Source organism: Zeugodacus cucurbitae, chromosome 3 (genome assembly GCF_028554725.1).
Source record: "Zeugodacus cucurbitae isolate PBARC_wt_2022May chromosome 3, idZeuCucr1.2, whole genome shotgun sequence".
Classification (NCBI taxonomy): Eukaryota; Metazoa; Arthropoda; class Insecta; order Diptera; family Tephritidae; genus Zeugodacus; species Zeugodacus cucurbitae.
In genome coordinates, this window is record NC_071668.1 from 54,304,532 (window position 1) to 54,376,620 (window position 72,089).

General features: G+C 36.0%; 5 protein-coding genes across 7 annotated transcripts; 2 read left to right on the forward strand and 3 right to left on the reverse strand.

Annotated features, from left to right (window-relative positions):
• The first annotated feature begins 8,826 nt into the window (after positions 1–8,826).
• On the forward strand, positions 8,827–11,359 carry LOC105212544 (bifunctional 3'-phosphoadenosine 5'-phosphosulfate synthase). Its single transcript, XM_054226624.1, has one exon. It carries the CDS (start codon positions 9,082–9,084, stop codon positions 10,957–10,959), a length of 1,878 nt encoding a protein of 625 aa, XP_054082599.1. The 5' UTR covers positions 8,827–9,081; the 3' UTR covers positions 10,960–11,359.
• A 3,696-nt stretch (positions 11,360–15,055) lies between these two features.
• LOC105212543 (X-ray repair cross-complementing protein 5) lies at positions 15,056–17,903 on the reverse strand. Its single transcript, XM_054226623.1, has 6 exons — positions 17,624–17,903; positions 17,468–17,563; positions 17,165–17,409; positions 16,979–17,104; positions 16,235–16,916; positions 15,056–16,174 (listed from the first exon to the last, which is right to left on the reverse strand). Exons 1-6 carry the CDS (start codon positions 17,636–17,638, stop codon positions 15,245–15,247), a joined length of 2,094 nt encoding a protein of 697 aa, XP_054082598.1. The 5' UTR covers positions 17,639–17,903; the 3' UTR covers positions 15,056–15,244.
• A 692-nt stretch (positions 17,904–18,595) lies between these two features.
• LOC105212541 (hypothetical protein) lies at positions 18,596–20,357 on the reverse strand. 3 transcript variants are annotated; one of them, XM_011184567.3, is made up of 4 exons: positions 20,219–20,357; positions 19,861–19,927; positions 19,275–19,805; positions 18,596–19,217 (listed from the first exon to the last, which is right to left on the reverse strand). In XM_011184567.3, the coding sequence occupies exons 2-4, from the start codon at positions 19,870–19,872 to the stop codon at positions 18,753–18,755; spliced, it is 1,008 nt and encodes a 335-aa protein (XP_011182869.1). In that variant the 5' UTR covers positions 19,873–19,927; positions 20,219–20,357; the 3' UTR covers positions 18,596–18,752. The 3 variants fall into 3 exon arrangements, with proteins under 3 accessions (XP_011182869.1, XP_011182868.1, XP_028896185.1); XM_011184566.3 differs by having other exon boundaries at positions 20,006–20,228; XM_029040352.2 differs by lacking the exon at positions 20,219–20,357 and having other exon boundaries at positions 19,861–20,005.
• Positions 20,358–22,926: 2,569 nt separating this feature from the next.
• Positions 22,927–37,320, forward strand: LOC105212540 (uncharacterized). Its single transcript, XM_011184565.3, has 4 exons — positions 22,927–23,279; positions 27,133–28,015; positions 34,685–34,978; positions 35,041–37,320. Exons 2-4 carry the CDS (start codon positions 27,149–27,151, stop codon positions 35,392–35,394), a joined length of 1,515 nt encoding a protein of 504 aa, XP_011182867.1. The 5' UTR covers positions 22,927–23,279; positions 27,133–27,148; the 3' UTR covers positions 35,395–37,320.
• Positions 37,321–41,433: 4,113 nt separating this feature from the next.
• LOC105220629 (opioid-binding protein/cell adhesion molecule homolog) lies at positions 41,434–53,218 on the reverse strand. Its single transcript, XM_054227420.1, has 5 exons — positions 53,018–53,218; positions 43,414–43,511; positions 41,915–42,413; positions 41,571–41,852; positions 41,434–41,513 (listed from the first exon to the last, which is right to left on the reverse strand). The coding sequence occupies exons 1-5, from the start codon at positions 53,094–53,096 to the stop codon at positions 41,434–41,436; spliced, it is 1,038 nt and encodes a 345-aa protein (XP_054083395.1). The 5' UTR covers positions 53,097–53,218.
• Between the last annotated feature and the right edge of the window lie 18,871 nt (positions 53,219–72,089).

The following is a 72,089-nucleotide window of genomic DNA, read 5'->3' on the forward strand; positions in this document are numbered from 1 at the left end:
GCGTAGCCGCAGTCTTTTTATTCGCTGAACCATATCAATGTCTTTGAATAACTCGTTCCGCTCATCGTTCTACCATCTGCAGAATGCGCCGTTGCAAATGTTCAAAGGACCGTATATCTTTCTCTCTCTTCTTCTCTCGAAAACTCTTAGTACCGACGCTTGTACTTTATAAAGCAGGACGGAAATAATGACCGACTTGTCGAGTTATTTTCATTGGGAATGGGTTTTTATGTGGAAATGAGCTTCGCTTTCTCACTTTAGCTCGTCTCCAAACTGTTAACGTCATTTGCATCTCAAAAGAAAATGTGGGCCATATAATTCTCGCGGCCCAAATGAAAAAACTTTGTACATGATGGGGGTTTTTTAACGTTCAAAGAAATGAACTTTCAATAGACAATATTTTCACGACCAGGAACTGAGTTTACTATCAAAAAACACTTGAATATCCAATTATATATTGGTATGTGAAAAGAGGATCGACACACACCACCTTATTGTCGATTTCAAAGCTGCTTTCGACAGCACGAAAAGGAGCTGCCTTTACGCCGCGATGTCTGAATTTGGTATCCCCGCAAAACTAATACGGCTGTGTAAGCTGACGTTGTGCAACACCAAAAGCTCCGTCATGATTGGGAAGGACCTCTCCGAGCCGTTCGATACCAAACGACGTTTTAGACAAGGTGACTGACTAGCGACTTCTTTAACTTGATGTTGGAAAAAATAATTCGAGCTGCAGAGCTAAATAGAGAAGGTACAATCTTCTACAAGAGTGTACAGCTGCTGGCGTACGCCGATGATATTGATATCATCGGAAGCAACAACCGCGCCGTTTGTTCTGCTTTTTCCCGCATGGATAAGGAGGCGAAGCGAATGGGTCTGGAGGTGAATGAGGACAAGACGAAATATCTCCTGTCATCAAGGAAACAGTCAGCGCATTCGCGTCTTGGCTCCCACGTCACTGTTGACAGTCATAACTTTGAAGTTGTAGGTAATTTCGTATACCTGGGAACCAATGTCAACAACACCAACAATGTCAGCCACGAAATCCAGCGCAGAATCACTCTTGCCAACAGGTGCTACTTTGGACTGAATAGGCAATTGAACAGTAAAGTCTTCTCTCGACGAACCAAAATCAAACTCTACAAGTCGCTTATCATTCCCGTCCTGCTTTATGGTGCAGAAGCTTGGACGATGTCAACATCAAATGAGACGACACTAGGAGTTTTCGAGAGGAGAATTTTGAGCAAGATTTACGGTCCTCAGAACATTGGCAACGGCATAATTCAGCGATTAAAAGGAAAGCGGCTACGCTGACTAGGTTATGTTGGCCGAATGGACGAAAACAATCTGGCTTTGCAAGTGTTCGATGCAGTACTCGCCGGAGGAAGACGAGGAAGGGGAAGGCCTCCACTCCATTGGAGGGACCAGGTGGAGAGCGACCGGGTTACACTTGGAATCTCCAACTGGCGCCGAACTGCGAAGGAAAGAGAAGAGTGGCGCGCTCTCATCGATTCGGCTATAACCGGCTAAACGGTTGAACGCCAATCACATACAATCACATATTGGTATGGAAGGAAACGCAAAAGTCAATAGGTCTGTCCTGCTCCGGCCGAGATCGCAGTCCACATATAAGTATAAATTTCGTTCAATCCTTTTGGTGGCTGCTTGAAGCAATAACTGTAACAGCAACACATGAGAACTTGATAAATTTGGAAAAGCCTATCACTTTCAAAGGGTACACTACCAATGTCGGATTCATCACAAAATAACTATGGGATAGTGTGGAAAGAGCGTATAGAGCTCCTAAGGTCTCTCTTGCAGGAGTTTCGAGAAGTGGAATTGGCAAAATGCGGAGCCTGCGCTATGGGAATGACCTAATTTTAGATTATTATCTCTCCTCTCAATCTTTAGCCAGTGAGACTGTACATATTTCACGTCTTCTAATGCTAAACACCTGTCAATTGGGAGGAAAAATTATGCAATTTAACCGAACCTGAGGAGTTTTTGATTGACGTTTAACCAAAGAGTAGTATTTGGTTCTCTGCACATCAATTCAAATATTGAAAACCGAGGATATACACTCCCGAATCTATTAGAACTGGTCAACTGCAGCATTTTAATTAAACGTTAGTGAAATCAACAGACTTAATACATTGCAATTGAGTTAATTGAGTCAAATTTATGGCAAATAGACAGACCAGCATATTCTCCTATTGTACAAGATTATTTATATTGTACAAGATTAGTATTTCCTTCATTACGTGAAATATAGAATTTAAATGTCATAATTATCAGACAAATTAACAGTTTGCTTGTTGAAATGTGAAAGCGAGCTTATTAGCGTACTTTCAAAACTATAATTGTGTAATATTTCCAGAACAATGTTAATTTTTAATAATTAAAACGAAAATATCGCATATAAGCGTTAAGGAAACAGTGTTCACAGTATCTGTAAACAAAATGTTCATTAATATTACGCGGATCGCTGTTGAAATGGCGAATACCGAAAACCTATTAGTGTCATAACTAAGCCATTAATAAAGTTATGAAAGTTAAATTTGGTACAAAGGATCGCATTAGGGAGGGGATATAATTTTTTTTTAAGTGGGCGTGGCCCCGACCCAAATAGGGTTTTTTTATATATCTCGCAAACCAATAGAGCTAAACAAACCAAACTTTCTGCAGTCGTTTCTTTTAGCCACTTCCTTATAAAGTCCAAAAATTAACAAAAATTGAAATTAATAGAAATCGGATAATAACACGCCCACCTCCCATACAAAGGTTAGGTTGAAAATTACTGAAAGTGAGTTAACTCAGTAACGAAAAACGTCCAAAACACTAAGTTTTACAGAATAAATGGCAGAAAGAAGCTGTACTCAGATTTGTTTACAAAATGGGAAATGGGCGTGGCGTCGCCCAGAAGAAGCCATATCTCAGAACGGCCCTTCGAAATATCAACACTGGTTCGATACGCACTATCTAGTCTTCGAGGCTTTTGAAGTATCTGTTTGTTTCCATTTTAATTCAGTCAATTTCATTTCACAATATGTACATAGGTATATACATGACGGTAACATTTATAAAGCAATTGCTTTGTATTTATAAACAGTGTTTTCCCATCAGATAAAACTATTGCAGCAAAACAGGAGATTTTCTGTTTTTGTAAAAAAACATAGCAGTGATAATGCCACTTTGAGACCAATAACTTGAGAATGATTGGATGAAATATCATCAAGCTTGAACAGTATTCGAAATATGGTTGGTTTGCAAGACAAGTATAGAGATTTTTTGTTTGTGATCTCTCGATGAGGATAAAGACTTTTCAGCATATGTGCTACAAGCTTCCCTTTTTTTCAACTTCGAAGGTAGTATAACCTGAATTGTGCGGATCAAACTCAGAATAATCTGAAACAGAACTGAATTCAATGTTACAGAAGTGTAACTTCTATAATTATTCATTACAATAACGATCTTGAACATGCTCAAACGTTGGATGATTGATCATGATTGATCTAGTCTAGAGAGTATAACCAACACATTTAAGCACAGCACAGAATATAGCTTTCTATTTGAGCCAAATACAAGAGTTAGAAGCCTACCTGAAAATATTGTAGAAAACTTTTCTATAAATATTAGATTGGCAAATATCTCCCTTCCGCATTTATCCGCTAGAGAAACGTTCCGTGAGATTAATGGTGTTTTGAAGATGGTACTCTATCACTTCGAACTGCGGAGGGATGGTTTCGACGATTCAGAGCGGGAGAAAACGACACCATGGATAAGCCAGCCGACGGAAGACCTGTGACGACGAATACCGATCAAATCATGGAAAACATCGAGTTAGGTCGGCATGTGGCATCTCGTACATCGCCCAGGAGATGGGAGTTAGTCACCAAACCATTTTAAACCATCTGCAGAAGACTGGATACACAAAAAAGTTTAATGTTTGGGTTCGCAAAAAAAGCTTCTGGACCGAATCAACGCCTGTGAAACGGTCAATGTTGCTGAAACGGAACGACCTCGACATATTTTTGAAGCGGATGGTGACTGGCGACGAAAAATGGATCACATACGACAATATAAAGCGAAAATGGTCGTGGTCGAAGGCCGGTGAATCGTCACAAACAGTGGTCAAGCCGGGATTGACGGCGAGGAAGGTTTTGCTGTGTGTTTGGTGGATTGGAAGGGAATCATCCACTATGAGCTGCTCCCATATGGCCAGACGCTTAATTCTACCATCTACAATGAACAACTGGACCGCTTGAAGCAGGCTATCAACCAGAAGCGTCCAGGCCAATAGGAAGGGCCAATAGGAAGGGAATAGTGTTTCACCAGGACAACGCCAGACCACACATTTCGTTGATGACTCGTCAGAAGCTACGGGAGCTCGGATGGGAGGTTTTATCGCATCCACCATATAGCCCGGACATAGCGCCAAGTGGCTACCACCTGTTCCTGTTCATGGCGAACACCCTTGGTGGTGTAAAGTTGAACTCAAAAGAGACTTGTGAAAAGTAGCTGTCTGAGTTCTTCTCAAATAAGGAGGGCGGCTTCTACAAAGGGTTTTATGAAGTTGCCGTTTAGGAAAGAGATGAACGAAACGAAATATTTGTACTAAATCCGATCACTGTAAACTTTTTATAAAGCATTGAATAAAGAGCAAAAAAGCGGAAATCACTCTAAAATGTCTTAAGATGGATCTATTACATCATTAAATACAAGACATACTTCAAGTAGGTAATAATACTTCACTTGATTGAATTAAAAAAATCAATTTCTTTTTCAACTACAAAAAAACATATTTTAGCGCACTTATTAACACTGCGTAAATATAATTATTATGTATGTAGGCGATCGACTCTGTAAACAATCGATATTCAACACATTTACACCTTTCTAGAACACCGAGTAATTAGCATAGAGTTTAGCGCTCGCTAACTTTGCACGTTAAACGAACTAACAAGCTTTTTGTATTGGTAAATAAACCAACAACAAATAGTTATCCAATAAACAACAACCGAATCACACAAAAAGTGTGCGGAACATGTAAACGAGCTAAACAATTAACAAATTTTGTACTCAACCTAATCCGTACTATTCAATACATATATGCAAACGAAATCATTGACAAGTAATTGCTAACAAATTGTTACAATGTTCATACGACAACCGAACAAAGGCACACACACACATACACATTGCATATGTATGTATGTATGTATGTGTGTGCAGAAGTCGTTGCTGTTGTTGAGGCTTAAGCTGTTGACTGTTCAGCCTATTTGGCTTGCTCTATGTTATGTGGAAACATAGTGAAAAAATTAACAACAAATATGTAGCAACAACAGCAATAGTAAATATATGCGCATATGCGAGCGAACAAATGTATGCGTTGTAAGTAAGTTACAGACAACTGCCACAAATGGTGGCCGGAATGTGGCAAAAACCACACACTAACTAAGCAATAAATGTTATAGCAGCAAAAAATGATAAATAAAAGCGGACTTCAGTTCGATATACATGTGTACACGCACTGAAGACTTTTGAGATCGGTATTGACTTGGAGATTTTATGCATTTCTGCAAGTGTGCCAGATTGATCGTCGGCAGGCACAGTGGTTTAATTTGCTAAAATTTTGTGGAATTTATTTATCGAAGATTAGAAGTTTTAGTTTAGAAGTTCGTTTTGATCACTAGTAAGTAATTAAATAATATGTAATACTTAATTTAATCTGAGCAAGTAGCATTTCAGCCCAGATAATATTTCTCTGAAGACACAACACTGCTGACGTCATACAAGTGCTCCTTTTCCTTACAAATTTAATAAAATATGTGGGATAATTATTTTCGTTTTTCTAAATCTAGCGGGAGCATGAAATGTTACTTTGGCGATGGTTGAATCACTTAATCCCGTCGTGGTCCCCAAACGGTCTGGCATCAAAATCAAGGGGACTCGTTGGATTTTTCGTCCGGTTAATAACATCACAAGACCTCTCCTTGGTTGCGAAACATGGAATCTGGCAGCCTTCGACATCCGAAAGCTGAAAGTTTTCACAAGCCGTTGCCTTCACAACTTTTATCGCATTTTCTGGTCTGTTACCGTCTCTAACACGGACTTATGGTTATGGTTTTGGACCGTAATCCTCTAAAGAAAATGTGGCCGGCTCACGTTCTGAGACGAGATCCAGATACCCGAAATGCAATCGACTGGTTTCCACAAGGTAGCCGAAAAAAAGGCCGATCCGCTCTAACCTGGAGACGAAATTTTGACATCGAAATATCTGAGGTCCGAAAAAGATAGAGTCAAATTATGAGGGAGCACAAGATCGTCATAAATAGAGGAATCTCATAGTTGCGCTTTGCGCCACCTCGCAGCCATAGGATTGTCTCTATACGTAAAAAATCCGGATGACATCCGCTCCATGGTGTAATGTTTTCCGAAGCAAATCAGAGAATTTCCAATCACATTGCTGAGGATCCAAACCTTTGGGCGACTGTAATGCCCGCTGGGTATTCTCACGGTGCTGACCAAACAGAACATGAAACTAAGAACGGAATTAACGCGAAGGAGTATGGTGTTAGGAATAGACTAAGGCTCAAACTAATTTACGTCGTGATAGAACATCCTGATACCCCCAAACATGGCTCAGTCTGAAAAGGTTGGTTTGAGGAAACCGCTGCCGTAAGGGTTGACAACCCGGGAAATCTATGGCCTCTCGCGATTGAAGTCGAACATGGAGTAGTGCGTCAAGACACGACAATAAGACTCACACTGAAACAACGTCAAGGTTAGTAACTAATCCATCTTGAGACTCAGCATTCATTATTGAATAATATTCGACCGAATGGATCACGTTCCGCACGCCGTTCGCAGCATCTCGGCCTTAACATTCGATGGCGACTTTTTGATACCTAAAATTGAAGATCACAATCTGGGCGAAATTTGGTTTCAACAAGACCCGTCGCATCAATCTATGGATGGATATGGATATTGAAAGAACACTTCGGTGAGCAGGTAATTTCACATTTTGGGCAGGTATGTATGTGTCTAAAGTATGTGTATGGAGGCAATTGGTAGTAGAATTATCAGAAGACCGAAGGGTGCACAAAGGGTGGTCAAACAGTAGAATTTATCAGATTAAAACTGAATATTCCCGATCCCATGATTCCCGATATTTTTATTTAACAGGAAATGTGGAGTAAAACTTGGATATCCGTCGAAATGGTGGATGGTGCTTAGTTGCGACACAATTGGCTTATTAGGCATAGAGGAACAACACGAATTCAATGAAAACAATAAATTAATTTCCAGTGAATAGGAGTGGGTTATAAGACTTTGAGTAAGAAAGCGATTGGGACCACAAGAGTCGAGAGTCATTTGGAATGTTGGCTAAAACTAGTACTAGAATTTATTTCCAGTTTGTTTGTATCTATTATAATATATATTTGTATATTCATCGAGAAAGAGCAGGAAATCGCTAAATGAGTAAGCCGAAACTATTGAGAGAAATAAAAAAACGCCGAAACTCACATAGGGCATGCTAGCCAACAAAGCGCCACTTTCTCACTTGAAAGTATGCGTACACCGATTTCTTTTTTTTTTTTTGCTTTTATTGTTTCTCTTTGCTACTATTACCTTGTTGTTTTTGTTCCGGTTGGCGATGGTGTGCACATTGGCGCCCACGAATATGAAATGTAGCTCCCTCTGTGTGCCATAAATAATATTTTTTCGCATAAAATATGTTATCCGATTTTCATGGCATGCCGAATAGCGGTAATATTTCATTTTTTATTACCTTACGCTGTAGGTTTACGCGAGTGTGAGTAAGTTGCAATGTATGTACCACCATACTCACTCATACATTATTGCCGGTTACCTTTGTGGAGTGCAGAAAAAAATATATATTTGTGTTCATGCCACTAACATCCTCGGCAGCTCAACGCGCAGTTATTCATGCCATATTTTCTTACAATCCGCTCAAAATGTTTCCCACCTCCAATACACAGACATATCAGCACCCGCAAAAACCGTTAAATAGGAAACGCACACATTCATGATTTTCAACTTGGTTTCGCACACCTTTACAACAATGCGCCTAAATGTATGCAATCGCGACGAATTTTCGTTCCCCTTTTATAGAAATGTTGTCAGCTGCAAATGTATTCAGTCAATTCATGATTTAAAAATACTCGTAATTTACTGGAAATTGGGTGTTTACGTTTTAAGGTGGAAGTTTATTTACATATATAGCTATATATATAAGCCTATATAAGTTATAATTCAGTGTTAAATACCAATAACCAGAACTTGAGATATGAACTTACACAATCGAATTTCTATAGATCGTAGGTCTCACGACAGACAAGTGACTGGAATAGAGACGGAGTTTTATCCGTTTAAGACATACTTTTGTCATTTTTTTTCTTACCTTTACCCAGTCTAGATAAAAAATATCGATTTCTCTTTTATAAATTAGATTCCAAAAACTTGTTTTTTATTTAATTATTAGCAACTGGCAACACTAAATTAAATGCTTTTATTTTACAACAGATGGTGCTGCACAAAAGCTTTTCGTTTTCAGCTGTTTATACATTAAAGCTTTAAGCTTTAAAGCTTCTGCTATGCTGATGAATAAATACTTATGGTATTTATAATAATTATTACGGTTATTTGTAAATTCTAAAAAGGTCTTTAGAGCTAGTAGTGTATTTAATTTACTCCAAAATAATAATATAACAATTTTTGCCTGATTTTTGTTGAAATTACTTTTTTCATTCTCTACTTTATTAAATTTTAACATCCGGCAGCATTAACATAGCGAATCGCCAGCTGTCAAAACTTTGATAAACTTTTCACCTGAGCAGTGAAATTTTGTGAAAGATTGTGCCTTATCAATAAAAAAGATGACAGTTCAACGCCAGTAATATTCGATTAGTTAATGAATATTAACGTGTATTTATACCGGTAATAGAAGTCGCGTAGTTCTTTTAAATTAATGCAGATAATATATAAAAGTTAAAATAGATATACGGTGTTTGTTTTTTTATTTCTCTAACTGGATTTCTTAAACGTACTTCTGTAATAATGAGTGAGGAATCTTTAAAGAAAAAACAAAAAATCTGCCTACAAGTTGCAACAAATGTTTCTGAACAAAAGCACAATGTAACACGGGAACTCAGAGGAAATAGTTTAGGTTTATGCCGTGGCTTCCGAGGATGCACCATTTGGCTCACTGGTCTGAGCGGCGCTGGCAAAACATCCATTGCATTTGAGTTAGAAGCACACTTAGTATTACGTGGCATTCCAGCATATGGACTTGACGGTGACAACATACGCACGGGACTAAATAAAAATTTGGGTTTCACTCCGGCTGATCGACAAGAAAACATTCGAAGAGTAGGCGAGGTAGCAAAATTATTTGCTGACAGTGGTGTGATTACAATTTGCAGTTTCGTGTCACCTTTTGCTGAAGATCGTGATTTAGTTAGAAAAATTCATAAAGATGCCGATTTAAGATTTTACGAAGTTTTTGTTGACACACCATTGTCGGTATGCGAGTCGCGTGATGTAAAGGGGCTATATAAAAAAGCACGAGAAGGTGTTATAAAAGGATTCACAGGAATAACGCAGGATTATGAAAAACCTGTGCAGCCCGAACTTGTTATTAACACTGCCGGATACACTGTTAAAGAATCTACTCAGTTAGTTATAAATCTTCTGCAAGATGAAGGTATCATTCCAAAAAGCAACACAAATTCAAATGAAATTGAAGAATTATTTGTGGACCCAAAACTTAAAGACTCACTACTACATGAAGCCAAATCGTTAAACTCGATACCGTTAACCGATGTAGATCTACAGTGGGTTCAAGTCTTATCCGAAGGTTGGGCACATCCGTTGAAAGGCTTCATGAGAGAAGATATTTTTTTGCAAACTATACATTTTAATTCAATTGCTACTGACGATCCAACTACACGTAAAAATCAGTCAGTTCCAATTGTTTTAGCAGTAACAGAGGAATTGAAAAATAAACTAGATGGCGTATCATCTGTGGCGCTTACATATAAAGGAAACCCCGTAGCGATTATGCGTAAGCCTGAGTTTTACTATCAACGTAAGGAGGAGAGAGCGTCGCGTCAATTTGGTACAAGTAATGAGGAACATCCTTACATAAAGATCATCGCTAAAGGAGGCGACTATTTAGTTGGTGGAGAATTGGAAGTTTTAGAACGTATACGTTGGAATGATGGTTTAGATCAATACAGACTAACACCGAATGAATTGCGCGCGAAATTCAAAGAATTGGGAGCGGATGCAATCTTTGCATTCCAATTGAGAAATCCCATACACAACGGACACGCACTACTGATGCAAGACACGAAACGACAATTGATTGAAAGGGGATTTAAGAAACCAGTTTTACTGCTGCATCCACTTGGTGGTTGGACAAAAGATGACGATGTACCCTTGCCTGTACGCATAGCGCAGCATCAAGCAGTGCTGGATTCGGGTGTTTTAAAAGCGGAAGACACCGTTTTAGCTATTTTCCCTTCGCCAATGATGTATGCTGGGCCAACTGAAGTGCAATGGCATGCTAAGGCAAGAATGAATGCCGGTGCAAATTTCTACATTGTGGGACGCGACCCAGCCGGTGTACCACATCCTAATAAATCAATGTATCCTGATGGTAATCTTTTCGATGCGACACACGGTGCGCGTGTGCTTAAAATGGCACCTGGTTTGGACACTATAGAGATTTTGCCCTTCCGTGTTGCTGCATATGACAAAAGTAATTCACGCATGGCCTTCTTTGATCCGAGCCGTAAAGATGAATTCGATTTCATATCAGGCACCAAAATGCGTACATTAGCTAGAACGGGGCAGTTACCGCCTAATGGCTTCATGGTACCGGAAGCGTGGAAAATATTATCAGAATATTATCAGTCCTTATCAAGCCAGTAAGAGTAGCTAAATAAATTATAGTAAAATTATACAAATTATATTACGCATACATATTTATGTACATTTATATAACACGTTTGTGTTTTAAAATTTTTAAAATAATTACTTTTTTTTTGAAAATGCTAATATTTTTTACCAGCATAATTTTATATTAAGAAATACAGAAATTATTTGTATTCGCAATGTCTAATTTTAGATTTAAGTTACATATATTTAGTAATATAACTACTATAGCTAACAGCTACAAAACTTCAATGTCCTTAGTAAAATAAAAAAAAGTACATTTCAATTATTAATGTATTTTTTATTTACCTAATCTGTACAACAGTCCTTTTTATGATTTGATCTTATATAAAAAAGTGTTTACTTTTAAATCCGCTAAATGCATATGTACTTGAACTTTAGTTATAAGTAACCCCAATTTTATTTACAACTTTTTTAAATTATTTTGTGCCTTTTTCTTATGTTATATTATACATGTATTAATAAAAAAAAGTTAATCGTATGCTGCTCAACAACATATTTTTTTGTTTGCCTCCTACCTAACGGTACTATAGTACCAACGTGTGTCTCTAAAATATGTCAAATATCTCAAACTGGTTTTTATACGAAGGTAAGTTCTATAAATACATAAAAACATGGTAGTAGTATTAGCGCTTTCATGCTGCTGTAACCATAATGATGATGGCTAACGATGTAAGTATGTACATATGTAAGCATAGCAACTTGGATTTAGTCAGTGGTAAAACCGCAAAATGGCTCGAAAAGAACTAAGCTGTTTTCCAAGCAGACTTGGAGTCAACGATGTAACTGTGATTTCGTTTTGCGTTGCTTTTTAATGCGTTTCGTAAGCATGTAAGCAAATCTGTAGCGTATCTTGTGCTTAATACACTAAGTAATTAAGAATACAATTTTTTTTTTCAAATTCCATAAACTCTATGTTCTTATGCTAGTCACTTGGCTTGGCTGATGTTCTGAGTTAGAACCATTGACCTAGAAATGTTTTTTATACACACATATGTATATGCATAGATGTATAAAAAAATCGTACTAAGTATTTAGGTAAACATTTTACCGATATACATATTTAAAGTAAAATTATCTAAGAATATTCTTTACAAAAATATCTTAAAAATTCCTTAATTAGTTTTCTCATGAAAATGCAATAAATTTATAACAAAATAGCAAATAATTGCACACATCTTTTTTTATTAAAATGGATGTGAATCAGTGAAAGGAAAGAATTTAAATACAAAAAAAAATTAATAATACTGAATAAATGGTAAAATTCTATGAAACAGTATAATATTATGTCGATAATTTCGGCATTAATTTGTACATATGCATGTATGTATGCAAGCACGTACTTAGCCCAAAAGGCAAATAGAAAACTATATTAAATTAAACAAATAAACAAAATTGTGCCAGGAACTGTGTGTATATTGTATACACATAGTCTCTACATATGTACATATGCATACCTGTGCTGGAGATAAAGTTCTAACATTTGTACAACTGTGCATAATGAAATTCTATTTTCCATGTACATAAGTTTGTATATTAATTTCTAAAGCAACAGTTGTACATATATTACTAACCTAAATTATTGTTGATTTTTTATCATTTACGTTTTGAAATAAATACATATATTTTTCTATAATCTACACGCACCATATATTCATTCAACACGTACAGTGTTAATTCTAGTGTTTACTGGACGAATACTGAAATGAAATTTAAATTAGGCATCATATTAAGTATTCTGAAAATATGAATATTAATATGTTAAACATACGTACATATATATGTATATATGTAAATGTGTATAAATGGATTAACGCAAAACATCAAAACCACAAATTGTGTGCCACATGATTATGTTTATAGTACGATTCTAGGAGAAATACAAAATTTTATTTTTGATAAAAAAATTATGTCAGTTACTTCAGCGGAAATAGCTGTATTCTTGTTTTGATTTAATGAATTGTGCTAAGGTGTCATACTAATAAATAAATTCCAAAATTTTGCGTACAATGCAATATTAATGAAGTAGGAAATTTGAGAAAACAATGTACATATGTTATATGAAGAAAGCGAAAAATCCAAAACAAACAATGAAGTTGTTCTTAATGGACGAACTGGGTTCGTTGAACTTTGTAAGCAAGCCTTAGGCAATAAAAAGCATAAGTGGTAAAATATGCCACAAAAGATCATCAACCAGCGTGTTAAGCAAACGCTAAGTCATCTGTGTAAGCAGAAATCTATCTTAGCTTAGCCAAGATACGAGCGCTTCAAACTGAAAATACAAAAAGATATACACGCTCATTATTTAAATACATGGAGAGGTGTATGTCTGTCTGTATGTACATATGTAAGTATGTATGTTTGGGCGCAGAATTGTTTGCATGCAATTATGGATTCAAATTATTAGGAGTCATCAATACGCCACTTTCCTACACGCTTCATATTAGTTATGCTCTTTTGTCAAGAAAATTTATATGTGAAAATAACAAAAAAGTTATGTGCTTGAATTCCATATAAAAAGTATTTAACTCGTATAACCGCTGGCTATTCCCTTTGTAGTTGCTTTTGCCAGAATAATGCATATTCACCAAGTGTTGGTTAGATTCGTCACAATTTAAGTTCTGTTAGTTAATAAATATAATAAAATAATACATTTTTTTTGTATTTTTTTGATAAACAAATAAACTTCAAGTTAAATGGTACTCACTATTATTCGCACTTTATAACTAATTCACTTTTGCTGCAGTGGCATTAATACGTAAGTACGAGATATACATATGTATATACATATGTATGTATGTATGTATGTATGGCAGTTGTAAAAAAAATAAAATAGATTATAGTTGAATAGTTGTAGCCATATTGAAATGGCTAAATATGTATATTGGTTTGAGAATCGATTAAAATCAACGATTGTTTCCTAATCGTGATCGCATAAAAATCGCCATAACAAATCAAAACAATTTATTTGCTCATTACTCTGTAGAAAATTGTAATAGTTTATATGTATTTGTAAAATTTCAAAGCATTACATTACAAGTATATTTTACCAAGATAATCATGTATTTAATGACTATTGCAGAACAATTAAATTTATGTAGCTCGCTGATAAGATATACATACATACGTACATACACATAAATATCGCAAAAATTTTACTAAACAATGTCAAGGTTTGGAGGCGGTCAAACCATAACTAGCACATAGTATCAGAAGAACGCAATTTGTATTATGTTAAAATGACAGCATTACTCCAATATTAAATAAGATATTATTATAAATTATTTTATTTTACAGATCGTGAGTGTGAATCGTTCGAAATCTTTTCTGATAATGATTTTTTAATTTATACGATAAAATATGTATATTAATGCTATATGTTTTCATTAAGATGTGTCAGTTCTTATCCGGTTGACAATGATGAATGATGTGAAAACCTTCCGGATCATTACTTTTAATGATAACTATATCTGTATGACTTTAGGATTTGGATTTTTGTCTCCATTGTCGACCTAACCATGACGTGTCCCACTCATTTCACCAAAGTAGTAAAAAAAGAAAAAAGTAAAAGTAGAGAATACCTTATGTTGCATAAAAGAGCACACACGTCCGCCAATATGATCAGCATACAGAGCGGCAGAAAAATCCTCAAATTGCTAACCGATAGCTGAGAAGAAGGCAAAAATAAAACACGTTAAGGACCACATATTATAAAATAACAATATAGTATGCATGAATAAAATTTCAGAATTTCAGGCTATATTGCCAAAATGTCTCTTTATTTCACCTCAGCGTTGTTATTTTTATTGTAGCAACAAAAACTGCAAATAATTTTTAGGAATGCCTCTGAGTTAATAATTTATGGTCGGATAAAATTGTTGGTATCTACGTTGCGAATTTCAAAGATACTCTTCAGATACATGTAAGAATCGAGCTGAACTCAGACCCAGACCTGTTCGGACTTTATCCAGATAAAGTGGAAAGAAAGTGGTTATTGTTTGTAAAAAACTTAAAAAACGCTATTTAATATAAAATAATTTCATATATACTTTTATTAAATGTTTTTTGATCACATCAACTTTAAATTCATAAATAACAATTTAATTTGGAAAAAATACTTCTTTAAAGGTATAATATAAATATATACATATGTGAATGTTTTTACAGTTATAGAAACTCGTAATTAATTAAATTTAGGTTCAATAAAAAAACATTTTCAAATATAACAAAAAGAGAAAAAATACACTATCTGAATCATCGCCTACACATCGTCATTGGGTAACTCATAGAAGTTCTTTAACGCCTGTTGGCTTTCCTGCGTATCCGTAATCACAAAGCAAAGACCCAAATTCTTATTAACCACAACATTTTCCCAGAATCTTTGCAGTTTGCTTTGTACAACTTGTGTTCTTATTTCACTAATCCAGTTGTTGTAGTCATCGAATGAGTTAAAGTCATAGCAGTATTTACGATAAATTGCTAACGCTTCTGACAAATTTTCAAAATTTAAACTCTCCTTAGTTTCAAATAATAATGACCAAACAACATTGCGTATTTGCTTTGCGTAAATCTGAAATTTCGCATCACGCTCGGTACGATTTTCTATTTTCAAAACATTATTTTCTATTAATTGACGAAAATCATCTGCTGGCGTTTCCTCGCCAACACTATCAAAACTCAGTGCAGTGCTACTATCGGTAGCAGTGCTTGTTCCACCAAATTCTGCTTTAATCTTAGCAGTTGTTGTTGTTTTGTCCGGTTCGTTTTCTTCTAATGTAAATAAGGATTTTACCACTTTAGCCGCACGTTTTGCATGCTTTTCACGCATTTCAGGCACTTTCCAGAAGATTTCTACAAAATTCTTATCATCCAACATTTCGGCGAATTGCTCATCATCTTCGCTAGCATTTGATATAATTTTTCGCTCTAAAACATCCAACACATTCTGTTCATAAATATGTGACAATGACTCAAAGGGTAACAGATCGGAGTGATACGTGTCACGTGGCTCATCACACTCTTTAGTATTTATAGTTAGATCCATTGCATCAATTAGATCATCTATGGCATCGATTTGCTCTTTAGTGCAATCCGTTTTTTGTGTACGAAGCCGCGGGAATTGAAAGTACTGATATTGTGAATGATAGGCAATTTCGACCATTGTAAGTGAAGCAGGTCTGTCCGGATGCAGCTGTTAAAAAATTCACATTATAATAATAAAATAATTAATAGAATAATAAATTTTGTTCACCTCATTGGGTAATAGAACCACCATTTTCGGTGTGTTAAACGCATTGCTATACACTTTGCAGCAAAGCATAGCCATATTTGTATTCGTCATAGCGCGTACTAATGCATCTAATTTCTGCGCTGAAGCATTCATACCTTTCTGATGCACAATCCAGTATAAAGAATCGCCACAGAAATACTCCTCCGGTATGGAATCACGTTTCATAAAACCTACAAACTTCAAGCCAGGCTCATAGCGTTCCTTATCTTCTTTCAATGACTCATCATAGGGTATTGGTGTGGAGCCTAGCATATAACCATCAATGAGTTCCTCCTCAGTGGGCTCAATCTCTGCACCACGTACATACGATTTTAATTCACGTGAAACAAGTTCCTCTTCGTGACCCCAACACTTTTTCAATTTGATATTACTTTCATCTTTCATATAAATAACACCAGATATTTTAATGTTGATCTCTGTACCAATTGTTAGTTTACTATTCCATACCCATGGACGTTTGTTGCTAGTTTTGAATATACAATGTTTCGCTTCTTCAAAATTATAGAACTTCGCACTGCAATTGGTAATCAATTGCAAAGCGTAGTCTTCATTTTTTAGTTGATGTTTGCTTTTTTTGCCATCCCGAAATATTACTTTGGGGACGCCGCTAATTGGATTGTCAACATATTGTATATTTTCTGATCTAATAAAAAAATTAAATTAAAATTTTATTATGTTCAACAAAGATAAATTAGTTAAACTTACATTACGACCAATTCGACTTCTGTTTGTGCCACATTTTGTACGATAACGTCAAACATATCGTAGGAATTTCGCGTATCATTGAAATCGTAAAAAAATAATATACGTGATTTTTGAAATTTAAAACACCTGCAAAAATTTGATTGCTTATTATTGCTAGTTTATATTTAAGTACCCAATTAAACTTACTCTTCACCCCTTTTAATTACTTCCATAGCAACTACTAATGCATCAAGCCAGTCACCATCATCACAAGCATCCTCATTAACAAATTTATAGAAATTCAAAAGTAATTGCCAGGTGGGACACTGTGGCTGTTGATATTGAGTTATATTGTTATAACCGTCCGGAAAAACATGTTCGTTAACATCGTTTAAGGTTTTTTCAGTGCCAAGTAGAACAAAAGACACGAAATCTTTTTTACCCGCACAAATCTAAAATATAATAAGATATATACATGAATCTTTTTAAAAAAATACTAATGTATATTACCTTGTCTTTTAAAAGTTCCGATACTAATTTCACAGATTTCAATTTCAAATTTTCATTGGCGCATGGCCGTATATCTAATACGGCTACAACAAATTCCTAAAATTAAACCAATTAATACTTGATATGTAATATTTCCAAAACAATAATTATTTTTACCTTATTAAATGCCATTTCTCACTTTAAGCATTAAAATTTATCACACAGAGGCACAGAAAATCAGCTTTTCTTGGTTTGTTGTGAAATTTGGCCGCCACAATGTCACAGCTGATAAATCGTAAAAATATCGAAGCAAAATCGATAACATTGATAATTCTCAATTGGAATAATATCGAATAAACGATTATCACATTAACCCAGGATGTAAACAATACAGAAAATCCAATGCATTGGAATTAGTGTTGTGGAATCAGAGTGTTGACGAAATCGGAATTCAAACCAATATGGTAAATGTCATTAATTCTAAAATTTTTAGTTTGATGTTCGAATCAGAAATCTTATTAGTTTTCGATGAAATGATAATCAACTTATTATTTTCAATGTCCAATAAAATAATATATGACACAATTTGTTATTTCAGTACTATTTTTTGTTTTTTTTTTATGAAAATTTTGAACTAATTTTGTACTTAAAATTTATGAAATCCCAACATTTTTAGCTTGTTACTTTTTGTCGCACGAATAAATACCGGCACAGCTGATTCGAATTTTGAGTTTGCTTATATTCGAAAATAAGAAAATCTAATAAGATTATATGACATCACGGACAATTCTAAAGAGAGCGTTGTCGAGTAAAATGTAAACAAGAAATAAGTTAGAGTTGTAAAGGAGAGTAATGAGTAATAAAGTGTTAAGTTATAAGAATTTAGAAATAAAGATTAGTGTATAGCCATTAAAGTGTGACTTTTACTTTGCAATTCAGTGATCCAACTCTAGGTAGTTTCGGCGTAAATGACAGATTTTGGATATCCGTTACAATATATATGTTTCTACAATGAATTCGGACAAGTAGCAAATTCATGGATTCGTCAGCAACTATTAGAGAAACATTAACAGAAATAGTCTTCTCTGGTAACTAACAATTCATTTGCAAATGTTAAGAATATTCTTGAGAAGAAACTGGCAACACTGATCACTTTAAATATATACATATATCTATATTTAAATTGCGATTAATTGTCGTAACAAGTGTAATAGAAGAGGATAAGTATATCAATATTATTTCGAGACAAAGCTGCTGCACTTTTACCTATGCACTTTTATCTAAGAGCTAATGTTGTTGAATGATGTCATTTTCCGTTTACTTTTGCAAATGGTGCCACACAACCAGCATAATTGTAGAATTCTCTTGGCGTTGGATCTTCCATATCATCGAAGTAATCAGAATCTCGGGCCCAACAAGGACCCAGTTCCTTTTCAACCATGTGTTCTCGCCAGAAATCGATCATATTGCGTTTCAACAGTTCGTCACGAACCCCAATTATCCACTCATTATAAGTGGATGCGTCATGAAAACACGCATCGTCCTTTATCTTTTTTAAGAACTCGGCAATCTTTGTTTGATCTTCTTTTGTAATGGAATCAGATTCAAAAAGAAGCTTCCACACAGTGTTGCGCGCAACACTCGCAATTTTCTGGTAATTGTTGTTTATGACGTCATCATCAGTCATATTTTCTGACTCAACATTTTCTGCTATTAGACGCTTATAATCTGCCAGAGGGGTTTCCAATGAAATCACAGCATCAAAATTTAACTAAACCAAAGATTATATAAATAATTGTATAGTTTTAGATAATATTGCCAAACTTACTGCTTTGTTGGAGGCAATAGGAGCTTGAAGTATAGTAGGCGTTGAGATATTTAAAAAATTCGACAAACTAGAGTTATCTACTTGGTCAAAAGGTGCCACACAGCCTGCATGATTGTAAAATGCTCTTGGTTCTGGGTCTTCCATATCATCATAATAATCAGAGTCTCTAGCCCAACAAATACCCAGTTCTTTTTTGACCATGTGATCACACCAAAAATCAAGCATATTATTTTTCAACACCTTGTCGCGTACTCCAACAATCCACTCATTGTAACTATTTGGGTTATAGAAGCATGCATCCTCCTTAACTTTGCTTAAAAATTCAGCAATTTTTTCTTGATTTTCTTTTGTAACCGAACCAGATTCAAAGAGGAGTTTATCCACAGTTGCTCGCGCGGCAGTAGCTATTTTATTATAATTATTTTCTAACGTTGCATCATCTTCTACATTTTCCGATTGCACATGTTGTTCAATGAGGCGCTCATAATCGGCTAGGGGTGTATCCAAAGAAATTTTTGCTTCGAAATTGGACTATGGAAAAACATAAAATTAGTACGCAATTTCAAATGTTTATGATGCAACTTACCGCACTAGTCATTGTCGGTCTCTTTTGAAGTACGATCGGATTTCTTGGTTTTAAAAAACTTGGACGGCTTGAATTAAACATATTACGGATATTTGGATATAGATTATGACGAATAGGTATGAATCATTTAAAAAATTACTATTACCTGCGTAAAGATAGCTTGCTCGAATGTTAAACAATATAAAAAGATGTACAGGGATTGTTGTGATAATTTAAAAACCCCAATAATATAATCAGATGTTGCCAGATTTTTTATCATTAGGAATGATAGTGTGATAATTACAGAAAAATTAAATTTTACAAACTCAACAAAATCATTTTCGGTCAATTGAAAAAATTATTAAATTTTTTAACATACCGCTTCCGTTAGATTGTGTAGATCAATAGTGCTAGATGAAAAAATGCCGCTTAAAGTGCTGAATCCATAGACGACGACAAGCCACGAGCGACCTCTGACAAATATTAAAATACACGCATACATATGGGCACAGCCAAGAATGATAGAAAACAAGATTACGACATAGTGACGCACTCAGGTCCCCCGAATGGGAATAGGCAACAGAAGAATGTCAAATGGGAAACGGAAATGTAAAATATAGTCAACCAAATTGAATATTGTGCAGATAAAATATCACAATGAACGTGATTCTTAAAATCGTCATCTAAAAAATTATCCAATATAATAATAATGCATTTTCATAATTAAAATTATATGTTTTGTTACAAAAAGTTTGCAATTTTGCCCACTTATTTGTTGGTTTGAAAAGTGAAAAAAAAACTCTTTACATACGACTTATTTGTACTATTGGTATTTAATTCCGCCATTGCGGACTTCTTTTTCAAGTTAATACATTTTTCACTTAGAATTTTAAATAATAATTAATCCTAGAAGGGTACGGTTAAATTGTAGGCGCTTATAGGTACCGTTGAGTAAATTTTATAAATCAAACAACACCATTCAATGCTTGCGGCAGCCGACTTATGACAGAGTGGGACAAGCACTGCTAGTAGCTTGACTTTTAGTGTGGCCAACCTCCTGATTTACGAACAAATCTATTCCGTATGTGAGTAAATTTTACTCACAGTACCCTTCTAGGGTTAAGCACTAGCCTTGACTTCAACTCTTTGTTTTGGCATTATTGTTTTGTGCAATTTGCCAGGTTTTCTTTCGTTTTTTATTTTGCTCGCGGGTTTGGGGTCTTTATTACGTTACTCAACAGGAAATTACGAATGGCGTAATCTTGTATTCTATCATTCTTGGGCACAGCCCTACAAGATGAAGCTAACTCATACACCACTACATATGCAAAGTTTCCCAGCTTTTACCAATACATACACAATAGTAATTTTTGTAGTTAAATGGCAAAATGCCGTCAATTTATCACTCAAACGAGTGTATAGTAACAATTTGATTTTACTCGTTCATTGGTCACGATGAAAATAAATTTGAATGAGTTCGGTACACTGATCGGCACGAGTAGAATTGTGACTTCGTAGCTGAGCACGAAAATAAAGATACCCAGTGAGAACTTTGTCACATTACATTTTTCATTACTGTCATTAAATAACTTAAAACATTAAATGTAATACACAACATCAAAGAACAAAACACATCGTTAGTGTGGTGGTATGGCTCATTTTGGTTTAACTTGACTGACTTATTGACTCATGAGACAATTGAGCATTTCAACGATACGTATCATGTGCTGAACACATAGTAGACGACAAGCGACGAGCGACATCTGTCAAATATTAAAATCCATCCAAATTCTTATGGGCACAGATTTTTTGACAACAGCACGACTACGCGACAACAGGTTTGTAGTTGTCGTTGTCGCTAAATTAAAAATGTTTCTAATTTTGGCGACGACAATGGGCAGCTGTAGAGTTGCCACTAATATGTGAAATGTAAAATTATTAAAAGTTATAACAAATATGACGTTATTTTCCCAGCAGAAACGTAAAATGGCTTTGATATATCATTTATAATAACAATCGATTATTTAAAACAAATAAATCGACCATTTTTTCATTTTTTGCACAAATAATTTCTCTTTAAACTAAATATATAAATTTTATTGAAGTGAAAGATTTTTGTACGCAACAATGAAATTGCTGTTTGATATGTCGCTGCCGTCTTCAAAATCTTCAAGACGCTGACTTCAAAGCGACATTTGTGATTGGCCGTCGCTACATCGTGTCGTGTCATCATCTTTGTGTTCAGCACTACAATTGTTAGAACGAAAACCTCTGTTTTCTATTAAAACATGTTTTTAATGTCGATCCGAACTTATAGGCCCCTACATCAAATAAAATTATTGCACAAAACGAGGCTTGTGCAAGTCAATATTGTGCGATACTACAAAATAAAACTGAGCAAAAATCATTTTAGAGTAAGCGAATATGCTTTGTATATTTTGATAGCTAATTTTAAAATTAAATTTTTTAGATTAGATTATGTACTTTCTTGAATCTTTTTCAACTTCTACCTATAGTTAGTTCGAAAAGTTTGATTTTCATAAAAAACTAAAGACTCCGTCCTTTTCTGTGGTATTTTACATTATTGGCGGTACGATGTGCACAAGTTTTCGCCATACATCGCACAAATTCATTGTGCAATAGTTCAGACTTGTGTAAAATATCAAACTGATTTTGATTTTAGCACAATAACTGCCCAGTTTTGCACAAACACCCCCTACACCACGCAAACGACCGACGCAAGTCTGTTATTGTGCAATGATTTTGTGTGGTGTAGGAGCCCTATTATTATTATTAGGAATGATAGTGTGATAATTGCAGAAAAAAACATTTTACAAGCATTAGGAATTTTTCTTCAAAACCATTTTCAGTCAACTGATTTAAAAGTTACAAAAACTTATTAATTTTTTTAACATATAGCTTCCGTTAGATTGTGTAGATCAATAATGAGAGAAGAAAAAAAGCTGATTAATTTCTGATTTTTCAGGACCTTGATTCTCTCTGTATCTTTACGTTCCACAATTTCACAACCCTGTTGTTTCAAATGCTCATGTAACATATTCAGTAGCCCTCAATAGTTTAGTTGCATTAATTCCGTGTTTTCCACTTAATCAAATTTGTGAATGAAATAATATCTGGCTGACAGCAATAATATGTTAAAGTGTTACTTAATCCGAATAAATATAATAAAAAGTTCACTAATAAAAAAATGTCACAAAGAATTATTGAAGTAGAACGTGTACTGAGTGGGTGATAAATTCGTGTTATTCTATTGTGGAAACGAAGATTTTCACATCAGGCAAAAATACCAGTTAAAACCAACTACCGAATCATTGTACAAAGGCGGAAAATTGTGGAAATTTCCTAAAATATTTAGTATTTTAGCTTGCATATGTTAGCAGAGCAGTACAATTCATAAACGGTGTGGGAGTAGACGCGTGGTAATTAATGTTTACATATATTTAAGTATAAATAGAGATATGCAATAACGGTACTTCGTATGCAAAATCAAGTAAATTTTAAAATTTAAAATCTATATAAATTTATATGTTTTGCCTTGATAAATTACTATTGATTTGGCTTTAACACGCATCTAACAGCAAACGATTACGACGGCCAAGGGCAAGAGGTAAACGACGAGAGTGTAATGTATTTATTTTTAATTTCCCTCACCAATACGTTCAATTGTTTGTTGCTTTAACTATTAGAGGCAATAGCCAACCGCTTTTTGGCGGTCGGCGACAAAATACTTGAGCACGACAACCACGAGATAGGCAACCAAATGCGATAACTAAGGCGCATAGTAAAGCAGCACACCTAAGCATGCAATTGTGTCCTTCATTCTTTTGTCGGAAATTCGCAAGTCGTATACGAGATATAACACGTGCCACACACAAAACAATAACAAATTGTATGGTATATTAAAAAAAAAAAACAAAAAAGAAAAACTTTGTGGGTAATTCGTTAGATACTAATGCGTAAGGTGAGAGGGGTCATCTCAAAAACGGTGAAAATAGAATGTCAACTGTTATTAATCGTTATTGTTGCTAATTGAAGTGTGCTTACATCAGTAAATATAAACAATATAGATACATACATATTTATATGTGCAAGTATGGTGTCAATAATAAGTTATAAAAATAAAATTTTGAATTTAATAGTTCAATAACAAACCTATATGACGGTTGTGCTAGTTAAATAACGTAAAGAAAATAAATTTGATATATAGAGATACCTCTATTGGACGGATACTCACAGTCGACCGATTTTTTCTCCACCCAAGGGAGGTGTTCGCATGAGTGAGTGGGTGTCTTATTTTACAATTAAAAAATGCAGTTGTTCGTGTAGTATTATCATTAATAGTTTCTAAATTTTCTTCGATTACAAAATCCAAATCGAAATCCATGTTTTCGGTGCATGTATTATTATCTATTGCGATAAAGTCACCGACCTAGGTCTTTCCAAATCATCAACCCTGCTTTTTGGTAGAAATTTTTTACGGTTTCTGGTTGAACATTCGTTCGGCTTCTTTTATAAAATGTGCCTATTAAATATTTATATATTTTTTTTAACCGAGCCAGAATCAGTTATTATCAAGATATCTTTAACCTGATTATTTCGATTATGAACTTTGAAATTTTGAATAAGTCCGTGATCTGAAGGCTGACATGTGTTAAAAATAACATTATAAAAATATTATCGTATTGTGTTTACTACGTACACATCAATTTGTAGTAAACTGAAATACCAACTTTGTTTCACAGACCTCAGATATTTCAAAAAAAGGTAAACAATAAATATTTACATATGGGTAATAGAGAAAGCAAAATTGGAAAAATATGTATTTTCTGAAAAAAAAACTGAAGTAGTTGAGATGTAGCCTAAAAGCCCGTCCCATACGGCCATCAGAATACGGCGATACATGACCCTGGAGTTTTGAGAAAAAAACTTGTGAAAAAAATTTTATACTCTCGCAACCTTTTGCACAGAGTATTATAGTTTTGTTCACATAACGGTTGTTTGTGCCACCAAGAAATAAAAGAGTTAGATATGGGGTTATATATACATAAATGATCAGGATGACGAGTGGAGTTGAAATCCAGATGTGTTTCCGTCCGTCTGTCCGTGAAAGCGATAGCTTGAGTAAAAATTAAGATATAATGAAACTTGGAACACATATTCCTTGGCACCCTGAGGAGGTTGCTTTCGAAGATGGCGAAAACCGAAAACCTGTACAGTGTCATAACTAAGCCATAAATAAAGTTATGAAAATAAAATTTTTAACTTAGGATCGCATTAGGGAGGGGCATATTTGGATGTAATTTTTTTGGAAAAGTGGGCGTGACCCCGCCCCAAATAGGTTTTTTGTATATATCTTGCAAACCAATTAAGCTATATAAACCAAACTTTCTGCAGTCGTTTCTTTTAGCAATTTCCTTATACAGTGAAAAACTGAAAGAAATCGGATAATAACCACGCCCATCTCCCATACAATGGTTAGGTTGAAAATTACTAAAAGTGAGTTAACTCACTAACGAAAAACGTCAGAAACAATAATTTTTACATGAGAAATGGCAGGTGGAACCTGCACTTAGATTTTTTTTACAAAATAGAAAATGGGCATGGCTTCGCCCACTTATGTGTCAAAAATCATATCTCGGATATCTACATGAAGAACTCAGTGCCTAGGGGTAATATTTTAATTTAATTCGGAGTAAGTTTTTATCTCCTAATTGTCTGTCTCTGTTCCAAAAATTATTATAATCGGATCAGAACTTCCCCTAGCTCCCATATTCCTAATAATGTGCGGGCTTTATCCCGCATATATCAATTAATATGTGAGATATCTTAGCAAAATTAAGTGAGCATATAGTCTTGTATATAGTGTAGCTTTGTGGGGAAAATGAGTGAAATCAGTTTAGGAATTACATCAGTCCTCATATACCATATATGATGATTTTCGTTATTCTATTGGACTTTATGCCGAATATATGGGTCAAATTGTGTGTTATCTTAATAAAATTACATCAATAAATTGCGAGAGTATAAAATGCTCCGTCGCCCCCGAACTTAGCCTTTCCTAACTTGTTTTATTTTGAACTTTTAACACCAGAATAAATTAATTTAATGTTATTAAAAAAATTTACCCTTCGGCAAATGCGTGAACACACAAATTGTTGTCAAGCTTTTCATATAATTGACTTTTTTCTAACGTACTTATAAACTTGATTTTATTCGAGAAACCCCCTTTTTCAAGACGTTTGTTCGTCTGTGTCTTATAGAAAATAAGTTATGAAAAAATAAACTCTTTGTCCGTTGAAAAGAGTTTCGCGTCCGCTAAGTGAACGTTTTTTGTACAATCTTGTAGTAAATAATTTTGCGCTTCCGGCCTAGAGAAATCCTGTCTAAGAGGGGGTCATGTGTTCTAAAAAACTAAACTTAACACTTGGTGTATGAAAAAATGTCCGCTCTTGGGAGGTGTTCGTTTAATAGGGTTGTCGTTAAGAGAGGTTTTTCTGTATTATGATACCTTATATTTATTAATACATAGTTTTTAATATATAATAAAAAAACTTCAATATGATATCATTACAAATAAATTCCATTCCAGAATAAATAAAATGGGTCGGCTTTAGTATACTATCCCAGGCTTTCGGTAATAAAATGGGTATCGTTGGAAAGAGGAGGTTCTCCAGATTAAGAATATATATACATATAGCTGCAGCTGACTTATAGTTTTCGAGATATTCGCACTTAAAGTTGAAAAAAGTGCTAATTTTATCTTGAATTTTCACAATATATACTGAATATTTTATTAATATTATGCACTTATTTTACACTTACACTTCACCACATTGTTTCTGCATATTTATTTTATAAAAATTATGACGAAAATTATGACCTCCTCTTTCCAACGATACCCATTTTATTACCGAAAGCCTGGGATAGTATACTAAAGTTTCCCCAATAAAATAAAAATAAGTATCTTATAACGTATATATAGCAATAAATTTATATGTGTCTTTACATAATGTTGAATATTATATTTATACTGATAGAATTTAAAGTTATTGATGATAATGTAAATATATGAATATAAATATTAGCAGACATAATATAAATTAATGTGTTTTGTGCACAATAATACAAATGTACTTGTTTAATTCATTTAACTGTATGTCGTAAACCTTATCACTACAATTTTAAACACATTCATACAAAAATATATACTTTTATTTACACATTTTTTTCCTTCAATTCTTATTCACGCTCTGTTTTCATGTGCCATTACAGCCACCAGTCAGCGAAAATGCTCTCAATTCAGCAAGTTATCAAAGCTCTCCGAATGCTACAAAATAGTAGCACTAAATTTGTTGGCGGTGAGTTAATAAGACAAAACTTCAATCGAATTGTGGCTGAGACGTCCGTAAACGCTACTAAATCTGAAAATGTAATGAATGCGTTAGGCGCAATTCCTCCACCCACGGAAAGTGCATTTGCCTTGGCAACGACACTTGTGACGTCACCACCACAATCGTTAACCGATGAGATGATATCACCAAAACAACAACTGCAACCACACCAAATTGAGAGCAAGCAACAGCTGTTCCTGGCAACTATTTCTAGTCAAACACAACAACCACAAACATATCAGCAACAACCACTGCGGCATTCACAAGTACACGAAGTTAAATGTGGAACTAGTGTAGAGCGTAGCGTCAGTGTTGATTTGCCAGCGATTGAAAACGGTGGTGGCACAGCTGGTGCGGCAAACCAAATTGACGTGCATTCATTTAAGACGACAACAACAACAACAAACGCGCATGCTTCAAATTATAGAAAAGCAATCGTAACTTCAACTGTAACACGTTCTCAACAGATACATAAATTCTATCAGCAGCATCTGCATCACTTCCATACACAGAACAATCAAAGTTTAGAAAATAAACAAACACAATATAACGCAATGTCATCGTTGGCGGCTGAACCTAAAACATTAAAGCAGGAGGAACAAACTGCGGCTACAACAAATGGACAGTATACACCAGAGGACGGAAATACCAGTAATGGCAGCAGCTGTAATGGCAATGAGCAGAAAAATTCGTCCGATAAGCCGTGCTTCAATGCCGGACTTGGTCAAATACTACAGTTTATGGAGTTAATAGGCAATTTAAAGGTAAGCCAGTACATTGAGGTGTAGTATTTTTTCATAACTTATTGATTTTTTCCCTACCATATTGTATAACACACAAAACCGGCACGCATACTGTTTGGTGTAATGAAATATACGAGTTTAGCAAAAATTTCGTTAAAAAAGTTTCCATTGTGAAGAATTGTGTAAACAGTTAATAAAGCATTTGCGAAATACATGTGTCAAATCATTGCTGTCAGTGGTGAACCCTCACGTTAAAGTAAAAACCGGTTTGGCTCAAACATTTTTAATAACAAATGTGTAGTGCATGTTATAAGTGAGCTAGTTGGCGAGTGAAATTTTAAAGCGTGTTCTTTTCATTCGTAACACCAAGACAAAAGTTAATGTGTAATTTGCTAGCTAAAATTGATTGTGTTTTGTTGGTTAAATCAATAAGATAAATGAAAAATGTGGAAAAACAAAGAATGGGTGGCTACTTCTGCCAAGTAATTTATTAAATCACTACCAATTACCAGCGTTAGTGCTGCTGCAATAACAACAACAAACATTGGTGTTTAATCGATAAATAAAAAAAAAAACATTGTTTGATGATTAATTCAATGACGTGTATAATAGATTAGCATACAAGTGAGTTTTGCTGCAGTGGCACAAGTGGGATGTAGTTTTATATACTCGATAAAACTTAGAGAAACTTATTTATACACGTATATAACACAAGCTACTAACTCATTAGTGACGAAAATCCTTAAAGTATTTTCACTACGATTGAATAATCAAATAAATGCGCACAGTTATGCAATGGAAGACTGGAAGCTGTCACAGTTAACATATTATACAAAATTTTCGCACAAATTCGCATAACAATTGTTTGCATTTTGTTGGCGTCTATCTATTTTGCTCTTCATAATTTGTTTTCTGTTTCTTTTCGTGTTGTTTATATTATTTATAAATTGTTGCTGCAGTAAATAAACGAAACGTTAATCCTCACTAGAACTCACTGCCCAACGTCAGTGCTTTGTTTTTATGCAATTTATATATATTAGAAGTTATAAAGAATAAATAAATAAAATAAAAGAACCTTTTGGTCACAAGTTCGATTTGTTACGCAAGCAAAATAATTAATAACCTGCATAATTTCAATTATATTTACACATGTTGTATTTTAATTTAGATACTACTAAGTGCAAATGTGAAAATGAAATAATTTAAATGATTTTCTTCTCTAATCTCTTTCACACTTATGTGACTTTGTGTGTCGTATAATTGACTAAGAATTATATTATTTTCTAAATAGCTCGTTCGTCATTGTACATTGTACTACATTGTATTTGCTCTACGTAAATTTCGCTCTTGCAGCCTTTTTATTTTTAAAAATAAAATTCACGCGCACTCTTTGTACGAACACAGCACACATTTGTGCATATGCCTATGAAAAGATATATGTATGTATGTATGTATTTAATATATTAATTTAATCTATGAGAAATTGAAACTATGTTTACATAAAATTTAATTGCAAATACATGAATTTATAACAACAACAAAAAATAATAATTTCATATTTGAACGTTGCCACAAGTTTTGCTTAACTTAGTAATTATTATATACAATATTTTTTTTTAATAAAAATTAATTTTATGTATTTATATATTCAAAATTTATTTCAAAAAATGTTTAACAACATTTAAATACATAATATAATTCAATTTAGTGTCAAATGTCCTTCTTTTACGCTTTGTTTATATTTAAATGAAATATTCAAAAGAAAAATGCTGAATATAATTTTTTACATACTATACATACATTAATATATATAATATATAGAAGAGACTCTATAAGAATGCTTGTGCTACATTTTACCAATTCATTCATTTTGCATTCTTCTTGTTCTTGTATTTATTTTTATTTTCTCTGTTTTGAAGGCCAAGATCAATGTCATCAACAACATTGTGATGAAAGAAGCGAAATTTTTACGCATGAAAAGTAAAATTTAAGGTGTTATGTATTTATTTCTACAAAATTTCTGTTCTGCAATAATTGAAAGCAAATTGTGATATAATTTAACTGAAAAATTCTAGATTTAAGGTTTGACACTATAGGTAGATATTCGGATGACGAAGGGAGGTTTAATTATTGCCAATAGCTTCCATTTATTTAACCCAGCCTTCTACATATGTATTATGAAACTCAAAATAATGTTTGTTCCTTCTCTCTTTCCTTCACGTTTATCACCATAGTTACGGTTTTTAATTTAAAACTCAAGTGCTCAAGCTTTCAATAATTCTCATTTGCGATTGTGTGTTATTTTTTTTTATCTAGCTAGCTTGCTTGTCTTATGATTTCTGTTTTCACATGCATTTAGTGCACACTTTATTGTTCGTCATAAATAGGAATTACGTTTCACGCAAATAAATATAATTAATTTTTTTTGCTGTTATATTATCACTCAGTCATTCACGTGAGTTCCAACTTGACTTATACATTTGTATGTTATTGTTTAAATAATCACATACATAAATCCATTTTCTACACTATTCTTCTCCATGCATTTGCGTGTGTTCGTGCATTTTATTGCACCCAGCAGGAAAGGTGATTCACTAGTCAATAATTGGTAGCAATAACAGAATTAGAATTTTCTTCTAGAAGAGAGAATTATTTGTATGTGTTTTTTGAGATATCGAACTTTCTGGAGGCTTAGCTGTCAAGTTGGTTGTCAAAGTAAACATATGTGTTTGACATTGCCTACAAAAGTTGTAAGCAAATTGACGTTACAGTTCAAGTTTCACTACATGGCATCGCATTGTCCATAAACTGCATACGTTTATGTTTATTTGAATATGCATTTAGTATATTATATACAAATATATAATATTTCATTGTCCGCTTTGAATACAAAGTACACAAAAGTGTATATTTAGCTAATTATTTCCACAGCGACAACCCATTTCCGTACGTTCCGACACGTAAACTTTAGCATAATGAAGAAATGTGATTACGTATGCAACAGCAAAAAATGGAAGGAGTGAAAGAAATGAGCGTAGTTGCAATATTTTGTAAAAACCATTGACAATAATTTTTTTTCAAACGCTTAAGTTGGTAAAGCGGCTAATGAAATAAACATACATTTTTACACAAATTCAATAATTTATTATTAAAAAATATGGTACAAATTTATAAAAAAAAAAATAAGAAATAAAATACACAATCGAAGGTCTGCCACTTGAGTTCACTTGGTATTTGTATGCCTCTAATTGTTGCAAATGAATTTGAGCCATCATTTCCGCTTATTACACGATTTCTGTATTTTTTTCTACTTGCGTTTTGTATGTTTATGTGTGTATGTCTGTCTGTGTGTTTATAGTAGGACGCGATAAGATAAGCATGTAAATCATTTGAAACTTTCATTGTTTGTATATATACTTTTCGCAGCTAAAGTGTTGTTGTTATGAAGCATTATATGTATGTATATAATTATATTTACACATTTGTGGAATCAGGGGTAATTTCAGTTCATAGTCGTGCAAAAGCGTCGGTCCAATCTATCTATGATTGTTAAATGTCTTGAATTCATAAGTAAATATGTGGATTAGAATGTAATAAAAATATTACTTTGTTGCAGTGTTGCCATAAAACTGATGCAATTATTATTTTTTACAAAGTTAGTAGTTATTAATTGTTTAAATATTTTAAATTTTTACATCAATTTATTTTTGAATTTGATTTAATTTTTCTTCATTTGATTTTTTTATTTTAAATATTTGAAATAAAAATATCATTATATTTAATTTTTTTGAGATTGAAATTATTTGTTTATTATATTTAGAAGTATAAATTTTTTTGAATTTTATTTAATTTTCTGTATTTATTTTTCCTTTTTTTAATTTAAATATTTCATATAAAAATATCAATATGTTTAATTCTAATTATTAATTTTTGCGTAATTTATTAATTTAATTTATTGTTTATTTTATTTATTTACAAGCTTAAAATGTTTCAGCAGGCAGACTACATTTTAGCTATCCACTTGGATACTCTTTTCGGTAGTAGAATTTTGGTTGTATATGTAATATGAATTTCCTCGGATTGTGTGTGCTCTGTGATATTTCCTCTCCTTTGTCTGATGCTTGACAAAATGCTTACTCAATATATTTACATGTCTAGTGGTGCTTACGTTGTTTTGACGCGTGACAAATTATTTTGTTTTGAAAGCAATAAAAAGCTGCGCATGTCAGCTGATTTTGTTAGAACTTTTGTTACAATGATTGGAGTTAGTTTCTCGTTCGCTTTTCAAAATTGTTGTATTTCATTTATTATTTTATTATTTTATTTTATATATATTTTATTTTATTTTTCATTTATTTTATTCATTGCACACCATTTTGCTCGTTTATTTAACCTTAAGCGCAAATCCCTTTGACAGTTAATGAAATTGGAAGCATTACTGAAGTAATCATTATTAGATTACATATGTTTGCCTAGATTACAATCGAATATTTCCAATGTATTTATTTGTTTGATGATTTAGTAATTTCGCCACTCTTTCGATTGACATATTGTGATTACTTTTATTGAAGGTCTACTTTTAAAATTGTATACATACATAAATATGTACATAATTGCGTTGTAATAGACACTTTAGTGGGTTCGTCGATGAGAGTATTCGTTATCAACCAGTCGCATAATTCTTTCCACATGCTTAGGTGGAAAAGAGTAATTGTGGAATAAAATAGGTTGGTATAACCTAAATTTCCAGCTAAATATTTATTAATATATAAGCAAATGCTAATAAATTGTTTGTAGTACACCGTAGTGGTCCCAGTTACTAAGCACGACCAATTAAAAACAGTGATTTTGACGATAATCGCTATTATCGAGTGATTGGCTGACTCATAAAAATAAAGCGAAAACAGTAAAATCACAGTCATAAATTTCATATTCACACATTTATTTTTGATGTAAATTTAACATTAATTACCCTTTCTGCAACCTAAATGAACTGAAATTCGTGGGTTGCTAATTTTACTTCGTTGAACTGATGAAGTTGCAAAGAACTTGAAACACATCATGTTTGAATCTAGCGTTAGACTTTATTTGGTTGTTATAAATTGTTGCAAATCATTAGAGTAGATTTCCGACATTTCACAAGCTAAAAAATTGAATTGATTAAATATGTCTTATAAAAAGTGATCCCTTTCGAAGTTTCCTACTTTTTTTTAATGAAAAACAAACTCAGAAAATTTAAATTTAATGCGGACTGTTTATTATCATTCGAAAGAACATTTATTGGCATTTATCTTTTAAACATTATCTCTTTCAAATGTAGGCCGCGGCTACGCCTCAAAAGGTCCATCCGTTGAGTCCAATTTTCGATGACTTGTTGGATCATTATCTGCTTACCGTAGTGTTCTCTCAGTAAATCCATTGATTGATGCGATGTGTGGGAAGTGTCGCCGTCTTGTTGAAACCAAATGTCGCCGAGATCACGAGCTTCAATTTTAGGCGTCAAATAGTCGGCGATCGCCATTGACGGTTACTTTCTCACCAGTATCATTTTTGAAGAAATATGGACCGAACATTCCACCGGCCCACAAACCATACATCCAGTGATGTCGGTTGGGTAGGTCGAGCGGTTCAGTTCTTGCACAAGCTGTATTTTGTTCTCTTTCACACAGTCTTTACAGAACGTGAATTTTCGTATTAAAATTGAACAATTGGTAAAAGTGGTTCAGGCGTAAGTCTTTCCATGATGAAATGCCAATCAATACTGAACAAAAATAACATAACAGTTTGACACGACTCCAAGGTGATCTGTCGACAGCGATCATGCGACAAAAAAATATTTCGGAAGCGGTTTGTTAAATACCACACGCGTCTAAAATAACGTAGCCCAAAACATAAGAGAAGCAAAATTATTTTGAATCGCCGCAAAATGAATTTCACTAATATCAAAGGAACGGATGGGCAAAAAAAAATTTTAATATTGGAAAGCTTTGTGTAGTGCGGATGCCGAGCGAGCTCACAAGCTATCGGTGTTTCTAAGCAGTTTTTGGAGCCATACAATTATGATTAGTCACAATTTTTCGTTGATATATGACCCTTTCATATCTCCAATCGGCAGTCAGTGAAGACAATGGAACGTATCAAAACTCTAGGGAATTGATGACGAATTCGAACATCGATTTGCTTGCACATTCACAGTGTTCTGCGGACACTTTCCTGCTCTCAGATTTCAAAGAATGCTCGGATGAAATCCAACGATAAAGAAGTCTATATTGAACAATAATTTGAGCCACGCACTTCACTAGCAAATACTTTTATTCATCTATGCAATGGTAATAAAAATTTCGGTAGCTCGATATTTGGTTAGAGTTTATCGAGGATAAATGCACTTAAATATATTTCTAATAAAACATTTTTTTGATATCGATATTGACTGGCATATTTCGAACTACGCATTAGAGGCGCGATAGGCTTTTTATGCTCGACAAGTGGAATAACTTTATTACGGTAATGAAGTTAATTTTGTTTACCAATAAAAATTATATTGCCACAGTCATACCTTAAATGATGTTCGTACCAGATACATATAAATTAGATTTTAGCTTAGCTGCATCTATAAATTATGAAATACATACAAACATATGCTAATTACAAACAATTTTATGCTAATACTCGTATCAATTTCAATTTCAGCATACGAAGCGTACGGGCTGGGTGCTGCGCAACGTCAGCGACCCCGAATCGATATCGGGTCATATGTATCGCATGAGTATGATGACTTTTCTATTGGACGGTAGCGAAGGTCTCAATCAGATACGCTGCATGGAATTGGCGTTGGTGCACGATCTGGCCGAAAGTGTAGTTGGCGATCTCACGCCCTTCTGTGGCGTCTCCAAAGCGGACAAACGCGCTATGGAATTCAAGGCAATGGAAGACATTTGCAAGTTAATAGAACCGCGCGGCAAGCGTATCATGGAACTCTTCGAGGTATAACTGCATGAATATACATATATTTAAAATATTTACTAATGTGACGTTTTTATTTGCAGGAATACGAAGCGGGTGAAAGCGCTGAATCGAAATTCGTAAAAGACCTCGATCGACTCGATATGATTATGCAGGCATTTGAGTATGAGAAACGTGATAATTGCCTGCTGAAACATCAGGAGTTCTTCGATTCAACTGAGGGCAAATTCAATCATCCATTCATTAAGAAACTGGTCGATGAAATCTACGTTCAGCGACAGAATTTGGCGCGCGCTGAGGGCGCTACGCCACCACCGCCAGTGCAAGTGCCCGATATTGAGACATTGCCCAGCACCAATGGCCAGCACAAGAGCGCGGATGCGGTTGTGACACCAGCTGTGGCGTCGCCAAAGAGTGAAACCAGCACCAGCAGTTGATTGCGCAGCAGCACGATGGGCAGGCAAGGCGAAAGTAGTAAGAAGTAGCTGCTGGCTCTGGCAATTTAAATGCCATAGAAACTGTCATTCACGGATTTGTTTGACAACGTTTTAAATTATATATTCTCTCGCATAAGTAAAATTACAAAATAAACGCGGTAGTTAGTACTTTACGCTGTGCATAGTAGATTTTCTTTTTGTTTTGCACTAAGCAAACGAACTAATTTTTGAACAAAATTTTATTTAATTTAACTTAACACACGTCTTAGTGCACATTGTATTTAAAAGTGTAATGTTCAGTAGCTTAAGTTAAACTATAGTAATTTAATGGCCATTATTTTACCTGCTGCACGCTACAACAAAGGGTTGTAAAGCGCGGATTTTAACGTTGGTTTTAATTGTTATTTTAAAACTAAATCACTTAAACTATATATGCATAGTTATTTTTTGATAAACGTTATAAGTATTTCATTGTTCCATGCTACATTGTAATCTACTGTAATAGCAAATTGAATCGGAGTAATAGGCACTTATGTAATTTAATTTCTATAACACTAATTGCCTTTTCGCACAGGAGATAAATGATCAATTAAACGGCTTTTGCTCGATTAAAGCGCTGATTTAGATCGATTTACTATACAAAATAAATCTACATTTATTTCTAATTGAATTTTAATCGACTTGAAAATCAAATGCAACTCTGCGACAAAGACGTACGATATACGTTCTTCGTCTGGGATTGGCTGAATATTTTGATAAAATAGCATTAATACTACGCGACTGTAGATGTCCCTGCTGGCAATAATGGCTGTGGTTATTGCAAAAATAGCAATAAACTGTTGAAACTTACCAACTTCTTATGAAAAGAAAAAACAAAAATGTATAACAGCTGATCGATTATCTAGTAGGCGGTAGTGCGAAAAGCGAAAACTGGTTTCTCAATTAAAATTTTAATTGATTACTTAATTTGGCTGTGCGAAAAGGCTATAATAACTTAAAACAATTATAATTGTTGTGACAGCATAAAATAATCTTGCTGCTGATTTGAGTGACAGTCCTTGGTAGAATATAATAAATAATGGTGTAGTGGATCCCATTGACGTGGTAATCTTTCATTCGGTGGTGAAAAGCAGTAAGCGTTGACAATGAGGGATTAAAAAAGTTTAATTAAGGACTTGAAAGTAATATTATTTACACCAATTTTAAAATGTTGGTTATATATCGATATATAATTTGGTAATCACCACTTGTAATCACTACCAAAGCCATTCTGAAGTAGCTGTTGTAAGCGTTTACTGTTTTACCACCACAAAGAATCATTACCATGTACAGTAACAGTGAAATAAGACTGACGAAATAAGTGGTTAGCAAATTTATGAACGCTAAAATTAAAATTGTATTCACCACAAGTGTCACATGCCATTACAAACTTTTTGAGAAACTGCAGTTAGTCGATTTCGAAGTAATAAATACAAATATATACAGGCATAATTTAAAATCAACTACTCTTTGAAATGTTTGTAAAAGTTTACGAAGCACACGAAACATTGTGATAACTTTCTACTTTTTATTTCATTTGAAATTGTAGCACACCTAACCTTAAAAAACGAAAGCTTATTGAGGTGAGTTACTTAACAGTGTATGTGCTTTATTTTTTTTATCGAAAAATCCAACATAAATAAATTATTTACAACAAATTTTTAAATAAAAGCCTAAAAGTTAATGCACTGCGCCATTTCGTAAATCAAATATATGTAAAAAAAGAGTATTTAATCAAAAAACCCAATAACCAAATGTCTATAAAAATATATTTTATTTATATAATAACCTTTACTTCTACCAAACATAAAAAGTTATCATCACGCTCTTTTATTTTATTTAGAGGTAAGCTTACAGCTTAATTTTATGACACAGCACACTTGTACTTTCTTTTAAATGAGAAAGAGAAATGCGTTAGAGGCAAGCATATTAGTTATATAAAAACAAACTAAATACATATACACGCCCACACATGAAAAATTGATAGTTTTTTTTCTAATGAAAATGACTTATACCTCTTTTATATTGTGGTAATTGTGACAGTTATGTTTAATAATAACAAATAAACATTGTGTTTTGTTGATTGGAGCAGTTGTACAAAAACCAAATATTAAATTAAAATTTCAACTTAGCGTTTAGTTTAATTCTATCATATATCTTGTGCAAGTTCAAATCAAGTTTGTAATATTTAAAGTGTGTCTAATTTAAAAGCTTTGATTTACCAGTTGTAAAAATATATTTGTAATTAATTATAAACAAAAACTTAAAAAAAATAATCTAAATTCGAAACACAACACAAAACGAATTTTTTTAGTGTTTATTTATTGGGGGTTCACTACTTTTAATTCACTATACTAAAAAAATCCTTTATTATGTTTCATCGAACTTTAACATTTTTGTGGTTGAATGTTGACGATAATAACAAAAACCGACAACATTATCAACAAGTAAGGAATGGCTCAGTTCGGCTGTAAGCGCACATTTTATACTCTCCCAATTTATTAATGTAATTATATTCAGGGTTGTTGTGGAATTTGACAGTTGTCGGAATCAGAATTCAAACCAACAAAAAATTCTGGTTCGTGTCATGAATTCTGATATTATTGGTTTGATGTTCGATTCAGAAATTCTATTGGTTTTAGGTGTCATGGAAACCAATTTTATCGGTTTAACTATCAGAAACAAACGAAGAGCTTCAGGGCTGACAGATTTGAGACATTTTGTTCAAATTTATTTTGATTTGCCGTTAAAACGCTTTGGAAAAAATATAATTATTATTAAAAAATAAGATAAGAACGCTAAATGACGTAATTATTGAATTCAACGAAAAAATATAAAATATTCTAAGAATTTTACAAAATAAGTAATTCAGATTAGATCATGGAAATATCTAACTTTTTATATAAATGTTAAACAATACACAGTGGAACTTCCATAACTCGAAGATCTCCATTACTTGAACTTTTAAATTGGAAATAGCGTTTAAAAATCAAATTTTATACAAATTTTCTTCCATAACTCGAATTTCTATAATTCGAAGTTCTCCATAACTCGAACTCTTGAAGTGACATTGAAAGGCAATTCCATACAAATTTCTTCGAAGTTTTTTTGTGGATTATGGTGATTTGAGTTAGAGAAGTTCCACTGTATATATACACTTAAATATGTACATTTTTACAAAAGAATAATTATTATTTTTGACTTCCTTTGAGCATAAAGCGAATTACTGCGATTCCTTAAAACTTTCATTTTTTTGCGCTACTTTCTTTGCCAAAAAAACTAAAAGCTGAAATAACTTCTCATTTTAATTATATTTTTTGGGTTCAATGAATATTTTGAACTAATTATATGATTACAATTCCAAAAACATGTCTTGCTAATTTTTCCCATGAATAAATAGCAAAACAGCTGATTCGAACATTTGGCTTATATCCGAAAATACGAAAATCCAATCAGATTCTGTGACACCAATGAAAATCAGAATTGGTTTGCCATTCTGTCATTCAGCAAATCTGTCTTGGATTCCACAACACCCCTGATTATGACAAAACACAATTGCGGTCATATATTCGGCATGAGTTCCACCAGAATTGCGAAACTCATTATTTATAGTCATCAAATGGGGGATGGGGTCGTATGTAGAAGTTCACGCAAGTGAGGAAAGTTTCACTTAGGAGTGGCCAGGAACGATTTTTATGCATATGACTCAAGCAGCTCAGAAGGTACAGCTGCTGGCGTACGCCGATGATATTGATATGATCGGAAGCAACAACCGCGCCGTTTGTTCAGTTTTTTCCAGACTTGATAAGGAAGCGAAGTGTATGGTTCTGGTGGTGAATGAGGACAAGACGAAATATCTCCTATCATCAAACAAACAGTCAGCGCACTTGTGTCTTGGCTCCCACGTCACCGTTGGCAGTCATAACTTTGAAGTTGTAGATAATTTCGTTTATCTGGGAACCAGCATTAACAAAACCAACAATGTCAACCTCGAAATTCAACGCAGAATCACTCTTGCCAACAGGTGCTACTTTGGGCTGAGTGGGCAATTGAAAAGTAAAGTCCTCTCTCGACGAACCAAAATCAAACTCTACAAGTCGCTCATTATTCCCGTCATGATGTATGGCGCTAAAGCGTGGAAGATGACAAGAATGACAGATTTATGGTCCTCTAAAACAGCGAATATCGCAGACGATGGAACGATGAGCTGTACGATTTATACGACGACATTGATATAGTTCAGCGAATAAAAAGACAGCAGGTCATGTTGTACTGATGGATGAAAACACTCCAGCTCTGAAAGTGTTCGATGCAGTACACGCTGGAGGAAGTCGCGGAAGAGGATGACCTCCACTCCGATGGAAGGATCAAGTGGAAAGTGACCTGGCTTCCCTTGGTGTTTCCAGCGGTTCCCACGCCAAATATATATATAATTATATAATTATGTGCGAAAACCCATCATTGTCTCGAGTAGGGGTTTTCAATAAGAGCGCTTAAATAAAACAAAATGGGCGAATATCAATGAAATACTTTATTCCTGTGAAAGTACATTCAATGCCATTATGTATGGAATTTGATTTAATTTTTCTGATGCAATAGTAACTCATGGAGTACATGTGGATTGCTCCCTGACCAATAACGAATATTTTGTTATTGACGATGCCAAACAGACAGAAATGAGCCTCATCGCTGATGATGATTTTTCTACGAAAATCAGGATCATTTGCAAGTTATTGCTCAGCCCAATTCACGAATATTCGACGATTCTGGTGTTCAAGCGGCTTCAGCTCTAGCATCAATTTGATCTGGTTAAGATGTAGGCTAAGATTCAGAAAACTCGTCACAACGACGTTAGAGAGATTCTTGAGAACGAAGTGTGAGAGACTGATTTGGGTCTTCCTTAATTGATGCGCTAGCGGCAGCAATATCCTCGACACTACGGACACTGGTATCTCTCACTGGTACGGGAACATTTTGTACTGTGTGGACTCAAATTTGTCCAATAGACGCTCAATTGTTGATCTGACAGGACGACTATAACGATCATAAATTGGACGTAGCCCTCTCAAAGTTGAGGCCTCTGACTCCGAATCTCTGTATTAAATTTTAATAATTTCGTCACGTTTTTGTATTGTATATCTCTCCAGGATGAAATGGCCAACCTTGCTGAAGAGAAATGTCAAAAGAGCGGGAAAAATATGGCTTCGTTTGTTGTACCTATCGGTCAACTTTTGTTGCATCCCATTTGAAAAATTCTTTAGAATAACTCCGATAGTTATTGAATTCTAGATATTGCAGTACCCAATTATTTTTTATTTGAACATACCAACAATATGTACTTCATACAATGAACCCTGCCGGACGAAAATTCGACTAGTAATGATGTAGTGTTGGGACAACAGAACGTACTATAAGCGGACCAAAAGGCTAAAGCAATTAGAATCAGCTAACCTTAAAGCTGGCGCTAGCAAATGTGACAAGCTAACCCAGTGTGTCGCACTTTGAACCTCCGGGATAAACTGCAACACCAATTTACTTTAAAACAATTAAGTATTTGGATATCCAATCAAAGATGGATAATGGTTTCAATTCAATCTTTAAATGTGTTCGAACCTTTAAACCTTGGATAGTGGCGAAACGAACAAACAAAGCAAGAGACAAATTGAAAACGTCTTATACTTGATTATAAATTTATATACATGTATCTGGACTAAACTAGCTTATGATCAATTCCTCAATAATACAGCGCTCGGGCTCGGGCGACTTATTTGATCAAAACGGCGAGACTGTAATATGGTACATTTTGATCTTTTTTTTAACTTTATTCTGTATAAATAGTATATTACAACCTCTGAAGCGACAATGTTATGAATAATAACAAATAGAAAAATATAAATATTAAAGCTTTGTGGACATTCATGGTCGCTGATGTGGCAGGCGAAGTATATTCTGAAAATAATTTCAATTAATAACTTTAAGAACAAAAAAAAAATAATAATTTCACTTACCTTCAATTAAAATCAAATGATTGTCCTTTCCATCCAGCTGGTGTGTGTGATGGACGCTCTTTTTGGATTTATCTGTTAGATAATAATTTGGTTTTAACACTGCATTTAAATTACTTTTTAGCTACTTACGTTTAACTGATATAATGCGCTCCGATTCACCCATCGAATTTTTCGCCACACAGTGATAATCGCCAAAGTCTTTTAAAAGAACGGGCCGTATGGTTAAACGCATGACAATTCTGAAAATATTATCCAAAGTGACGGACTCATAGGTGCCGCTTTGTACAAATTCCTTGCCTTTCAACCAGAAATTAACAGTCGTCGGGTGAGCTTCGGAAATGCACTCGAGGGTAATCTTCTGGCCGTAACCCGCATATATGGTGTCATAACGCGTCCAAACGGTCGGTGCAACTAAAAAGTGGAAGTGAGTTTAATGAGAATTGTTGCTATGCAAACCTGTAACTGTCACTTACAATTAACGGCAATTAGCACACGTTTGCTCACAGTCGGCGGTATACCATTTGAAGCTATGCACAGATATGCGCCCATGCTCTCTCTTGTCACCTGCCAGAGTGTTAAGTTCGCACCTTCTATGCTGTAAATGTCCGTTCCATCGGCAGTTTGTAATAACGGAACGTCACGTTCGCGTCGCCAGGTGACCGTGGGAGTTGGCAAGCCTGTTGCAGTGCATATTAGTGTCACGTTTTGTCCCTCCTGCACGATCATATCGTGACTGGTCTGATAGTCAATTATGTCGGGTGGTACAACGACATCCAGATAGCCTACTTGACTTTTCATTGGATCCGTATTTATCTGACACATATACCAACCACGATCTGATTCCCGTACATCTCGTATGCGCAGCTGCCAGATACGATGCTCCGTATGACTAATGCCAATGCGATGGTTCTTCGTGATCACATGATTTTGTATACTCAGAATGGTTTGTGTATCGACTCGCAACCAAGCAAGCTGCAATTGAAAGAGGATTTGAGTTAATTTCTGGTTATTTTATTTTTAAAAACTAAAATGGAATATTATTCTTAATGTCGGTTTTACGAAGAAAGAATCTACGTTCGGCTGGGCTCCCACAATTTCTCTTTGTTTGAAAACTCCGGAAGGTATTTATGCGGGCACAGTGGGTCCTCGCATAAGGGTTCTTGTACCTATGGGCAGCTTTCCTAATTTTTTCTTTACAATAATTCGGTAGCAGAATTAAATCTTCAAATCAACTATAGCTATAGTCGTGACGACCTAATCTGGGTACCGAGTCACAAGGGCATAGTCAGTTATGTAACTCCGTTACAGGTCATAGTCTACTGGGTGTGTTCCTCTTCCCTTCTAATTGATGTATATTCACTTCTAGATTCCTTTGCGACACTTCTTTGTCCAAACTACAGAATGTGTGTTACAAATTTCTTATGTAGGTTATGTCAAGGGATAGATGCCCGTAACTGCAGAGAAGCTCACTTAGTCAGCTTCGACTGTCCTTCATGACACCCAAATACTTCTGACGAATCGCCAAGACCCTCATGTTTCGACAAAGCACTTGTACACACTCTATTACAAAGTTCTTATGTCGGTTGACGTCGATTGCAGTCAATTCGCTGGGTTCGCCGAAGGTAAGCACCTACCGAGAGCAGAGCTAATATCACCTCATGTGTACCTATTAGACAGAAGGGCCGTGTTCGGTCAATACTAGCCTGAAAGACGACGCTACTGCACAAGTCTGGTAGTTGTCCTGCGTTTGGCGAGCTTACTCGAATTTAGTGTGTCTAGCGCTATAGCCCAGGTGGGCCACGGACAACGCACCCACTTTCAACTCCGACGCAAATGTTGCTAGGGCACCCTTACTCTTGGAAGCTGTTCCGCTTTGTACTTTACAGCGATTCTGCGGTGATCGGCTACCCACACAAGTCGGATTGCAAATCGTAAGTGGACTAAAAGTAAAAGGAAATTATGTTTAATTTACCTTAAATGACATTAAGTCGTGAACGATGCAAGTGAGTGTCGCATCTCGTCCAACTGGTGTTGTTACATTATTTATTGGTCCACTAAATTTCGGATCCGCTGTAAGAAAAAATATTAAGATACATATTTTTAAACAATATAAAACAAGTAAGGAAGGTCTAATTTCAGTTGTGGCCGAACATTTTTTACTCTCGCAAGTTATTTATTTAATCTTATTAATATAACAAACATTTGACCCACTTATTCGTCATATATATGGTATAAAGTCCATTGAAAGTTTTAAACCCTAATATTAGGTTAGAAGCACTGAGGTCCTCATGTTCAATATATACGGCCTTGAAAACCTATGGTCCGGTTTTTAGAAAGGGGCTGTCACACTATAAATGTAGTATTTATGCAAAGTTCTGTGCCGATATCTTCACTAGTGCTTTCTTTATATATTGTAAAGTAAACGCTTCAGATCGACTTCAAAGTTCTGGTATATAAGAAGTAGGCGTGGTTGTGAACCGATCTGGCCTTTTTTCATAACATATCATTGGGATTGGGATAATGGAAATATTACAAACCAAGTTTCATTGATATTGGTTGAGTAGTTTCGGAGATATAGTGGGCGGAGCCACACCCACTCAAAATTTTGTATACCAATTTGGGTGGAGCCCTTCTGTACCTTCTTTATAATGAAATTTAAGGTTTCTGAGGTTTTCCCTTCCCTTACTGATTTCAACCATTTTAAGTAGTTTTCAACATAACTTTTGTATGGGAGGTGGTTATAATCTTAGCATCTATGTTGCGAGAGTATAAAAAGATAAGAGGAACTGATTGTAAGATGAAGTTAAGATGAACGAAGTGAGGTAAAGTACATTCTAGAACTATATATTTCTGATAATATTTCAAATTCACTTTTATGCAAAGTCAGGATAATGAACGGTTATCACCTTTCCGGCCGATAAGACAGTGTTTGACTTCTTTGGAAAAGGTTCGCCGGTGAAATGCACTGTTTCGACTATTCAGTGGATTGCATCATCAGATCCATGTATTGTTGACGGTCAGTATTACTGTGAAGTCGTGTTAAGGTTTTGCTTCTTGCTCAGAATAAGTAAACGCGCTATCTATCGCCTCGACAGACTTTTCATACCCTATATTCCAAGCAGGATATGACTTCAAATAAGAGGTCGTCGTTGTCGTATTTTTCTTCATGTTAGTCGTTGTCGAGGCACTTAGGCGTGAATCATCAACAGCTGAGAATTATTTTCATATATCATACTACTGCTCATTCTATTCAGATAATTTTACACTATTTTCCTTTATTATTAGTACATAATTTTATAAAGAAAGAGGAAAGTTGTACTTTCTACTGCGTACAAAGAGAGTTATGTGCATATTTACGATACAAAAATTGCATAACAAAGCGCAAAACTTTATTATTTTACATAAGAGAAAAATGCCGTGATAATAAGCGTAAACACTTAACAAATGTTGAAACTACCAGATTTTTTGTTCGCCCATTTACCAATAACAGCGTTATAAGCATATGCAAAGATATGCCCTAAGAGGTTAAGCGCAATTTAGGATATACCTTGGGGAGTTCGCTTGTAACACTTTTTAACACACACTCGTGTCTAGACAAAATGCCACAAAAGCATACGTGCAAAGGTAACGGGAAGTTAGCAGCTAGACGCGTCATTAACACTGAAATAGCAACATTTATTTGGCAGTTAGGGGAAGGCAGTTATATTATTATTTTATAGAAACACATGTCGGGTTTATCGACATGGCGAAGTATTGTGCTTGCATATTTTTAAGTTCCAATTAAATTTCGGCTTAAAGTTTTTGGAAATTGCTTAAATTAAAGAAGGTAAGTTTATTTTTTTTTTCGCTTTGTCTGAATTGGTATCCTTGCAAAACTGACAATGACAATGAGACGACACTTGGAGCTTTCGAGAGGAAGGTTTAGCGGAAGATTTATGGTCCATTGAACATTGACAACGGCGAATACAGCAAACGATGGAACGATGAGCTGTACGAGTTATACGACGACATTGAAATAGTTCAGTGAATAAAAAGACAGCGCTGACTAGGTTATGTTGTCCGAATCGACGAAAGCACTCCAGCTTTGAAAGTGTTCCATGCAGTACCCGCTATTGGAAGCAGAGAAAGAGAAATACCTCCACTCCGTTGGAAAGAGCATTTGGAGAAGGACCTGGCTGCACTTGGTATCCCCAATTGGCATCAAACAAAAAAAGGAATAATGATTGGTGCGTTGTTGTTGTACCCCAATAAAGAAGAATAAGTTCGATAGTCTTTGGCTAATTCCTATCTTATATCCGAGAACGTACTAATCTTCCATTATCTGGAGTAAGGTTTCTATCTCTGAAGAATGTAACCCTGAGTTACTGCTTTCAAATGACAATGTCTTCAAGGAACTTTAGAATAAAAATTAAATGTTTCATAGAATATTGATTGGGGATTAAGTAAACACATTATAAACCGTATATGTAATTGTTTATGTAACCGTTGACTCTCTGTGGATATATTGGATATATCCACATACAGAGTTCACATACAGAGATTCCGGTTACCTTATGGAGGATGAAAGCTAATATGAAAATGCTTTCCCGGGTAAAAGGTGTTCTTCAGGAAAAAACGCTAGACATGTGGACTTATTTTAAGGAGGCCATATTCCAGAACTTTCTGCGAAAACTCGCTTAGAACAGAGCCAAAGTAATTGCAATCGAAACATCTCTATACCTCCTTATTTCTGTCAAGATTTAGATTAAGCAAAATTATTATATGACATTATATGAACCACCCCTTACTTCTCACAGGTCCATCAACATCCATCTAAGTTTTAATATTTGCTATTTTTCCAGCTTACAAAAATCTTCCACAAATATTCTTTAATAAATTTTATTTTTTTTTTGCTTACTCTGCAGCCGAGCCATAATTGAATGTCAGCCAGTTTAAAGAATTAAAAAAAAAAACAAATGTCGTCGCAAATAAATTTGGATAGAATGTAAAGTTATCCAGATGGCCACAACAAAAATTAACTGACCTCGAAATGAGCATCCGCTATAAATTTGTGGCATATTTTAATGATTATTAAGTCGTTATTAAAGCGTGCAAGTGACAATTATTTTTTGATATTTAACAGTTTTGAAATACCAACATGTCGTGTGAAAGTCGTGGTGAAAGCGGAGGAAGCAATTATATAAATTAACAGCTTATCCGCTTAAGAGGCCTAGCCGAGGCAGTGATAAACTTTAACCGTTGCAACCACCGTGCGTAGCATTGTATTTTAGGAGGAGCTGACAAGAAGCAGACTGATTTTTTTTCTGGTTCCTCATGTACTTATGCTGTATTTAGGCTTTTCAAAATAATTACTTAGTTCGAATATTTTTTTCTTCTAAAAATAATGAAGGTTTGTATTTAGAATGCGCAGTAATTTACATAGTATGAAAAAAGGAAATTTTAATGTTGAGAATTAGTTCAATACTTTTGACCCGTATTGAGTATTCTTAGCACGGTTTTTGTCACGATTATGAAAAGTCTAAAAATATTTAAAAATCGAAGATCTCTTAAGAAATATTGTGCCTTGTGTCATTGAAATTCCACATACACCTGTACATTTCAGAAGTCTTTATAATAGTACCATACCGACCATAAGTGATAAAATCGTACGCTAGAAAGTCATCAGTTACGAAATCTTATTTTATTATATTCTATTCGCAAACTCTCTTAAGTGTGTCTTTTTTAAGTGATTTAAAAATCAAAACATCATGGTTGCTACTATGAGTTGGTAGATGAATACAGTCGTTGTTCATGAACAGAATGATAATAACATCAGTAGGCCCTGCAACACGAACAAGCTGTGTTACTTCCAGATGAGGATACCCTCTAGACGTGAATGGAAATGATATACAGTTGAGGAGGAGTATACTCTCAATCTATATCGACGGGTCCAAAATGGACAAAAAAGACAGGAGCTTTTCTAGACGAATCCGAAGCAGAGCAAATACCATGGCGCAGTTTGAACAAATAGCTCAGAACATATTAAAATCCAAATGTAAAATAACAACTCAGATTTGGCCTAAGTAGTGGTTCTGGTCGCTTGACTTTGGTTGATTTTTGAGATATCTGAGCCCTCCTCCTTGTTTTCGAAGAACTCGGACAGCCACTTTTCACAAGCCTCTTTTGAGTTCAACTGTACACCACCAAGGGCGTTCGCCATGGACAGGAACAGGTGGTAATCACTTGGCGCTATGTCCGGGCGATAAAATCTCCCATCCGACTCCCGTAGCTTCTGACGAGCCATCAACGAAGTCTATGGTTCGCAGTAGTTGGTACAATTAAGCGTCTGGCCATATGGGAGCAGCTCATAGTGGATGATTCCTTTCCAATCCCACCAAACTCACAGCAAAATCTTTCTGGCCGTCAATCAAGGTTTTGCAACTGTTTGGGACGATTCACCGGTCTTCGACCACGACCGTTTTCGTTTGATATTGTCCTATGTGATCCATTTTTCATTTTTCGTTCCAGTCACCATCCGCTTCAAAAACGGATTGAGTTCGTTCCGTTTCAGCAGCATATCGCAGGCGTTGATTCGGTCCGGAAGGTTTTATTGCGTCATGCGGATGTCACGAGATGCCACATGCCGGTCTAACTCGATGTTTTCCATGATTTGATCGGTATTCGTCGTCACAGGTCTTCCGCCGGCTGTCTTATCCATGGTGTCATTTCCACCCGTTCTGAATGGTCGAAACCATTCCTCCACATTTCGAAGTGATAGAGTACCATCCCACAAAACACCATTAACCTCACGGAGCGTTTCTCTAGCGGATTTGCTTTCAACGAAGGAAAACTTTAAAATAGCATGAATTTCTCCGTGTTTACACGTCTATAACTGTTGACTGCAATATCCAAACTAATCAAGCATAGCGTCGTTTTGTAGGTTATTTCAAGACCTTTCAAAGATGTATAGTATTGCCAGCTACAAGCTCTTTAGCGCTTTATACATAACCGCAAAATTCAAAAGAAGAAAATGCGGATATTTGCCAACCCAATATAAAATTAATCATGAGCTTTGTTTAAGCGATGGACGGAGGTAATATTTTAATCAAAAGTTTTCTCTTTGGAATTTTGAATGTTGGCAGCGATCACCATCCGAAAAGGGAATTCAATGATAAGAATTATTGATTTCAAATAATGTGACAAAATAACGCTTTCCTACATTCTATTCTCTTACACAGTTCTAAGTAATAATTATGTCAAGGGACTAATTCAAAGTCTAGTGCCCGCTAATGGGTTAGCAAGAGAGCGAAGCAAAATTCCTGTGGAAATTTTACAAATAAACAGAATAATTGGAATTGCACAAAAATTTAAAGCAAACGATACTTTTGTATGCATATGAAAATTACATAAGCATGCATAGAATTCTTAGCAACATAATGGTCTGCCATGCAATAATCAAATTATATTGCAAGCGAGCAAGTATGGAACATGATTGCAAATCATAGGTTACTCATACGTCACGGTGCGCGCCTTTTCATTGCTTTCATGCCTTTGACCTAGCATAATGAAACTTGCGAATTACATACAAAAGCAAGTATAGCTATTACACTTAGGCCAAAATATACACACATCTATTTGTACAAATATAGTTTGATTTTGGTGGATTTCTGAACATATTTTGTAGATTTCCTTCAACAGTGACTAACACATTATGAACTTCCTAGACTGCAGCCCGGCATATTTCGGAGTATATAATTTGTGCATTTGGAAGTGACTGCGAAAGATTATGGTTTTAAGAAGGGGTTATGCGGTAAAAATAAAAACAGCGGGATATCCCGAACTAGCAGTTTAACCGCATGGAGGCAGTACGGAAGAGTAGTAGTGGCTCCAGGAAGCATGTAAAAGGCGGTACGGAGGCTAGTATTGCATACTCGAAAATTTTTGTTTGCTATTTTTAGAACGTTTGATAGTTTTACCATTGTTTAAACAAATTTAAAAAATGAAACTCAAATTTTTTTACTAAATCTTGCTTCATCCTCAGATCTTTAAAAAATTTATAAAATATATTTAAATTCTGATAATTGAATAAGCGATATAAAACTTATAATTTGAATCAAAATTACATACAAATATATATATTTTTAAATATACACCGTTATTTATTTGAAAACAGTCTCACAAAAAATTTAAACTCCCGCTGTTGCTCCCATCACGATTGTTGATTCACCGCATCTATTGATACATATTCATTATGCCGCGCTTAGTGTTTGTGGTGCGAAAAAAGGAAGTCTCAATTGTCTGCTTCCCGTATGAAAATGTTAAAAAATGCTGTAAAACAACAACAACTTTCACCCTGTTGCAAGGCTTTTGCTGTCTGGCCGCATGGTCTTCAGCCTCAATGGTAAGGCCCGTGTGTTAGCTGCCACCGAGACTAGCGCCGGTAGTTACATGTCTGAGCCGACAAGCCCATCTAAGCACCACGCGAGCTCAGTCAGCCACTTAACTGGCCAATCGGTCTTCAGCTATGCAGTACGTCAATTGCATGAGGCAGCTATAGTATGAATATTTACGCTACTTTGCCACATAATAACGCATTGATTTACGTTGCAGTGACGAAAATTGCCATTTTTATGCCGCTAAGTGGTCGTACACACAGGTATTGGTATGTAGATACATTGGGGTGTGTCACAAGTTTCTTCGACATATATTTATACTCTTGCAACAAAAGTTGCTAAGAGAGTATTATAGTTTTTTTCGTATAACGGTTGGTTGTAAGTCATAAAACTAAACGAGTTAGATATAGGGATATACATATCAAAATGATCAGGGTGACTAGTAAAGTTCAAATCCGGATGTCTGTTTATCAGTCTGTCTGTCCATCCGTCCGTGCAAGCTGTAACTTGAGTAAAAATTGAGATATTTTGATGAAACTTGGAAGACGTATTTCTTGGAGTAAAATTTGGTATGAAGGATCGCACTATGAAGGGGCATATGTGGATGTAATTTTTTAGGGAAGTGGACGTGGCCACGCCACTAGTAAGTTTGTTTGTACATATATCGTACAATTTGGTTTATAATATTTTCTTGACACCCTGATAACAGGGATAAATAAAAATGGGCGAAATCGGTTCACAACCACGACTACTTTCCTTATAACTCAATTTTGAATTCCATCTTATTCCTTCATTTTATAATGTAAACATAGGGAACCAATGAAGATAGCGGTTAAAACTTTACACAAATAGTGCATATCAGCTCTGGCTTCACTTGTGAAAAAATTGTCGAAAACGGACTATAACTTTTTAAGGCCCCAGATATCGAATGTGTTGAACTCAGCGCCTAAGGGTAAATTTTAACCGAAAATATGGGTAAATCTCTCAGATATTTTAATTTAATTTATAGGAAATCTTTATAGCTAATTATAGGATTTCCATACTACAAATACTATGGGCTTAATAGCTTAGCCAAATTAAATGATCAAACAATCTTAGATATAATATATGTTGGTGATGAAAATGAGTTTAATCGGTTTAGAAATTACCTCCGCCATCATATATTAACGATTTTCGTTTTTCTATTGGACTTTATACCGAATATGTGGGTAAAATTGTGTGTTATCTTCATAAAAATATAGCAATAAATTGCGAGAATATAAAATGTTCGGTTGCACCCGAACTTAGCCTTTCCTTAATTGTTTGTTTTAAAAAAACCAGCCAAAATTGGATCACCCTCATATTCCTACCTACAAATATATCACTATTTGATGTAACTATTGGACACCTCTCGACCAGGTAGCAATGTGGCTTGCATGCAACAAATTCATGTCGGTGTCTGAAAATTATCATGCGAAGGTGGGTAATTGCATTTTCGGCTTGTTTGTGAAGATGCAAAAAAAAAGGAAAATAGCAAAAGCAAAAAGCATATAAGAAACAGTCCAAAAAATGATTTGCCGCTTGAACCACTGCGGCAACACTTCCGGTTGTCGGCGATATATCTTTTTATTAATTTGTGGTTTACTGTAACTGCACTTCATAGTAATGTTGGCATATAGCAATTTTTATTTTTGGAATACTTGAATTGAAAAAAAAAAACATATTTGCAGAAAACTTAAGAAAATTTATGGGATTTGTGAAGAGAATTTATCTCTGTAAGAAATAAATGTATCATTTCATTCGCTATGGTTACGGACTCATTGATATGTGATTGTTTAACGAGTTTGAATTTGGTCGCATGCCGTGTTTTGAGCTCAAGTTGCTTCGAGAACGGCTACCACGGAGGATAATGTGAGAAGCCCATCAGGTCGTATTGGCAGATCTCTGATTGGAGGTGTCTGAGATAGATGAGACAGTTAGCATGCGTCGTTATGATTCAAGTGAATAAGATTTATATCTTGAGAAAGCCGCGATAGAACATTGATGCTTTGGTATATAGCAAAGGTCAAGGAACGGTCGAAAAAGACGACTTGCATGCATGCAACATGTCGGTTTGTGATATGTGTGTGGAGAATTAACTAGTAGGTCTCAGCGTCGAAATTCCACGTCATTAATTGAGCAGTGCTAAATAGACTCAGTCAATGTTATATTTGTATGACTCTACCAAAGGGCACTACAACTAAGTACAAATACACTATACAGTATACAATCTTGTCTTCAACCAATAGACTACTCCACAGTGTCGAGCTACCTATGCCAACGTCTCCCAGTCGATCAGGAACTCAGGAACTTGATCTAAGTCAGGACGAAGAAGTTTCTGAAGATCTGAATTTGTAGATCCACAAAATACTGTATTTGATAAATAATATGAGGTGTTAATCGATCAGGAAATCCGGAACTTGATCTAAGTCAGCACGAAGAAGTTTCTGAAGATCTGAATTTGTAGATCCCCAAATACTGCATTTGATAAATGATAAGAGTCACCTCTGAATCTGAATGAACTTAAAGACGACTTAAAAAATGAACTTATAATATCATATAAATTTTGGGGTGTAATACTATATGTCCTTAAAAATATATATGCTGGACTCTCATCTGGATTTCTTTCGGGCAAATAATGCTGTGAGTGACGAACAAGGCGAGAGGTTTCCATTGGACAACGACTTCTTAATGGAGAAGCATTATCAAGGGAAATGGGGCGCAGGAATGCTGACAGATTATTGTTTGAGACTTAAAAAAAACTTCAGTAGCCAAATATTCACAAAAATTACAATAATTTTTTTTCTATATTAAGCAATAATTTCTCTAAATGTAACTGCTTGTACTTTTTAAGAGAATATATGTTTTGATATGATGAATCCTTTTTTATATTCACATATTATTGTTCTAGTATATTCAACATTTGATAGGAGTTTTCATGTGACAAAAAAGTTAAAATTTTGTTAAGCAGTGTTATTACTCTTTTATACTTATTTACGGCACCCGGATTACTTTATTACATTTAATTTTCAGAAAGTTCTTAATTTGATGATTTCACTGATTCACAGAGTTGCCGTCGGTTATAAAATAATCGACCACAAAACTCAGTTTGAAGATTGAGTTTCAATTTTATTATTATTCAGTTTAAGTTTTATGATTCTTCTTTATTGACTGGTTAACACTTACAGTTATTTAGTTCCGATATTGTTGACAGCGACATATGGACTAATTGATTCAAGACAAGCAACAAAAGCCATGACTTCATTATTTCCTTAAAGAATCACCAATTTTTTTAGTAAACTAAAAGTATAAAATAAACCGCTTCAAACGTTTCTTTTATGAAATTCAGAATCTCCGCGCGCGTTTAAAAAGTGTGACCGCCAATGTACGAAGTCCTTAGAAGACTGCGGTTTTCAACGGACATCAAGTGCCGTGCGACTCTCGTCTTGACTTATTTTTTTATGATTGCTGCTGCCACAAAGTGTTAGAAATCAAAATTCAAATGTAACACTACAATTACACACCAACAACAACTTCATTACGAGTGTGTGCGTGCGTGTGTGTGTTCATTGGCAAGGACGCTAAATTGGACAACAAACGCGTTGTTTGTGGCAAATGAGTGAATAAAGCGCGCATGCCCCTTAGTTCAAATGCACCAACACATACACACTCGCTTACAATTACATATAAAAATACATGTGCATGCATATCGGCAGATTTGAATGGTTTGTGTGGAAAATTGCAAACAATTTGAAAAAAATTGCCGGTTTGGTGGATGTCGTGTGCCAGGTATTTCATTCATAATTTTGAGACACGTGCTCTGTAACTGTTGATTTGTTACTATAGTGGTTGTAAAAATGTACATACTAGTATTTAGAGATAATACTTGAATGCAATGAAGTGTTGTTAATTAAGCAACATGTGCAGTGGGGAACTATTTGTACAAATAATTTTTATAAATGTTATACATCCGCAATATTGACTCAATTGGTCATATGCACATATTAGGTGGACAAATATCTCCCTTCCGCTTTTTAGCTCTTTATTCAATGCTTTATAAAAAGTGTTACAGTGATCGGATTTAGTTCAAGCCGTTTCGTTCGATAATCTGTCTCCATCGACAACTTCATAATATTCCCCTCGCAGAAGCCCCCCTCCTTATTTGCGAAGAACTCGGACAGCCACTTTTCACAAGTCTCTTTTGAGTTCAACTTTACACCACCAAAGGTGTTCGCCATGGACAGGAAAAGGTGTTAATCACTTGGCGCTATGTCCGGGCTATATGGTGGATGCGATAAAACCGAGCTCCCGTAGCTTCAGACGAGTCATCAACAAAGTGTGTGGTCTGGCGTTGTCCTGGTGGAACACTACACCCTTCCTGTTGGCCCATTCTGGACGCTTCTGGTCGAACGCCTGCTTCAAGCGGTCCAGTTGTTCGCAGTAGATGGTAGAATTAAGCGTCTGGCCATATGGGAGCAGCTCACAGTGGATTCCCTTCCAATGTCACCAAGCGAACAGTAAAACTAACCTGGCCGTCAACACTAGCTTGGCCACTGCTTGGGACGATTCACCGGCATTCGACCACGACCGCTTTCGCTTGATATTGTAGTATGTGATCCATTTTTCATCGCCAGTCACCATCCGCTTCAAAAATAGGTCGAGTTCATTCCGTTTCAGCAGCATATCGCAGGCGTTGATTCGGTCCAGAAGGTTTTTTTGCGTCAAATCATGCGGCTCCCAAACATCAAGCTTTTTTGTGTACTAACTCCCATCTCCTGGGCGATATCACATGCCGGTCTAACTCGATGTTTTCCATGATTTGATCGGTATTCGTCATCACAGCTCTTCTGCCGGCGGGCTTATCCATGGCGTCGTTTTCTCCCGCTCTGAATCGTCGAAACCATTCCTCCGCAGTTCGAAGTGCTAGGGTACCATTCCGCCAAAACGCCATTAATCTCACGGAACTTTTCTCTAGCGGATTTGCCTTTAACGAAGGACTATAAAATAGCACGAATTTCGGCGTTAGTGAACTCCATAATAAATTTTTTACGGGGGTAAAATCTTTTTTTTATTTTTTTTTTAGAGAACGCTCAATTGTACATACAATTTATTATTTGAGTTTCAATTTATCTGCGTCATGTTGAAATCCGTGAAATGGTATAAATTACTCAATATTGCTTAGCAAACTCTGTACAGGCTAAAATTCTCACTAATTACAAAATACTCAGTATTCACATTAGTACAGTTCTATTCAAATAAACTTAAGCTGTCTCAATTGCGATATTATTTTTAATATGATACCATTATTAATTGCTCTATTTCATAAAATATACTTTTTAATTGCCACGCATTGAAATTTATATATAACATGACAAATTAATTACTCTTCCTTCAATAATTGAAGATTACATCCTTCATTTGGAATCTGGTGAAGAGTTGTGGCCTTTTCGCACAGCCGAATAAATTTAGTACATTAAAAATATAATTGAAAGCAGTTTCTGCTCTTCGCACTGCCGGCTACTCGATTAACGATTAGCTGTTTTAAATTTTTTTACAATAAATTTAGTACATTAAGAATATAATTGAAATTAGTTTTTGCTCTTCGCACTGCCGGCTACTCAATTAACGATTAGCTGTTTTAAATTTTTTTGCTATTCGTAAGAAGTTGGTAACTTTCATCAATATACTTTCATCCATTTTTTTTTTATCAATAGCCACAACCAAATTTGTGTGCGTGGTCAAGTACCGTAGAGTTGCATTCCATTTTCAACTTTATTTGTGTTCCTTTATCCTTTAATTTAGAAAAAATCGATTTTTGTTTTGTATGGTATATCGATCTAAATCAGAGCTTTAATCAAGCAAAGGCCGGTTAATTGATTAATTAACTCCTGTGCGAAAGGAATATTATACTCAAACTGCTATTGTTGAATGAACTAGCGTATTTATATATTAAGATTAGCATTTTCACAGATAATTTGCATTTCTTTCAAAAAATGTGTAACTTACTCCAAGGAATTTTGTTGAGTGATAGTTCACATCGCTGGAAGTATTTTCTGACACAGAGAGATTATTAGATGACATCCTTTCTTCTGGGGGTTATTTGTAAAGCATAGTATAGCACAACATTACATTAAAAAGGCAAGGAGTTTTGATTTACTAGGTATGCCATATATAAAAATTTTGTAAATGAGGACGTTAACCCCATATTCCAACATATAATACTGTAATTTCTTAAACAAAATTACTCATTTACAAAATTGTCTCTCGAAATAACATAGCTATACATAATTTAACAATTGTGTATAAGTAGATTTCTATAATACATAAATCTATACACCGACACTCACCCTAATTAGATGGTTTTCACCTGCAAACACATATGAATGCAGCGAGTTAGTGAATCAGCTGAATCAGCTTCCTGGGACTTAGTGAAGAAAGCGCACACATATGCAAAAGTGTTCGCGAAAGTTTGGCGTGTAATTGTCTAATTGTTCCAAAATTTGTATTTGCTCATATGAATTCATTCTGCTGTGTTCGCAAGAAATTAATTGGTTGCTGAATTGGGTATTCATATTCATAAAATGCGTGCATAATAAATGCTTCTACATATTATATAAATGAATATGATTTTCCTTTTACTTGTATATACTCCAGCACTAAAGAATTTCGACATCAGCTCATTAAAGTTTTTAAATACAACAAGAAAGAAAAGAGAAAGGAAAGAGAAGAGTGGCGCGCTCTCATCGATTCAGCTATAACCGGCTAAACGGTTGAACGCCAATAGCATATCATACGTCCAATTTATCCAAAGTAATATGGTTTTGAAGAATTCTATCATAATAATTCCATGTAAAATTCTTGCAAATCCGAAAAATACTGAGTATATCTTTGTCGGTCGACCTCTAGCCTTATCAACGAACGAATGTCACTTTTTTCATTTCAAACCGATTAATAGAAGAAAGTGATACCAATAACTTAAGAATGAGTATTGTTCTCTATCCGCCGTGTTCTATAGAGCTGGCTCGAATATACTTTTGAGACCACAAAAAATGGGTCCCGGAAAAAAACGATAATCGGCGAGACTGCTGCTTATACGAATATAATATTAGAGAATAATAAAGAAATTTTGCGTTGAATTGTAGAAATCCGCAGAAGATATGATGATATAGAATAACTGTCAAGTAGGTTCCAAGTGAAAGTGAAAATTAAAAAATAAAAATGTGGAAATTTAAAAGTAAAATCGAAATTCAGTACACAAAATATCGGATTGAAAACAAATTTGCTTGAATTTCACTCGGAAGTGAACTACAGAACCTGCCGTAGTAAAATTGTTTTTGAAAAAAAAAAAAATTATTCATCCGTATAAATTAATGTTGTCACCTTTAAAATAGTCGCCATTTGGCACTCATGCCAGCACTTCTTTCAATCGCCCGAAACACTTCTCAAACTAGATTTTTGGGATAGTCTTTGGTACTTTCACTTGCTCACGAAGTATGAGCTATTACAAACGAAAATTGCCAAGTTCATAAAATCATAACTAACTTTAAGTAACGGCTAAGACCGGAACAAGTTATAGTCCGAAGGTGCAAAGTCTGGAGAATATGGTGGGTGTGGTAGAACATCTCATTCAAGCTGCAAAATCCTTAGGCAAGTCATCAAACTTGTATGAGGTATTGCATTATTCTGTTTATTCTTATTATTCTATTGATCAATTCTGGCCTCTTCTGTTTGAGGACATCACTCATTTTGTCCAACTGATCACAATATACGTCAGAGTTAATCGTGGTATTGTCGGAAAAAAGCACATTTGATATATTATTTGGTTCTTATTCATTTAACTTACTTTAACTTTATTTACATAAATTTGATGTAATAATTTGTAGGCTTTGAACGGCAAATAAAATTTAGTTACATTTAGAGCAGAGTATAGACACTTAAAACAAAAGCTTTCATATGACAATCCTTATGCTTATCTATTGAGGTCGAATGGGGTGCGAATGTTTGGTAAGCAAAGAGCTTTTGAAAAGTACGATTTGTTTGTTTGTGCATGGGGTTTTTTTTCTATCTGTATGGTTCGTGGCTATTCTATAGCAGAAAGCTTAATAAAAAAGCTCTGTCTAACATGTTCCAAAGTTCTGTTTGTTACATTTACATTCTCTTGTATAACACAAATTAAATATACATTCCTATATCCTGAAATGGCTGCTTAAGATTTCTGTGAAATTTTACCATTTATATATTATTAAATTGGACAGCGAGCATTGGACATATGAGCGAAAAGTCAACCAAAAAGGGACGCTACAAAAGTAGACCGATAGGGACAGCAAACGACGTTTGCCAGCTCTTTTGAGATTTCTCTTCAGTAAGGTTTCCATTTCATGGAAAAGATCTACGATCCAACAATAAGGCAAAATTATTAAAATTACTACCGTAATGCGGAGTCAGTGGCCTCAAGTTTAAGAGTGCTATATCCAATTTATGGTCGCCTAGTGGCAATTCCACAGGTACAGTACAAAATATTCCCGTGGCAGTGCGAGGATGGAGTCATATGTAGAAGTTCACGTAAGTGAGGAAAGTTTCTGACTGCCATTCACTTGGGAGTGGCCAGGAACGATTCTTTTACATGTGGCTCAAGCAGCTCACAACTTCCGGTCTTAGACCAAGTATCCTCTGGGTAGCCAACAGACATCCGTCTGGAAGCGAGCTAAAGTGAGAAGGCGAATCCCGCTTAAGCGGTTGTGCGTAGGGCTTGGGACCCACCACATAAAAACGAATAACCAGTGAATAAGAAACACAGGCCTCGGATGAGAAACCCCCCTTTTGATGACGACCACGGCAAACGTATAAAGGACTATGATTTAAGGGCATGCACCTGGAATGTCCGGACCCTTAATTGGGAAGGTGCCTCTGCCCAGCTGGTTGATGTCCTCGTAAGAGTAAAGGCTGACATCACCGCAATCCAAGAAATGCGATGGACGGGACAAGGACGGAAGAAGGTGGGTCCTTGTGACATCTACTACAGCGGCCATATAAAGGAGCGCAAATTCGGTGTGGGATTCGTGGTGGGAGAGAGACTCCGTCGTCGAGTCCTGTCATTCACTCCGGTGGATGAACGTCTAGCCACAATCCGCATCAAAGCGAGGTTCTTCAACATATCGCTGATTTGCGCCCACGCCCCGACGGAAGAGAAGGACGATGTGACCAAAGATACCTTCTATGAGCGCCTAGAACGTACCTATGAGCGCTGCCCCCGCCACGATGTCAAAATCGTGCTTGGCGATTTCAACGCTAGGGTGGGTAAAGAAGGTGTCTTTGGCACAACAGTCGGAAAATTCAGCCTCCATGACGAAACATCACCAAACGGTCTGAGGCTGATCGACTTCGCCGGGGCCCGAAATATGGTTATCTGTAGCACTAGATTCCAGCATAAGAAAATCCATCAAGCTACTTGGCTGTCCCCGGATCGAATCACTCGCAACCAGATCGATCATGTTGTGATAGATGGACGACATGTCTCCAGTGTTTTTGATGTGCGTACGCTTCGTGGTCCCAACATCGACTCGGACCACTATCTTGTAGCAGCTAAGATACGCACCCGCCTCTGTGTAGAAAAGCGCACACGTCAACAAACACAAGGAAGGTTCGACATCGAGAAGCTGCAATCACAACCGACAGCCGAACGATTTTCTACTCGACTTGCACTCCTGCTCTCTGAGAGCACTCATCAGCATCTCGGTATAAGGGAGCTGTGGGACGGCATATCAAACTCCTTACGTACAGCTGCAACCGAAACCATTGGCTTTCGGAAAAGCCAAAAAAACAGCTGGTATGATGAGGATTGTCGTCTCGCAGTGGAGAGAAAACAGACTGCCTACCTCGCAATGTTGCGATCGACCGCAACACGAGCGGGATGGGAAAGATACCGAGAGCTGAAGAGGGAAGCGAGACGCATTTGCAGAAAAAGAAAGAAAGAGGCAGAAATGCGTGAGTATGAAGAGCTTGACAAGCTGGCCGACAGGGGTAATGCTCGAAAATTTTACGAAAAGATCCGGCGACTAACTGAAGGTTTCAAGACCGGAGCACACTTCTGTAGGACCCCCAGCGGTGATCTAGTGGTTGATGACCAGAGTATACTGTGTTTGTGGAGGGAACACTTCTCCAGCCTGCTGAATGGCAGTGAAAGTACAACACCAGGAGATGGCGAACCCGATTCCCCAATCGACGACGATGGAACAGATGTTCCATTGCCCGACCGTGAAGAAATTAGAATAGCAATTACCCGCTTGAAGAACAACAAGGCGGCGGGGGCCGATGGATTGCCGGCCGAGCTATTCAAATACGGCGGCGAAGAGCTGATAAGGTGCATGCATCAGCTTCTTTGCGAAATATGGTCGGAAGAAAGCATGCCCGACGATTGGAATCTCAGTGTACTCTGCCCAATCCACAAAAAGGGAGACCCCACAATCTGCGCCAACTATCGTGGGATAAGCCTCCTTAACATCGCTTATAAGGTTCTATCGAGCGTACTGTGTGAAAGACTAAAGCCCACCGTCAACAAACTGATTGGACCTTATCAGTGTGGCTTTAGACCTGGAAAATCAACAACTGACCAGATATTCACCATGCGCCAAATCTTGGAGAAGACCCGTGAAAAAAGGATCGACACACACCATCTATTTGTCGACTTTAAAGCTGCTTTCGACAGCACGAAAAGGAGCTGCCTTTATGCCGCGATGTCTGAATTTGGTATCCCCGCAAAACTAATACGGCTGTGTAAGTTGACGTTGAGCAACACCAAAAGCTCCGTCAGGATCGGGAAGGACCTCTCCGAGCCGTTCGATACCAAACGAGGTTTCAGACAAGGTGACTCGCTATCGTGCGACTTCTTTAACTTGATGCTGGAGAAAATTATAAGAGCTGCAGAGCTAAATAGAGATGGTACAATCTTCTACAAGAGTGTACAGCTCCTGGCGTACGCCGATGATATTGATATCATCGGAAACAACACCCGCGCCGTTAGTTCTGCTTTTTCCCGCCTGGATAAGGAAGCGAAGCGAATGGGTCTGGTGGTGAACGAGGACAAGACGAAATATCTCCTGTCATCAAACAAACAGTCAGCGCATTCGCGTCTTGGCTCCCACGTCACTGTTGACAGTCATAACTTTGAAGTTGTAGATAATTTGGTATACCTAGGAACCAACATTAACACCGATAATAATGTCAGCCTTGAAATCCAACGCAGAATCACTCTTGCCAACAGGTGCTACTATGGACTGAGTAGGCAATTGAAAAGTAAAGTCCTCTCTCGACGAATAAAAACTAAACTCTACAAGTCCCTCATCATTCCCGTCCTACTTTATGGTGCAGAAGCATGGACGGTGTCAACATCCGATGAGACGGCACTAGGAGTTTTCGAGAGAAAGGTTTTGCGGAAGATTTACGGTCCCTTAAACATTGGCAACGGCGAATACCGCAGAAGATGGAATGATGAGCTGTATGTGTTGTTCGACGACATAGACATAGTCCAGCGAATAAAAAGACAGCGGCTACGCTGGCTGGGTCATGTTGTTCGAATGGATGAAAGTGCCCCAGCTCTGAAAGTTTTCGATGCAGTACCCGCTGGTGGAAGCCGAGGAAGAGGGAGACCTCCACTCCGGTGGAAGGACCAGGTGGAGAAGGACCTGTCTTCACTTGGTATTACCAATTGGCGCCAAACCGCCAAAAAGAGAGATGCGTGGCGCACTGTTGTGGACTCGGCTATAACCGCGTAAGCGGTTTCTACGCCAGTTAAGAAGAAGAAGTGCGACAAAGAAGTGCCCGTAGTGTCGAAAATATTGCTGCCGCTTGCGCATCAATTGTGGAAGGCGCAAATCAGTCCCTCACACGTCGATCTCAAGCGTTGGGCATCCGTTGTTACGATTTTTGCGAAAAGATATTGGCTTACATCCTTACAAGTTCAAATTGACGCAAAAACTGTAGCAGATTTATTTCGCGACTTGGGCTGAGCAACAACTTGAAAATGATCCGGATTTTCATCAAAAATCATCTTCAGCGATGAGGCTCATTTCTGGCTGAATGGCTTCGTCAATAAGAAAAATATGCGGTACTGGTCAGGCAGCAATCCACATGAACTGCATGAGTCACCATTGCATCCCGAAAAAATTACGGGTTTGTAGCGGTTTATGGGACGGCGTCATTGGGCCGTACTTCTTTCGTGATGATCAAGACCGGCATGTTACTGTGAATATGGTCTATGCCAAAAAGCAAGCGACGACTGAAAAATTGGGTCCTGCGTTTCATTTAAATTTGTCGAGTAGTTTCTAAGGTATGGGATTCTGAGATATTTTTTCAAATCCATCACAGAAATTTCTTAGAAGTTTATATAATGTAAAGAAGCTGCAGATAAGTAATTAAATTTTAATTACATAACGGTTAATTGTAAGCACCTAGTTAGTTTCGAAGCGTTTGTATGCTAATTACAATTAAACCATTTCACGTAAATTGATTTAGTTGTTGTTGGTGGATTGCTCAAAGTGACATTTATAATCATTAGAAATTAATGTAAGGCTACGAATGTATGTATAGGATATATTACGGTAGTTCTTAAATCAACAAATTTATTACTTATATATTTTATTTTCGATTGGAAGTTCAGATTGTCATCTATACAGTGGCATTGATTTAGGACGACTGCTTTGGACTGAGAAGCCAATTGAAAAGTAAAGTCCTCTCTCGACGAACCAACATCAAATTCTACAAGTCTCTCATCATTCCCGTCCAGCTTTATGGTGCAGAAGCTTAGACGATGTCAACATCAGATGAGACGACACTAGGAGTTTTCGATAGGAAATTTCTGCGCAAGATTTATGGTCCTCAGACGTTGGTAACGGCGTATATCGCATACGATGAAAAAACGAGCTGTACGAGTTATATGAGGACATTAACATAGTTCAGCGAATAAAAAGACAGCGACTACGCTTTTCGTCCGAAGGGACGAAAACACTCCAGCTCTGAAAGTGTTTGATGCAGTACCCGCCGGAGGAAGCCAGGGAGGGGAAGGCCTCCACTCGTAGGAGGACCAGGTGGAGAGCGACCTCGTTACACTTGTGATCTTCAACTGGCGCCGAACTGCGAGGGAAAGAGAGGAGTTGCGCGCTAAAACCGACTCGGCTATAACCGGCTAAACGGTTTCTATGCCAATCACATTGATTTAGGATATTTGAAGATAAAAGTGAAAGGCAAAGTGTTTCATTATCTAGATCTAATCGAAATACATAAATAAGACTGCAAGAAGCTTTGAATATGTTTCTCTCCGTCAGTTCTATATTTTGTGCGCCGACATATCCTGCTCTGTGTGTGGAGTTACTAGAAGGAAAGAAGGTCAATTATGGAATTATAGGAGATTGTAGTTTCCAATACAAGGTAAGGTCCTCAGAAGAGGAGGAGCGCTGGCTTGGATCACGGTAGAGCCCACTGAAGGAAACCCACATGGATAGTTTGGGGAAAGCTGTAAATTATTTACTGTACCATAAGCATTTAAAGACAGTGTTGATAAACTAGTTAATCAACCAAGCAAAGACAATCCTACAACTTACCTAAAGATATTACATACCCTTGATATTAAAATACACTTCGTAAGTATTTTATTTTATTTTTTAATATATGCATACTTTTATTTTATTATGAAATGAATACTTAAAAGAAAAAATTAAATTTAAATTTTTGTAAAGACGTAAATATTTCCATAAAACTCAAGTACCATTACTAACTCAACTGCTGCTATGAAGACGACATTCTTAATTAGGTGATTACTTGAGGCGAACGATTTTCGAATTTGCAATATTTCCTTTTCAATTGGATTTAAATTTTCTTTTGAATGCACTGAATGAGAACTGTGCGATTTCAAAGGATAGCCACAAGGAGACTCTAATGATTGGCCACAGCAAAGTGCAGAGTGGAATGAAGCCAGTACCATCGTCAAGTGGCTCATTTGCGATTTTATACGTTACTTACTATCCTAAGGTTGTACAATTTCCATATACACTTATGTACGTGCGAATATACATATATACAGGTAGGTAACTACTTGCTAAAATACACAGTATGAAAAGTCTTGTAAAAAAGTTTCATGGGAAAGCAACTACTAAGTAATCGAGTAGAATTTGATATATATATGTACCTATGTACCACATTAAGTGGTTTCTTCAATGCTTTCAACTTGTGTGTTACAGAATTTTGAAAAGCTTTCGTATTACGTATGGGTTAAATATCAAATATTTGTTAAAAATTACAATACAAAATGGGTTTTTATATTTATTTGCGATGTAATTTATTTGCGATCAAGAGGGACGCCACAAAAGTAGACCTATAGGGACGGCAAACGATGCCATATTTCGTCCCGCTCTTTTCACATTTTTCTTCAGTAAGGTTTGCCAGAGCCCTACGCCCTACTTAGCGATGAGACTTATTTCTGGCTGAATGGCTTCGTCAATAAGAAAAATATGCGGTACTGGTCAGGCAGCAATCAACATGTACTCCTTGAGTCACCATTGCATCCCGAAAAAATTACGGTTTGATGCGGTTTATGGGCCGTCGAGGTCATTGGGCCGTACTTCTTCCGTGATGATCAAGACCATTACTGTGAATGGAAATCGCTACCGCTCAATGATTACCGAATAATTTTGGCTCGAATTGGATAATATGGACTTGGGCAATATATAGTTCCAAAAGGACGGCGCCACAAGCCACACAGCGAATGTCACAATCGATTTCGTGGAAACCAAGTTTGGTGAACGTGGTATCTCACGATTGGCCGCCTCGGACTATTTCCTATGGGGCTACATCAAGTCTATGGTCAATGCCAACAAGTCAGCGACGATTGAAGAACTTCGTACGAATATCGACCGTAAAATTGCAGCAGTATCGGGCGATTTACGCTTGAAAACCTTTAAAAATTTGATTCATCGTCTGGACTTCTGCAAGCGTAACTGTGGTAGCTATGCAAAAGAAATCAAGTTTCATACATAATGGCAACGAACTTTCACTTTCACAGGAATCAATAATTTCATTGATTTATTCAAAACTTTTGAAGCCCTGTAATTAAAAATGTTGTGTTCTGCGGATCTGGATTCTGCGAGCTTTTTCTGTCCTTGAATCTGTAGAAAATCGAAGTGTAGCACTTGGTGGTGAGAGGTGGAAATATTCTACATTGTATTGCGATTTCCAAAATAGATGAAAATGTATAGAAGTTCATATGTAGTGAACACTGAATCAAGCATTTGCAGTATATAGGGGATGTCTTAACGCGGAGTACGGAAGTAAAGCAGCTGTAACTGAATACCCACTTTACACCGTAAACAATGAGTCCATTACAGAGCAATTGATAGTTTCAGCTTTAATTCACTTTTAATTTGCAAATTTTGTATATTGCAATACTTATGGTGAATTAATCTAAGTACGGCGTGCACTATGTCTTTGCTGTTTCCTTTGCTCAAAGTCAATCTACCATGAACTCTCTGCTGCTTGAGAATCGACCTACATCATCGGTTAATCGTGTGCAAAGTGAGTGCGTAGCGCGCAGTAAAGTTAATTACACTCACATTTGGCCTAATTGCCACAGACAAGAGTAAACTTTTGCAGAACCCCTACAAAAAGACCAAAGAAAACTAAATGACACGCACTTTGTTAATTTTTCATGCTGTCTAAATGCAATTGGTAATTGAGACTAACTTGATTTGTGTCCGAAAAAGTGAAAGCTAGAGGCCATAGAAGCCAAAGGGAGATAAACGTAGAAGAGCTGCGGTCTGGAAGATAAAGCGTTTACATTTATACAAACGTCTGAATCGATTAATAGAGTTCGGGTTTTCTACATATTCAATAAGTCAATGTGTTTTTTTATAGTCTCACATTTTTCTTGGATTCAATGATTTACTAAGTGATTCGGCGGGAAAGAAAAATTGGTTGGGGTTAGTTCGAGGGTTAGCAGATGCTCACAATGAGCTCAGAAAGGTTATGTGAAACTATGTTAATCTACAAATACATGTGTTTAGAAACACATATGCTAATCTGTACATATACGAGGGGGTCTGATAAGTACTTATGCTACAGAAGGAAAACGAAAATTTTAGAAAAATTACGATTTATTTCTCGACACAGTCTCTTATTAGGTCAATACACTTTATCTTGCAATGCAATGCAACAAAAAGAAGTCGCACGGGTCCAAATCTGGAAAATATGATGAAATAAAATAATGTGCCATATCGATATGGTAGAGCCCTATTAATGTTCTGTCTTTTTCAAATAGTCGCTATAGATCATACCTTGTTAATCCTGAAAAGGTTGGTCATTTCATTTCCTTGGGACAGTGGGAGAAGTTCACTGTTTCGAATGCTATTTTGCCTCTATTAAGTTCCTGTGAATCAATGTTTCGTTGATGGGTCACGAAACGTTCCAGAAATAACAACACTAAACGAGAGATTCTTCTTCTTAAATGCGAGATTCTTCTTCTAAACAAGAAGAAATTAATCGAACAATATTCTCTTTGCATATTGGGCCTACTGCAGATCCGATTGAGCTGCAACGACTGTAGTAATCTATAGTAATCTATCGAGTGGAAAGGCTAAGTATTTATTGAACCGCCCTCGTGTTTACATCGCATTTGCGACTCCTTGACCTAATGAAAGCCACAAGAGAGCAAAAAAACATGTTGCCCATTAGTTCCTTAAGGGAAGTAACTTCTCACAAACAAGTACTGAGCATTGGCAACTCTATGCATACCTTCTTATGTGTGTGTGTGCATGCAAAACATTTGTGTACTCACTGGCACTTTACACGCCTGCCTGCCAAGCATATTGTGTTAGATAAGGCAATAATTTATTTGAACTTTACAGCATCATTAATTTAAAGCTTATTCAGTTGTTGAAGATTTATTAAATTAACTGACTGGAACTTAGAACTTGGCATACTTGTACGTTGAAGTCACTGCGGCTGTGGCCACAAACTTTCGGCCCCACATAGCCACTGATACAAGAAGACATATTTAAGGCTCTCTAGATTAGTTACTTGCAAGATTGCATACGCTATATGGAGATGCATCTTGATAGTTTTTTGTTTTTCTAAATCTTGTTCAATTTCTTGTGAAGTAGGAAGTTATATTGCATCTAAGGCTGCAGTTAAATAACGGAAGAGCGAGTGGAAATTAGCAAATTTCCTTGGAAATGCAGAAATTAAATCAATGATTAAATCAGAACTTCTGTGGCATAATTTGACTTAGAATTGGAATAGTTTTGTACAAATTCTCAGAGGTTTGGTAATTTTTAAGGCTAAATATATTTTGCTTGTATAAGCAGTTCAATTCGATGGCTCTTATTGTAATAGAATTTTTTCTCTTTAAATAAGATAATGTATATATATATGGAATATGGCGTAGGAACCGCTTTAATGATTATAGCCGAATCCACCAGAGCGCGACAATCGTTTCTCCGTTTTGCTTTTTGGAGCCTACTGGAAACTCCAAGTGAAGCCAAGTCACTTTCCACTTGATCCTTGCATCGGAGTGGAGGTCGTCCTCTTCCGCGGCTTCCTCCAGCGGGTACTACATTGAACACTTTCAGAGCTGGAGTGTTTTCATCCATCCGTACAACATGAGCGTAGCCGCTGTCTTTTTATTCCTTGAACTATGTCAATGTCGTCGTATAAACCGTACAGCTCATCGTTCCTTCGTCTGCGGTATTCGCCATTGCCAATGTTCAGAGGACCATAAATGTTCCACAAAACCTTTCTCTGGAAAACCCCAAGAGTCGTCTCATCGGATGTTGTCATCGTCCACGCTTCAGCGCCATACATCAGGACGGGAATGATAAGCGACTTATAGAGTTTGATTTTGGTTCGTCTAGAGAGGACTTTATTTTTCAATTGCCTACTTAGTCCAAAATAGCACCTGTTGGCAAGAGTGAGCGTTCGATTTCGAGGCTGACATTTTTGGTGTTGTTAATGTTGGTTGCCAGATAGACGAAATTATCTACAACTTCAAAGTTATGACTGTGAACAGGGACGTGGGAGCCAAGACGCGAGTGCACTGTTTGATGACAGGAGGCATTTCGTCTTGTCCTCATTCACCACCAGACCCATACGCATCGCTTCCTTATCAAAGAGCAGAAACAAATATCATCGGCGTACGTCAGCAGCTGTACATTCTTATAGAAGATTGTACCTTCTCTATTTAGCTCTGCAGCTCGTATTATTTTTTCCATATAGATTGAAGAAGTTGCACGTCACCTGTCTGAAACCTCGTTTGGTATCGAACGGCTCGGAGAGGTCATTCCCGATCCTGACGGAGCTTTTGGTGTTGCTCAACGTCAGTTTACATAAATAAGGTAATATTTTTTTTTTCAAATTGGATCCCTTACGTATGCATCGACTTTCCCAAGGATTATCGTCCCGCGATTGAGAATTTATATACTTGCTTTATTTTACTATAATTACAACTGTAAGCAGATTTTTCACATTATTTTTCCGAGTGAACACTGTTTCGACTTCATTGTTTCTACAAATGTTTCTGTGAACTTATACTTCGGTTAGGTAAGGTTCAAAGGCTGATCCCCGTGACGAGATGTATCCCACTTGAACCGCTAAAGGCGGTAGTCCATTGTGATTCCAGAAGACTACTGAGTATAAAGCGCAAAGAAGACCCTTATGTATTGACGAGTTTAATTTTCAATAGGCGTGGCGACGCCTACTCTTTGGTCAAAAATTGAATCTGAGGAATTACTCGGGCAATTTCAAACAACTTTGGTACATAATATTTTCTTGCCATGGCTAATGCTATATTTTAACAAGTAAGGAAAGGCTAAGTTCGGGTGCAACCGAACATTTTATACTCTCGCAATTTATTGAAGAAATTTAACCAATACATATATGCAGAATAAAGCTCACCGTATTTTAGAAAAACCTATAATTAGGTATATGGGAGCTAGGAGAAGATACTTTTGAAAAACCTACAATGAGGTATATGGAAATGTTATGACCCGATTTTAATAATTTTTGGAACAGAGACACACTATTAGAAGAAAACAATTTCCTCATACCCATACCCATATTTTCGGTTAAAATTTATCCTTAGGCGCTGAGTTCAACATGTTCGATATCTGGGGCATTGAAAAGTTATGGTCCGTTTTCGACAATTTTTTCACAAGTGCAGCCAGAGATGATATGCACTATTTGTGTAAAGTTGTATTCCGCTATCTTCATTGGTTCCTTATGTTTACATTATAAAGTGAAGGAATAAGATGGATTTCAAAATTGAGTTATAAGGAAAGTAGTAGTGGTTGTGAACCGACCATTTTTTGTCCGTGTTATAAGGGTGTCAAGAAAATATTATATACCGAATTTCATTCGAATCGGTCGAGTAGTTCCTGAGATATGGTTTTTGACCCATAAGTGGGCGATGCCACGCTCATTTTCCATTTTGTAAAAAAATCTGAGTACAGCTCCCTTCTGCTATTTCTTCTGCAAAATTTAGTGTTTCTGACGTTTTTCGTTAGTTAGTTAACCCACGTTTAGTAATTTTCAACCTAACCTTTGTATGGGAGGTGGGCGTGGTTATTATCCGATTTCAACTATTTTCATGGTGTGTGGTTGGGTACGTAAGAGAACCGACTGATGAAAGTTTGGTTTATATAGCTTTATTGGTTTGCGAGTTAAATACAAATAACCGATTTGTGGGCGGGGTCACGCCCACTTCCTAAAAAGAATTACATCCAAATATGACCCTTCCTTTGTTGCGAGAGTCCCATCGGGCAGTGTCCGGTAAGGACTCCTATCATAACGGCGAGCTAAGTCCAAAATGATCTCACAGTCGCAAGGTACTGATCAATGTCCAACGCCTACCGTGTTCCAGTAACCAGTGATCCAACGCGGAGAGGCATAGTGGGGCACCATCTTGTTCACAATCTGATGAGATGTCAGCTTACGCGCAAGCTTATCGGCTTCCCAGCGATACCGCTATGGCCGGGACCCAAAGGAGTCTTATATTAAAGTAGCTAGAAGCTGTTAATATAGAGTCTAAGCACCCCTTGAGTAATTTTTCAGCGAACAGTCAGTCAGTACATGGTCGGGATTGCCGCTCTATTATCTGAGTGAAAGCTCATTAAGCCACTTCGTCAAAACTTAATTTAAAGTTGATATTCGTACTAAATCTGAATACAATGGATGGTTAAAAAAAACCATAATTTCGCTTTAAACCAAATTCCATAAGGTAGGACGCTTAACCGACACTAAAACGAAAAACAACAATTAAAAGATTTACTTCACTTCCCTTTACAGTGCTTAAAGCCAAGCGAAAACCATGCCATATTTTACGCACGAATTATGCTTCTGAAGCGAATCTCAGCAAAATTTGTTATCACACAATTTCATAGCACTCACTGGAGCTAAACTTTGCACATTACTCGTATTTCACGTTGCCTCCGCATTGATGGAACTCGTTTAAAACAATTATAAATCTTTCATGTCTTTTGGGAAATTAGTTGGTAAATGTCAAGCAATCGACATGACTTTCACAGCATCGTTTAGCTGCCATGACCAACAAACCAGTAAGCCATCAGCGTGAATTTCAAATGAGTTGTGAAACTGAAAACGGAAGAATGATGCTTAGGGTTGAAGTTGTTTCTGTAAAGCGTAGTGGAAGTTGTTTAATTTAAAGTGGCCTGTTTGTATAATCAAATACAACTTATTGAGAAAAAAAAAACAACAATTTATTCAGAAAAGGATGAAATTGTAGTTATGTCAGATCTCATTAACACTAACTCAACTTGATTTTCTTGTCACTCTTCGAAAATAGTGTGCGTCAGTAGAAACTGTGCAGTCTACCAATTCAATGATTGACAGCTGACATGATTGATGGACTAAACAAAGTAAATTACAGTAATTTGGTAAGAAAGTTTGGTTATTGAATGGCTAGACTGTGAAATCCAGACGAATCTGAGTAATTAATGCCTTTAATATTTTTGCCACGTATGGGATGATCCAAGTAGAGGTAATTTTTTTGACTGACAACGCGTGAGTCGTGCAAAGCTGTCATGTTATTTTTGTTCAGTATTGTTTGACAATTGTTGCACTTTATTACGAAGATTCACGTTATGTAAAGAATATATTGCACGAGCTTCGCTAAACTTATGGTCAACATATGGTCACTACTGAGCGTACTAATTCAACACGAAGACGAAGAGCCAGAAGAGATTCAAGAGCTGCAATTTCATAAAGAAAAAAAAACAAAGGTTTCGTGTGGTTTGTGGGCTGGTGGAATCATCGGTCCATATTTCTTCACAAATGATGCCGGTAAGAACCGTCAAAGGCGACCATTATAGGACCATGATAACCGACTATTTGATGTCTGAAATTGAAGTTCATGATCTCGATGACATTTGGTTTCAACAAGACGGTGACACTTCCCACACATCGCATTAATCAATGAATTTATTGAGAAAACACTTCGGTGAGCAGATAATTTCACGTTTTGGGCCGGTTGATTGGCCACCAAGATCGTGTGACATCACACCGTTAGACTTTTTCCTGTGGGGACATGTAAAGTCTAAAGTCTATGCAGACAATCCCGCTTCGATTCGGGCCTTGAAGCAAAACATCCCGCGTATTATTCGCCAGTTACCAATCGAAATGCTCGAACGAGTTATCGATAATAGGACTCAACGGATAGACCATCTGAGACGTAGCCGCGGCCAACATAACTTAACATAAATTATAATAATATAAGTTAAAATAACGCAATGAATATCAATAGGAAACCTGTTTTAACTTAACATAATATGACTAACTCAAGACAACATATCATGACATGAGTTGACATAACATAATTCAGAAAATTTCCAGTATTTATGTTCTGTTTTTGTATTATCTGACCTTTTAAATCAAAACTTCGTTACTCTATCCATGTTAAGGCAAAAACAGAAAATTGTTTTTAATTAACTTGTTTTGAATGAAATACGTACATGAAGCGCTTCACTACTCTACTTAATATCCATTTGCAAAATCTCTACCGACCCTTTCTCACAACTACAGTAACGCCGCGCTGACCGTTACTGCTTTGTGTGGCGCACAGTTCACTAATTTGATTCATTAAAAACTTTTTTACATTCAATTTTGTCACTACCTACAACCACGAAAAAACGGTTTTCCGTTGGGAAAATCGCCAGCCACAATAGAGTGCCACTACGGTCACAATGGTGTCAAAAAAAAATCTGCA

Coding starts and splice junctions, on each gene's coding strand:
- LOC105212544 (XM_054226624.1), top strand. CDS start 9,082: ATGAGTGAGGAATCTTTAAAGAAAAAACAAAAAATCTGCCTACAAGTT.
- LOC105212543 (XM_054226623.1), bottom strand. Junction 17,105..17,164: donor GTAATTAAAAGGGGTGAAGA/GTAAGTTTAATT, acceptor AAATTTTTGCAG/GTGTTTTAAATTTCAAAAAT. Junction 16,175..16,234: donor TGGTTCTATTACCCAATGAG/GTGAACAAAATT, acceptor ATTTTTTAACAG/CTGCATCCGGACAGACCTGC.
- LOC105212541 (XM_029040352.2), bottom strand. CDS start 19,941: ATGTTTAATTCAAGCCGTCCAAGTTTTTTAAAACCAAGAAATCCGATC. Junction 19,806..19,860: donor GACCGACAATGACTAGTGCG/GTAAGTTGCATC, acceptor GTTTTTCCATAG/TCCAATTTCGAAGCAAAAAT. Junction 19,218..19,274: donor CTATTGCCTCCAACAAAGCA/GTAAGTTTGGCA, acceptor TCTTTGGTTTAG/TTAAATTTTGATGCTGTGAT.
- LOC105212540 (XM_011184565.3), top strand. CDS start 27,149: ATGCTCTCAATTCAGCAAGTTATCAAAGCTCTCCGAATGCTACAAAAT. Junction 28,016..34,684: donor AGTTAATAGGCAATTTAAAG/GTAAGCCAGTAC, acceptor TTTCAATTTCAG/CATACGAAGCGTACGGGCTG. Junction 34,979..35,040: donor GTATCATGGAACTCTTCGAG/GTATAACTGCAT, acceptor TTTTATTTGCAG/GAATACGAAGCGGGTGAAAG.
- LOC105220629 (XM_054227420.1), bottom strand. CDS start 53,096: ATGAAGTCATGGCTTTTGTTGCTTGTCTTGAATCAATTAGTCCATATG. Junction 42,414..43,413: donor ACGACTTAATGTCATTTAAG/GTAAATTAAACA, acceptor TTTCAATTGCAG/CTTGCTTGGTTGCGAGTCGA. Junction 41,514..41,570: donor GCGCATTATATCAGTTAAAC/GTAAGTAGCTAA, acceptor ATTATCTAACAG/ATAAATCCAAAAAGAGCGTC.